This window comes from Dermochelys coriacea, chromosome 3 (assembly GCF_009764565.3).
Source record: "Dermochelys coriacea isolate rDerCor1 chromosome 3, rDerCor1.pri.v4, whole genome shotgun sequence".
Lineage (NCBI taxonomy): Eukaryota > Metazoa > Chordata > Testudines > Dermochelyidae > Dermochelys > Dermochelys coriacea.
The window spans coordinates 203,450,344-203,511,291 of NC_050070.1; the positions used below are offsets into that span (position 1 = coordinate 203,450,344).

Here is a 60,948-nt window from a genome sequence, read left to right on the forward strand (position 1 = left end):
AAGTGATCACAGAGCACCCTGCAGGGAATTTGCTTCCATTTCAAAGGGAAAGATCAAAACTCAAAGGAAAAAAAAAATCCCAAAGATGCTCCCAGCCTGTGTATGAGATTAATATTGGGCCCAACCTCAGAGGCTTTCTGAGAGGAACAGAAAGATGTGGACAGAAAGATCACAGAGCCACTCCAATGCCTGATTATTTATGCTCTGAGTTTGATCCTACCTACACCATTGCATGAATGGGAGTTTTGCCATCGACTTCAATGGGAGAAGAATCGACTCACCTTGAGGTTTATTGGCTATCTGCATAGAGTTTATTCTCACTCTAATTTCCATATATATTTTTAATTTGACAATGTCATGATATTTTGGTTTTACATTCTCAAAAAAGAAAAAAATCCTTCATTTTCGGAGCATTATTTTCTAGCAAACGCCTCAGGGGGTTATAAGGGAAAATAGACAATCATTTCGACCTTGATCCTCCACACAGCTATTCTCCCTCCTGTTATCTGCATGGAGCTCCCTGCAGCATTAGTGACTTATATAGTGCACAGAATGGTAGTGTTGGCAGTGGTGACTCCATACATTCAATCATTCAAATATTACACTCCCCAGAGGAAAAAAAAAACAAAAAACAAAAAAAAAACAAAAAAACCACACACACACCCCACAACAGGGGGAGGGGGGCTCTTTTGTACCAATTGTACAGAAAAGGGTATTTGCCCATGTGAGCCCTGCTCGAAAGATGCTGTCAAAATAAGAAAAAATAAGCATGCATTTGAGCAAATCCTTGCCTGTATTACAAACAATAGGCTGAGATTTTCAAGGCATATAAGGGCCCAATTCCCATTGACTTCCCTGAGATTGCTTTGAAAGTCCTGGTCTTCATTTATGGTGAAAAACAAAATTTACTTTTCACTTATGTGAGGGGAGGGGAGTGCAGGAGGGCTTTTCTCCTTTTTGCATGACATTCCTCTTGGCCAATAATATTAAACTGGTCGGTTTCACTATGCTCAGTTTCTAAGACCTTTCCCTTTTCCATTCCCATGGAGTGGCACAATGGTGGTGTGTTTGTGTTCACTACCTTGCGGGCAGATATTGCAATTAAAAGACACATTCTGATTGTTATTCATAGGGAAGTTTTGTCAAAGCCTCTATTTTCTTTCTTCAATCAACAAAGTCTAATTTCTGAGCCCAGGCTCCTGTCAGATGACGGGGTCTCTACAGTGTGACTAAAGAAAGAAACATTTCTATTCAGGTGTTTATATCATGCCCCTCACCACCTACCTAAAGAGATTACCCTCCCCCCAAAAGCTTATATTCTAAACAGACAAGAACCAAAGGCACATCTGCCTTTAATTTCTAATACTAGACCACCACCCTTTGCAGGTGACTCTCCTCTCCGCTACATGGAGTGGTGATTGGCTCTCTCCCCCCATCACCATCGCTCACACCCCTTTTCTTCCAGATCCCCTGGAGCAGTGGTTCTCAACTGTGGTCCACTGCTTGTACAGGGAAAGCCCCTGGCGCGCCAGACTGGTTTGTTTACCTGCCGCGTCCGCAGGTTCGGCCAACTGCAGCTCCCACTGGCCGCGGTTTGCCAGGCCAATGGGGGCTGCAGGAAGCAGTGCGGGCCGAGGGACGTGTTGGCCGCCCTTCCCGCAGCCCCCATTGGTCTGGAGTGGTGAACCGCGGCCAGTGGGAGCTGCGATCGGCCGAACCTCCGGACGCGGGAGGTAAACAAACCGTCCCGGTGCGCCAGGGGGCTTACCCTGAACAAGCGGTGGACCACAGTTGAGAACCACTGCCCTGGAGGAATCTCTGCAGTAAGGGCCTGATTTTACTGCTATTGAAATCACTGTTAAAATCCTGGTTTCAGAGTAGCAGCCATGTTAGTCTGTATTTGCAAAAAGAAGAGGACTTGTGGCACCTTAGAGACTAACAAATTTATTTGAGCATAAGCTTTCGTGAGCTACAGCTCACTTCATCAGATGCATTCAGTGGAAAATGCAGTGGGGAGATTTATATACATAGAGAACATGAAAAAATGGGTTACCATACACACTGTAACAAGATCATCATTACAAAAGGTTTCACCCCCCCCACCCCCCAGCTCTCCTGCTGGTAATAGCTCACCTTAAGTGATCACTCTCATTACAGCGTGTATGGTAACACCCATTGTTTCATGTTCTCTATGTATATAAATCTCCCCACTGCATTTTCCACTGAATGCATCCAATGAAGTGAGCTGTAGCTCAAATAAATTTGTTAGTCTCTAAGGTGCCACAAGTCCTCCTTTTCTTTTTGTTAAAATCGTATTGACTTCAGTGGTCCAGGATTGGCCTCTAGGGGAGGAAGTTGATACAGCACAGGAAACAAGAAGGACTGGGGGGGGGGATTGGAATTATGGGGGACATGCACATTTTCCCCTGCTCTGGCCCCCCAGACTGTACTGTGCTTTTCTCTAAGGCTGTATTCTCTTTTCCCTGGGGAATATTGGAGGCTACCATGGCTAGGAGAGTCCCTGGTAACTTGCCAAAGAACTGGAGTGGGGGCTGTGGAAGCCCAGAGTAGCTGCAAAGGGACAGAGGTCCCATGCAAATGCACCTGGCCTCCATAGATTACCAAGATCAGCCAGGTTTGGGCATGGGCCCCAAGGCTTCTGTGGAGGGTGAAGCAAACCTCAGCTCACTGAGAGGCCAGCATGTGGGGGGCGGGGATCCTCACACAAAATTCCTCCCTCAGGACTGACTGCAGGATGGGGTGATCTGGTCCATGCTGCTGAGGCAGTGAACTGCTGTAAATCTTTGAGTATGAGACAAGCCTGTGCTATTAAATACCTGATCTCTAGTTTATACAAAGCTTTGAAAGCAATCACAATGTTCTAATTCGAAGGCCCTTAAATTAAAGCAGGGACAGGATTTGGGATCCACTTTAAAGTTTGCAGTTTGGAGGGAAGCTTGTAGATCCATTTAATCATTTTTTTCTCCTGCTGATAATAGCTCATTTTAACTAATTAGCCTCTCACAGTTTGTATGGCAACTTCCAATTTATCTGTATGTATATGTCTTCTTATTACATGTTCCATTCTATGCATCCAATGAAGTGGGCTGTAGCCCATGAAAGCTTATGCTCTAACAAATTTGCCACAAGTACTTCTGTTCTTTTTGCAGATACAGACTAACACGGCTGCTACTCTGAAACCTGAAATTTAATCTCTGTTGATATCAGGGGAGCCCAATATAAATGTTTGTCTAGAGCTTTTATTCCTCCAGCCTGGATTTTATACCAGAAGCTTTGCTCTTTCAAGTCTCTTCCAAATGTAATGGAAAGAGAGGGATGTTATCTTGATATCTGGGACCAATAGAAGCAGATTAAGATTTATAGGGGCCCTGTGCACAAAGAACATTGGGCCCCCCACATCCAGTGCTTCTGTGGGGGCCTTCAAATTGGTCACGGCACCTGGGCATGGGCCTCATGGACCTGTGTGTTGATCTGCCACGGAGCACAGGGATGATTATGCTGGCCCTGCAGGGCTCCTGTGCTAGGAAGAATTCTCCCCTGCCCTTTGCAGCACCTTTACAGCCAGAGCAGCATAGCGGGGTGGGGAGCAGGGGAAGAAGCGCTCTCCCTTGGACTTTTGGTTTGTAACTTCGTTATAAGAACGTAGACGTCTTTCACTGCTCTTCCCAGGGCCAATAATCATGGAGTTGCAGCAGGTTCGGGCCTCCATTACTGATGGGTTTTTCCCCAAAGGAACTTAAGCAATTGTGTCTTTTAGGCCAATATTCTAGATGTGGATTCCTTGAGGAAGCTTATTAATTATTATTATGTATAATGGATCCTTTGCATTTTTGATTTAAAAAATCATAACTCGAACTATGGGTTTTTTTCTGTCATACAGACAGACAGAGGAAGGCCAGCAAAGGTGTAGGCTTCTTCCCATGTATAAATTAGTTTTCACTAACTAAGTTCTATTTCATGGGGACCAAAGGTCAAAGGTTTAATTCTACCTGCCTAAACTTGTCTGGCTAATGTGAGTAGCAAGCGGCATTCATGCTCACAAAGAAGAGAGTTTGCGAGCCAGTCACTTTTCATTCAAACCTCTTTCACTTGTAGATTTGATGGACTATTTGAAAGACACTAGGACAGAGTTCTCACTAGCATCTTCTCTACAGGCCAGATCCTCAGCTGATGTAAATAGTCACGGACCCCACTGATCTCAGCAGAGCCAGGTTGGTTGACACTCCTGGCCCATGCAAATGTAAAGTGCTGAAACGTATCACCATTTGATGGACGTGATCATTTCTCTTTCCATTCGGATATAAAATATTAGAAGAACTAAAAATCAAAACGATCTTTTTGCCTCTTATCTTCAATAAATTCATATCTCTCTATCAGCATCAGAAGCAAGTGCTATTTCTCCTTGCCACTTGGGGTGGGGTTTTGTTCCCAAAAGTTCTGCAAAAACAATGCTGCATACGCAGGAAATTCCCTTCACATCACAGTGGCATGAGGCAGCAGCAAAAGTTTACAAAGCATGTAAAAATATAAACACAAGAAATGACCTCATTTTTGCCAACGTTCAGGATGATTATATAGGTTTATAGCCAGAATTTCCCCCGTGTTCTTATTTTTGCTTTCCTTACAAGGCTGCTGCAGTCTCGGATCAAAACTGGGATGATGTAAAAAAAAAAAAAAAAAAAGAGTAACTGCCCTCATGTCACGTTCTGGCCCTCAGACCTCCTCCCTGACCTAGCTCTGCACCCATCCCATTTATCTGTGAACTCAGGCACCGTTTTAGCTTGTGTAGCAGGAGGGTCCATCCAGTCAGCAACCCTATCGATTCTGCCTATCGATCCCTATTGAATCTGCCCCTTGTTAGGGACACACGCTTACGGCAATAAAGGTGGGTCTTGTGCTGAAGGCCCGGGAGTGGGACCGAGGAGACCTGCATTCCATCCCCAGCTCTGCCACAGACTTGCCTCTAGGACAAGGTAACCCACCAACTGCATTGTGTCTTTTTTTTTTGGTGACCCAACCTTAGAGATACGCCTCCTCCCTTCCAGCCCTGCAATCCTAACCTTGGCCCAGTGGACAAGGGAGGTTCCAGGGGCAGGGAGGGCTGTTGGAGAGCAGGCCCAACCCCCAGTCACCCTGCCGGGGCAACTCCTCTCCCAGCCCCACGCATTGCAACCTGAAGCACAGGGGCGCAGTGCCTCTCAGGTTTGGCCCCACTGTCTCTCCTTCATGATGGAGGGGCGGCAGAGCCAAATTTGAGTAAATGATGCTGTGACCTGGCAAACGGTGGAGGGATGGTCTGGTCCAAACCTGTGCACTGTTACCCTGTGTGCTAAGTTGCAATGCCCAGAGCAGGGAAACAGGCCCAGCCCCACAGAACAGGAGCTACCCCCCCACCCCGCATGGGGCGAGGGTGGGGTAGGATCACTCTCCAACACCCCCAGTGCCAGCGTCTCCCCTCCGCCCCAGGCTGGGAGAGGTATATATCCGCCTGGGGCCCCACAACTCATCAAGAACCTTACCACAACACCCACTATTGGGTTGGGACCCACCATTGGGGAAACGCTGCTCTATGACCTTAAGCCCAGGTCCTCAAAAGGTATTTAGGCACCTAATTCACACTGGTTTCAATGGAAGTTAGGCACCTAATCCCTTTGAAGATATGGGCCTTAATCTCTGTGCCTTAGCACCCATTTGCACAATAGGGAAAGTAATGCTTCATTTCTCCTACTTCTTTCTGTTCTGTCCATTGATACTCTAGTATCAAGTATCTAGTATTAGAATGTTCTGTCAGTGTATCCCACTGGTGAGCGTGCTACAGGTCCCCCTTTCTGCTGATCGGCAAAAGACAGGAGTTGCTACAGCCCCAGCTACAGGGCTTCAGTTCAAGCTGTAGCAGTTTATGCCTTCAGTTCTGAAGGTCCTTGATTCAGAAGCTGGGATTGGGTGACAGGGGATGGATCACCTGATGATAACCTGTCTGTTCATTCCTTTTGGGGTACCTGCCATTGGCCACTGTCAGAGGACAGGATACTAGGCTTGATGGACCTTTAATCAGACCCAGTGTGGCTTTCTTATATTCTAATCCCTGGGCTGTTGGCCAGGATAGTGGCCATCACACTAGCTTTCCTGCAATGTTTGTATGGTTTCTGTCTCTACCTGAGCACTTGTATGGTGCTTAGGCTAGCAAGGTCCCTAGCTGCTTCTGTTCAACAAATAATAAAGGTTACTTGAATGCAGTTCACACCTACCTTGTACTTCTCCATCACTCTCCTCCTTTATTAAATGAGCACTTCAATGTTACATGCAAACTGCTTTGTTCCCAGGAACAGCATTAGGGGGTGTTTACTTTTCTATGTAGAATGGAAAGAGCAGAAGTGAAATCTGTCCCTGCCAGTCTTAATTAGTGCTTCATTAAGCCGTTTGAAAAACTTCTTCTCTGTTCTCCTTTGAACAGGTTATGCTTTGCTCTTTTAAAATCAGTTTTTTAGCTGGCTCCTCATACTTGAAAGGATGGGTAGAGAGATGGCTGTCTGCTCACAAAGCAAGGCTTTTGTCTCACAAAGAGAAGATCGGCTGATAGATGGCATGTTCTCTGCCTCACCTGGGCCAGGTCCACAGGTGGTATAAACAGGCATCATTACATTGACTAGGGTGGAGCAATGCCCATTTCCATCAGCTGACAATCTGGATCTTGTATGAACTGTGCAGAAAGCTAAAGTCAAGGGCACTCAGCTTTTAGTGCAACTCAAAGACTCAGGGGGACTGCTGAAATATTATTACATTTAAGGTGGTCAGAATTTCAACAGCAAACCAGAAATATAGAAGTAAAGCTAGACACTACATTAATGATCTAGCCTTTTACCTCTGGAGCTTTGGAGTGAAATAGGATAAGATCCCAAGTTTCTCCTATATGCTCTGGTACAATCTAGCCTAATTTTCAGCCTTTGTGTGAGAGATCTTCAGGAGCAGGAGTACTGCAGGTCAGGATTGTCATGATTTTGCAGAGCTGTTTGTAGAAGTTTGCAATCTTCCTTTCCACAAGCATCCAAATAAATAAAAGAAAACGATACAATACAAGAGCAGTCTTATTCAGAACCTAAAGAACCTGGCAGAATTGCTGAAAAGGAAGACAGGAGTGACCGGGACAGGAATTAGAATGTTCTGTCAATGAAACTGGACTCTATCCTCCATGAGACATCAATGTTCATAAAGTAGACATTGCTACATTCTGTCTCTCGCTCTTCAAGGCTACAATCCTGGAGCCTTTAAGATTCCACCTGCCCTGCAGGGTAACTACATTAACTAATACGGAGTTCCTGAAATAACACCCCTAGAAACAACCCTCCCTCCTTGCGAGGTAGGCTCTAGGCTCTAAGACTGCCAGGAAGTACTATCAAGAGGATGGGGGCATTAGATCCACTCCCCAAGGCATTCAGCAGCTTAGAGCCTATCAGACAGTTTCAGAGGCAGAAAGTCCACCACTTTCCTCACCAGAAAGTTAGACCATTTTGAAGCCAGTGAAACGTCTCTCACGCTAAGGTAACTGGAGGGCCCAAAACAGCTAGATAAATAGGAAAAGGGGGTGGCTAGGCACCCAGTAAGCAGGTTGATCCACATTGTATCCCCATAGAATATGTTTCCAACCCAGAGAAACACTATCTTACCCAAGCAGAAACTGACATGGCTTCCCTCTGGCAAGAAATGCTGAGGGAGCACAGTGGTGGACCAACAACCTCATTTCACTGTGGTGAATCAATCCTTGGCCCACAGAGGGCCTTGCCAGCAGAGAGAGGTGTAGTTTGCACCTCCTGTCATATGCCTCATTGAATCTAGCCTCATGTAGTAAATTAATTACCTTTTACCAGAGATAACCATCATCCCTCCAATAATAAATGATTCTAGGATAACGCAATGAAGGCAAATGTATAGAAAAGCCAGTATCCTTGAGTGCATATTTAATCACCTCATCACTGATGGTTTGGCCAGCACCTCAATAAAATGGATTCACATGTACCAAACAAGCCTTGCTTTGAAGGGCAGAAACTGAATTTCATGCACTTTTGGAAATTCACTTGCCTAATGTCACGTGGGGGCTTAACTGTGAACGAGGTTTGCCGTAATAATTCCTCTGCATCTTTACATGCAAAAAACTAAAGGTCTGATGTCTGAATGGAGTAGCCAAGATTTTTTCCCCCAAACTACTATATCCCGCACAGCAGGACAATAGACAAAGAAACATCTCTAGATGGTGTAAATCAGTACAGGCATAGAAGATCCTCAGTGGAGCACTGCTGATTTACACTAAGATCTAGCCCTCCCAAAAAAATGGGCCAGAGGAAAGACGAGTAATACCATCTATTATTTCTAACCAAATATGCTGATGGCATTGGCAGTTGATTTTAAATTAGTAGAACAAGGAAAAAGTTTACCATTCTAACTGGTCATCCAATTGAGGCAGTTTCTCTTGTTACTCTGATATTTAACTAGGAGTTAATTATTAACTGACCAGTACCTTCATTGTATTATTAACATATTTGTCTCTCTTTATCAGACAATACTTTAAAAGATAGCCTGGGACAATAGACAATTTGGACAGGTATGCAAACTGGAAAGAATTAATAGAATGCTGGTGTGTAAAAAACAAACAAACCGCAATTATTCAAATGCATCAGCTAAACTACAACTGCTAACCATTAGTATTAATAGGTCTTGGATATCAGTTCTAATAGCAGACACAGACCAGGAACTGTGACTGGACTTTCAATGGTCTAGCATCCAGTTCACTTCCCTGTGATCAAATGCTTTAGATGGACAATTTGGTTCCAGTTCAAGAGACAGGAAAAAGTTATTTATCACTTACAGATCATCTGAAGGAAAAGGGCATTTAGGAGCCATCTATTGATGATTAAGGGAAAACAACAGCAAAAATGGCCACTGACAGGGTGCCACCAACTGTATGGTATTGCACCCTTTGAGAACTCTGGATCCAAATTAGGTCCATTAATCTGCAAGGAGGTGACCAATGAAATAGGTCCCCTACCCCAAAAAGCACAATGAAGAGTTCAGACATCAGCTTACAGAGTGGAATGGTCTGACCATGATAAGAATACACATATAAGCCCCTGGCCATAAGATCCAATCCTAGCCTAAAAATAGATGCTACCTGCATATATGTATGGAACTAAAAACCATGTTGGATAGTTCCATGATTGGCCACAAGAACTTGAGCTTAACTAATGGAGTCATCATCCACGTACAATATATATAAATCAGGAGCACATACTTATTAAACAGGCTGGACCTCATTCTGACCTAATTGACACCAATACCAATTAGGAGTAACTTTACTGAAGCCAGCTATGTATAGGATATTAGATCTAGCCCACCCCGCTTAAGGTTTTTGTTAGTTACTCCCATTCACATGGGATTGTAACTGGGCGCAGACTCAGCAGCGGCGCTTCCTGCTGGTCAACTCAGGGAATTAACATTCCAGCCTCCAGAGCGCCCTCTATCAGCAGGTGTCTCGCCTTGCTGCTGGCTCCCGTGTCCTCCCAGTACCCCGGTGCCCCTTTAACTGGGTGCTGCCCCCTGGCTGTACCCCACAGCTCTGGGTCTCCCCCTCCCAGGGGAACCCCACACCCACTATCCCTACCTCACCTCAGTAATAGGGTCCTGCCAGTTACCAGCTAGCCCCCGCACCCTGGGGAAGACTGCAGTGTGAGCCACTTATCACAGGCAAGGTTGGGTTTGGACCTGCTGCCTCTGGCTACCCATGGGCTACCCCCTGCAACCCCAGTATCTAATAGGCCTTATCAGGCCTGCAGCCTGGTACTTTCCTAGGCCAGAGCTCCCCAGGCCTGTCCCCACCCCTCCAGATACTTAGTTAAGCCCCTGCAGCCAGGCCCTTCTCTCTCTCAAGGCAGAGAGAGACTCCTCTGCTCCTGGCTTCCCTGGCTTTTACAAGGGCCACTGGGTCTGTGGCCCCCACCTGCGGCTGCTCTGCCAATCAGCCCAGCTTTCCCCCTGCCCCAGCCCTCTCCCAGGGCTGTTTTAGGCTCTTCCAGGCAGGAGTTGGTGGCCACCTTGCTCCAGGGATAATAAGGAATGTTGTCTCACCCATAAACGCTGAGAAGCTCCTGGCTATTAGATAGCTCCTGAGGCCGAGACTCTCTTTGTGTTATCTAGCAATTCATATCCATCACACCAAATGGTGTGTTGACGATATCCCCACAGTGCTTAACTATTATAAGTGCAATTCTGAAACATGACTGTGTACAAAACGGCATTATGGGGTACCACATTTTCCGAGACACAGAGACTCCAGGCCAGTTGTGCTTAGTTTACAAGTCAACATGGAGCGTGATTCTCCATTGCACAAGCTAGAAAAGTAGTGTTTCATACCAACTGTGCACTGGTGTAAATGATACACAAGGAATAGAATGAGAGAACCAGGCCGGTGGTCTTTCTAAGCGCCAGTCCCATAAACTCTGCTTGAGATCTGACTCTATGATTGAATACCATTTAATATCCATTCAATCGAGCTCCAAAGACAAGCAGGAAAGAACTAAGAAATTGGGATTAAGCTTCATCTGAACGTGCATGGGCCAGATCTTCAGCTGGTATAACTCCACAAACTTTAGTGCAGCTACAGCAATATATACCACCAGAAGATCTGACCTACTATGTGCAGGAATGGACAAACTTACTTGAGAATTTGGAATGAGTTATTTACATGAACCTTCCTGGGGGGAACGCCATACTAACTACCACCCTTGACCTTTCTTTGCAGATAGATCCTCGAGAGCTGTGACAGGCACAATTCTCATTGAGCGCCTTCTCCTCCTACAACACTTAATCCTTTTCAATCTCTAGTACAGCAGATCAGCTTCACTGGGACCTGCTATATCCCAACATCTCTACGAATCAGGTCCCTTCAGGTATGTAAATATCTGTTTCGGTGCCTGACCTCAGACCACCAAGTTTTAAGATTTTGGCATCATTTTTTTTACCCACTGTCTTTTCCCACTGAGACATCCTGGCCCAGATTTTTTCCTTTTTTTTTTTTTTTTTTTGAGCTGACTGTTGCCATCTTCTGGTAACACACAGTGGTCAAACTTTAGGAAAATCTGCCAGAGGACTATTTTATGTTATCAAAACTGCAACTCTTTTAGAAAGTTCAGCATGGTTTATTTTCACTATAGTTCTCGTCATACAAATGTTTTAGTGGCACTTATTTTTCTTGAGAACTCTGATACCACTCCTGATAGCTGATAAACATTTATAAGCCAAAGCATAATTCTACCTAATTGTCCTTAGGTAGACCCTAGAAAGTAAAGGTCACACTGTAAACAGAGTATTTTTGTAAAGATTTTGTTCCTTAATGTTTTGAATTCTTGTTTTCCTTAAGTAAACAGCAGGCAAGAGATAACAGATGCCTAATTTCAAAGATCGTGGCGATTATAATTTGGCACGCAATAACATGAGTTGTAATGAAGTTTACAGAAGTACTGTCAGAAACCTTCACACAGGCTCTACATGAAAATTAAAATGGGGACTGCTGTTTTATGTAAAGCAAACGCATTTTAAGAAAATCTTTATCCAGTCATAAACTTTTCTGGAGTGAAAGATCAACATACCTCTTCCCCTCCCCCATCCTCAAGGTTTTCCTCATAATAATTAATCCCTAACAGCGTACATTTTGTCTTAAAGAGCAGAGAGGATGGATAGCTAGAAAGGCATTATATAAATATATGCCACACACTCATATATACATACACAATGAGCAGGTAAGCAGGGCTACTGCTGATATGTCTGTATTGTTAAGTAAAGGGTTGGATCTGTTCAGATTTACAGCAAACTTCAGAGAATTTTTATTTTTCAGATCCACCCATTGTAATTATACAAACCACTATGATGGTTGCAAACTCCTGCATGCATTTTTTTTAAAGCGTTTCCACTATATTTGTCTCAGTGGTCCCAAACAGGCAGAGATTTAATTCCAATCTGAACCTTTTAAAATGTGCTTTCATGAACTGTCGATGTCAGCTGGGTATATTGTATTCCTCTCATTCAGCTGTGGTTGCACAGCTAACCACATGCCTGGATAGAGTGGAATGCTCTTATTTTAGATCCATGAAGTGGCATAGATCATATCTGTGTTGCAGATAAGCCAATAAACTGCTTGACTGTGTGATAAAATTAACTAATGAAAGTAATGAGATTAATTGGAAATAAAGGCAGCAATGTAAGTAGTACCACACTCCCTTTAAATTGAAGTAGTTTGTTATGGATCAATATCTAAACTTCCTGGAGAGTTATCCTGTTTTTTGGTTCTACAAACTGAAGCCATCAAAGTGCCTGGACCCAGCACTGGAAATCTACTCTTCCTGCTTTAAAATTAACATTGGTAGCTGGGCTAGGAATCTGAGGAACACAGGAATCGCCAGACTGGTTCAGATCTGGGGTCCATCTAGTCAGAATCATAGAATTTAAGGCCAAAAGGAACCACCAGATTATCCCGTCTGACCTCCTGTATATCACAGGCCACTACCACCACCCAGCACCTGCACACTAAACCCAACAACTGAAATTAGACCATAACATTACAGCACATAGGAGACTAAACTGTTAGGTGCCACAGGCAGAGAATAGGAGGGACTGAAGTGCACCTGTGCTTGAGGCCCACACAATGGCAGGAAAATGATTGAGAAACACCTGGATAATTCTGGCAAGTGACCCATACTCTCACACTGCAGAGAAAGGTGAAAAAACCCCACCAATCTGACCTGGGGGGAAATTCCTTCCCACCCCCATATGTAGTGATCAGTTTGTTCCTGAGCATGTGAGCAAGAACTTGCAAACAAGCACCCGAGAAAGAGAATGCTCAGTGCCACCTCAGAGCACTGGTCCACCCCGACCAATATCCCATCTCCCGCCAGGGCCATTCATGGTGCTTCGAGAAAGGAGATAAAAATATAGGGGAGGACGGGGGGCAGAATCCCTTCCTGACCCCTGCAGGTGGCTAGCTGAAATTCTGAAGCACAAACTTTTAGAAACATAAGACAAATCAGAAGTGAGCCCCAAGGCTTCTGAGCCCTGCTCCCTACCCTCTGAAGCAACCCCATTAAACAACTACATTTGTAAGTTTGTCCAGCTCTTTCTTAATACTAATTAAGTTGTTTGCCCCCCACTACTCCTACTGGGAGTCTATTCCAGAACCTCACCCCTCTGAGGGTTAGAAATCTTCTAATTTCCAGCCTGAATTTGTTCATGGCCAATCTGTACCCATTTATTCTTGGGCAAACACCATCCTTTAGCTTAAATAAATCTTCACCCAACTTGGTATGTACCCCACCGATGTATTTAGAGAAAGCAATAATATCCCCTCTCAGCCTTACTTTTTCTAGACCAAACAAGACAAGCTCTTCCAGTCTCCTTTCAGGATAAGCCCTCCATTCTCCTGATCATCCTAGTAGCTCTTCACAGCACCTGTATCAGTTTAAATTCACCTTCTTGAACATGGTTAACCAGAATTGTACACAACATTCCAAATCAAGTCATACCTTAGTCCAATATTCTGTCTCCGTCATGACCAGCACCAGACGTTGCAGATAAAGGTTCTAGATTTATGTAATCCTGCCTTTCATTTTATATATTTCTTGGGTTGGAAGAGTTAAACAGCTCCTCCAGCAAATTTTAGATGGCCGTTATTTGCTGCAGTAACATTCAGACTGAGGCTAGTAATTTAGGAGTCATCTACCAGGAACAAAGATACAGTCTAAATACTTAGGCCAGGAAGGATTATTTAACCATTATTGTCCTGCACACTTTAGGGGTTGTCTGAAAAATATGACTAGATTGAGCCAGGTGTAATGAAACAACGAAGCTCCGCCTTTGGCCTGGAAGTATATAATTTCATCAGATATTAATGATGGCAATTAACACTGTGTATTCTTGAGACCTTACAGGGCTTTTTTCTGTACATTTAAATGATTTATTTAGTTAGAGCTGGTTGGAAAATAGTTTAATTTTTTCCACTGAAATTGTTGATGGAAGCCAAAACAATTATTTTCATCTAAATTTTCAGAGGAAAAAAAATTGACTTTTTGTTAAAAAACAGAGAACCTAAAAAGCAAATATTTTTGGCCAGAACTGCTGAAAACTGATTCCCTCCCCCCGTCCCCCAACACACACACCAGAACCTGCAGAAAACTGAAAACATTTCTGACAAAAAATTGAAAATTAAAAAGAAACCCACCCTAGAAATGTAAAAGGAGAGTAGACATTTTCTACATAAAATTTTGTATGGTCAAAAATCTAATTTTCAGTCAAAAATGTTCCAATGGCAAATTTTAACCAGCCTTCGATTTAGTATTTCTGTCAACACTTCCATTATGTAGTAATATGAGCACTGCCAATATAGTCAGTGTTTAAGTGAAGCGACTTGAGATTTTCAGAAAGTGCTTTGCAGCTGCCCTCTGGAAAAAAAAAAATATCAGCCCATTGAAGCTGGCTCAGGTTAAGTGTCCCGATATTGAGACATGCAAAAATCACTAGTCACTTTTGAAAATCTTGGCCAACCAAACCTGAAAGGATGTGGAACATGGGTAGCTTGGGGATCCCAACAAGGAAATTCAAGCAGCCAAGTTCTGTGAGAAACACTTTCAAACCTTTCAAAGCTCAGAGGGGAAGTGTTTGGCTGGTCATACAGGCACTCATAGTCCCAAGACTGAGTCTGGCTGTTTCAAAACCTCACTGGTTTAGTTTTCACCATATTTGGTCAGAAGAAACCTAAACCAACAACAACAACAGTCACCTGGTGTGACCCAGCCATTGCAAGATTCCCAACAATTTTGAAATGAACATTTCCCTTCAGTGTACCTGGAAGCCTGAGAGATTGCTTTGGTTACCTACTGGCTTTTTCTCCTCCTGTTCATTCTTTCTTTCTTTGCTATGTCTGTTAATTTGGGGGCTGGAGGGAAGAGAATCATAGCCTAGGGCAACACACCTGACTCCTTCCCTCCCCAAGGTCATTTACCATTAAATACATGGGTACATTCATTCTTCTGCCTTTATAGTTCCATAATGAGCTTGAACTGCAATTAACAAAATGATCATGTTCACTTTAACATGATACACCTGTGAAATAATACCAGGATCTGAAGCAACGTTTAAGATGCATGCACACCCCCCATATTTCAGCACAAGCTGGATACTCTAGCATGAGTTTGAATTTTAATTGGTGCAAATGCCTGTATGTAGTTATTTTAAGTTCTCATTGGTTGAAGATTTCCTCATGGTACTTTATTAGCATTGGCATAACATTTTTTGTAAGTAAGAACCCAAAACATTGTTCATTTCTTCTATTGTGGTCATTTGCCATTCGGGAGCTAATGGATTTTTATTGTACGGTAGGATAGAAGTTAGCACTGTAGTCTCTTTTCCAGGTGAAGCTTTTTAAGTCCCCTGTTAGAAATCATTCATGTCTGAAACTTAAGAGGAAAAAAAATACCTTCCAGAGACAACGTGGGAGGCAATTAATCCATACCTATCGATATTGGCTATATTGTTTTAATGAATAATTAGCTCTTTAATCTGCATAATGTAGCTGATTTCCTATATTAGTAGCCAAATATAACAGAAAGAAATGCAAAACACATGCCCGAATAATTAAGCGGAGAGCAAAAACAACAACAACTTAGTGTATGATATTAAGAACACAATGTCTCCGCTAAACTATCTTTCTTCCTTAATTGCTTTTCTGATTGTCCCAATAGATGAGATTTCTCTTAAAGGAGGTTTGTTCCATTGTCAATAAGTGCACGTACCTCTTGATAATGGGTACGTATTTATGATGAAACAGCCTCACCCTGAATTTCTAGGCAGGGCAACTAGCTTCATAAGCACAATTAGGATCTCAATTAGATCCTTTGTTATATAAGTGCAATAATCACTTGCAGGTTGCTTTGCAAAGGGTCTATTCAGACTAGAATGGCCAGCCTGACTGCATCACCCGTGCAGGAAGAACTGTGAGTATCCTCAACTCTGCAGAAGCAGTCGCAGCTTCTTATCCCAAGTGGGTGATTCCCACACCTGAAGTGCTTGCATAAAGCTAATTTGGGGCTTTGCGATGAGGTGCATTGACCCATTTCAGGAGCTGGCAAGGAAAGGGTTAACATTCACCTTCTGAAGGATGGAAAGACCGAAGCTGTAGAGCCTATATGCTATGACCCATTTTCAGGGTGCTTCCATCGCTCCTGGTAGCAGGGCTCACCCAGTTGCGGGAGAATGAAGAAAGCCCCCAGCACGAGTTTTTCTATCAACTCCAATAGGCTTTGGATCAGACCCTATGAAAAGGATGGACTCTGTGGAGTGGGAGCTTAAGAACATTAAGATATAAATCTTCAAAGGTGTCACTTTTCAATGGACAGCTGTTGGGTGCACAAAGCCCTTCTTGGGTTGTTGATTTAGAAAACCGGTAGCAGGGAGTCTTTTAGAACTCAGGCCAAATTCTCAGTTTCACTGCTTTCCCGGCATTAAAAGTTATGACGTAACTGAGAGGAGAACTAGGCCTTCAGTTTATGTCTGAAATGGTGGGAAGTTGCTCAAAGTGGGCAGTAGCATTATGAAAGTGCTAGCAGACACTTGCGGGCAGCATATTGTTTCCTGGCTGGAACTGTTTGGAAGCAACGCCTCCTGGGGAAGTGTCTCAGTGGACAGGAGGCTGAAGAAGCCATGTTGGAAGCAGCCACAACAAAGCTGGAGTTTAATTCACCCTGTTTCACAAGTGAGATCTCATATGGCAGAAGATCCAGATACAAATGACCCATAAAACACGATGGCAGTGGTAATCAAGCCCTAGACAGCAGGTGAGAGCTGCACTGCAGAGAGCAGGATACTTCTGTCAGTACACAATTTGTTTTACAAGACAGAGCTGATAACAGAAAATGGAGGGGCTGAAGCCTCCAGGCACATGAAGCCTGCTAGCTAAGTGTGGAAGAGTTGGAAAGAGGAATTTAACCTCTAGTCGATATTGCTATGGCAAATAAAGGAGATGCTGTGAAAATAAAATGATTTTGGTACCTGATTGGAGAAAGGGGGAGAGAGAGAAGTGAGACTCTGTTCATAGAAATTCCCCAAGCTCAATGCACCTTAGAAAATGGCCTGTTTTGATACTCACTGTAACCCCAAGAAGAATGAAATGGTGGAAAGATACAATGTCTTTACTTGGGATCAAACAGCTGGAGAGGGTATAGCTCAGCAGAGCACCAACTTAAAAGTGCTAGCAACCAGTTGCAATTTTGGAAATATTAAAGATAGGTGACTGGATAATGCATGGATGTGAGGTTTGCAAAGCCAAGAGTGGCTGCTGAGGGAAGCTGGCTTCACTTTGGAGAAAAGCTTGGAGAGATGCAGGCCTGCAGAGCTGTCCAAAGAGAGGCCTAGAAGTCTGGAAGGGAAGTCAGTGGAAACTGTCCATGCAATACATAAGGAAGAGAAATCAAAACCAGATACAACATCAGTAGATGACAACAGTGTGGACACATGCAATTACTGTAGGAGAAAACATAAGACAGAAAGAGAAGTGCCTGGCTTATGGGGAAAATGCCATATCTGTGACAAATTTAATCATTTTGCAGCCAAGTGTTTGTTCAGAAGGAAGAAAAACAAATCCAAGGGACACACAATAACCAAAGAGAGCACCAGTGAGTATGAGGACATTATGTGGGTGACTGAATAGTGGTAAACACAGCGCAAGAAGACCCTAGGAAGCACCAGAAACTGTTATATGCAGCCATGCTACTTGGGAAGAAAGTGATATGATTTCAATTAAATTGTGGTGCAAAGTTGTAACATTATCCCGATCAGTCCAGTGAACCCAGACATACAGTTGGAAGAGACTCACCTGCTGTTAATGTAGAAGCTTACTGCTTTAAAGCCTGTGGGGGAAATGTAAAATGAAATTAAGAAATCCAAGGAACAAACAAAATACAGACTGGACTTTGTGGTCCTAGATGATGAGACAACAGTTCCACTTCTGGACAGCAAGACTGCCCAAACCATGAACCGGACGGAAGTACAGTTCCAGAACATAATGAAAGTGGATAGCAGGGTGACTGAAGATACCTTGGATGGTATTACTTGGGATCAGGATGTGATACAGAGGAAATATAGAGATGTGTTCAGGGAGACAACTGCTAAATGGTGTTTATAAAATAGAGATTGACACCAGTGTGAAGCCAGTCAAATTGCCAAAAATTAAAAGTACATTACTACAGCCACTGAAAGACGAACTGCAGAGTCTACAGAATTGTGGAATTATACAGCTTATACAGAAGATCACAGACTGGATAAGCAATCTTGCAGAGGTAAGAAAGCCATTCTGAAAACTGAAAATGTATATAGACTCAAAACCTTTAAACAAAGCTTTGAAATGGAACCATTTCTCTATGCCTACAATTGAAGACATATTACCAAATCGGTCTAAAGCGAGACTCATTACAGTGTGCGATGTAAAAAATAGATTCTGGCACATCAAACTGGATGAAAAATCCAGTTACTAGTCAGCCTTTGCAACTCGATGTTGGAGATACCGATGGACCATAAGGATGCCAGTGGGAATCAGTCTGGCACTAGAAGTATTCCAAAGCAGATTGACCCTGACGGGAATCTGGACAATAGCAGACTATGCACTGTCAGGGGAGAGACTGATGATCCAGAACAAGCACAATGAGATCATGACTACAAATGACTACAATTTTTACAGAGATGCAGAGAAAAGAATATTAAATTGACCTTAGACAAGCTCAGGTTGAGAGTAACTGAAGTACTATACATTGGACACTTGTTGGTCTTCAAAGGGCTGAAAGTAGACCCAGAGAAAGTGAAGGCAATTAGACAAAAGCCAAGATTCAGTGATTAAAGGAGTCCAAAGATTTCTGGGAATGGTCAACTATTTAGCAAAGTTTTGCAACCAACTGTCTGAGAGCTGTGAGATCCTAAGACAGGTGACAGGTCAAGACACCTTATGAGACTGGACAGACCAACACTTGCAAGCATTCTGGAAAGGAAAAGAGATGATTGGGAAGTCTCCCATTTTGAAATATTACAACACAGAGGAACCCCTGATGCTGCAATGTGATGCATCTGAGTCAACTACCATGCTGTAAAGGGGACAACCTGTTGTGCTTGCAAGGAGAGCATTGTCCGTGACAGAGAAGGCCTATGCTCAAATTGAAGAAGAGTTGTTAGAAATACTCTTTGGAATGGAAAAATTTCACCAATACACTTATGGTTGCCCCGTAAACATACAATCTTACAATAAACCTCAGAAGCATTTGGAGAAAGCCAAGGCACCAAAGTGCTTACAGCAGATGATGATGTGACTGCAGAGGTGCGAGGTACAGATCAAGTATTGTCTAGGCATAGACTTGGTGTTGGCAGACACCTTGAGCCATGCATACCTGCCAGAACCCAGTAAGGAGGGATCTGCAGAGGCCAAGATGGAGACAATAAATATGGTGCAGTCCTTACCTATCTCAGAGGAAAGGCTGAGAGAGATACAGAGGAAGATAGATGCTGCAGACATTGACATTCATGGTCCTGCATGGATTGCCAGCAACAAAAGACTAAGTACCTAAAAAGAGAACACCATTCTTTCAAATACGAGATGAGTTGTGTGTCCAGACTGGCATTATATTTTGCGGAGAAAGAAGAGTTATTCCAGCAGCTCTTAGGAATCAGAGTAGGCACAAAATTCATTAGTCACATTTGTGACTTGCAGGTTGCTTAAGCAGGCACTTTCAGGCTTTCCTGGGAACTGCCTGAGAAGCCATGAGGCTGAAGAAGCCATGTTGTAAGCAGCCACAATAAAGCTGGAGTTAGTTAATTAATCTTGTTGTCATTGTGAGATCTTATATGGCAGAAGACTCAGAACATCAAAGCATAAAACACTGGCTATGTCAGTCAGCTGGACTTGAGAAAAGGCAAGTCCTAATCGCTATCTGGATCAGGATGCACTTGTCCTAGGAGAAGGCTGTTGTGATTGCCCAAGGATAGTTCCATCACCGGCAGGTAACTCTGCCTAATCAAAATATTGTATGCAGTGTAGTCACCGTGTTAGTTCCAGGATATTAGAAAGACCAGGTGAGTGAGGTCATATCTTTCATTGGCCTAACAGAAGTCACCTTGTTTTTCTAATAGCCAAAATATTGGCATTTGGGAATGATGGCAGAATACTTTGGGTGCATCTCTTGGTCATCTACCATCTCCCTTTCTATCTATGATACTTATATGGCTCCTGTTGCCACAGTATCTGAGCACCTTGCAATCTTTGCTGTCTATCTCCTCACAACACCCTTTGAAGTAGGGAAGAACAATTATCCCTGTTTTACAGATGGGGAACACAGAGAGACTATTGGATGTATAAAGGTATTTAGGTGCCTAAAGATGCAGATAGATGCCTAGTGGGATGTTCAAGAGTACCTAGGTGTCTAACTCCCACTGAAATCGTTGGTCTGGGTTTTGTCCCAAGGACACCATGATTTCCACACTCCTGAATTTTCCCGCAAAAAGCCCTACTAGTGCTAACACTAGTTCAGCCATTCTGGTGTTCGCAACATTATCATGGGCAGTGGGTATCATAGGCTGGGAGAGGCTGTGCCTCCCCAAACAGCCTGGCGTGGTTCTGCCCATGCTCCACCCCCAGGCTCCCTCCTGCCATTCCCTGCGTTCTGAGGCTGCCCTGGCCCAGGCTGGCTGGACTGGGGCTGGCCGTCCTACCATGGGAACTTGGGGCAGCTGGTGCTCGGGCCATGCTGCCACCCATTGCAGCAGGGCTGGAGGCTGCAGTGGGGGGTGCTCTGTGGGGATGGAAGGGCATAAGAGGAGGGGCAGGGGGCGAGCCACGCAAGTTCATCAGCTGCCCATAAATGTTAGGAATATTTTGTAAAGAATATCCTGAACAGTGTTATCACTTTTTTTGTGTGCGTAAATCATGAGTCTTGTGATATTTGGTGTTTTTCTTCAAGCCCCATCTCCTGGAGTCAGGTAATTATGTGAGAATTTTCACTTCTGCTTTTAAGAAGTCAGTCACCAGCCCTCCTGGTTGCAGAGAAAAGCTTGAAAGCAGAACCCTCGAAGACTCAAAAACCAGAAGACAAATAAAAAGAATCCAAAGTGTGTTTGGTTTTAAATCTCCTAATTATTCATCCATCTCATGATTTTTGGGGAGGCCAACTTCATGATTTTTCAGCACTTGGGGGTGGGCAGTACTGCTAATGTAGACAGGCACAGCAAATCCTAATAGCTGTAGTTCACATGGGTGTCACTGAACTTTTTCTTTGCTTCTGGTGTGGGTGAGTTCACTGCCCTGGTTTCACATTGAGTTTTGGAGTTAGGGCTGAAACCATGCAGAAGTGCCACATGTCAGTCTTTTTCACATGAAACCATAAATCCCTCCCCAGAATCCAAGGGGGGCAAGTGGAGGAACAGGCATGCTCAGAAGAGTCACAAACTTTGATAAACCTGGACAGCATTTGGGGTTTGTAACAAGATATGAAGTGGTTTGTGGGTCTGTTACAAAAGCCTTGTGTAGGCCCCAATAGAATTAGTCATAATATTTAGAGTTAAGCACACATGTAAGTCTTTGCAGGATCAGGGCCCCAGGCAAAAATTTTAATGTCATTTTGATGATGCTTGTTTGTTTTTCCAGTGAAAGAAGAAATAAATAAAATCTTTTCTGGAAGATTAGGAGGCAAATATTTGTCTAGGGTCATTCTAACCCTCTTTTTTAAATAAGTATTTAGACAGGATTCTTTCATATTATATGTTTGCATAGATTTTTAAACCATATATTTACCAGGCAGAGGCAAATGAGCAAATTTAGAGGTGTGAAAGTACATGAAAATACTTACATGGTCATTTAATAGAAATCCTTCTGAAATGTCTCTAGGAAAAATAGTTTTATGTACACATTATGGAATAACCATATGTGAACGTTTAATATCTTGGCTTTTGGGGGAATAAAGTTTAACCAAAGTAATCAGAAAAATCTTATAAAATAAGTCACTGTCCCAATTTCATTTTAATACACCAAGCGGTTTCAGTTTTCACAGATATTTGAGTAGAGTGGAAAGCATAGAGAGAGAGGCTCAGGGGTTTGAACATGACGCTGTAAAACTTTAGAGAAAAAAGATTGTATTGGCGAAGTTCAACATACCTTTCCAAATTCAGAATGTACAAGGGACATTGAAGAATCTGCTACACAAATCTTTGGTCCCTGGAAACAAATGTGTCAACAAATTAGGAATGGACTTAGTTCATGTAAAACCTAGAATGGCATCATAAAAGATTAATTCTGGGCAATATTTGATACCCTTGCTCATGTTAAAAGTTGCCATTCATCATCAGTAAAGGTGTCAGAATCTGGTCCTCTGGCCACAAAGTGGTCATGTGATAAACCGGTACATGCATTGGTGACAACGGGCCTGATTTTATTTCCTCTGAAGTTAAAGATACCATGACTTCAATGGAAGCTCTTTAGTGCTGAAGCTATGTCCTAGATCCTCAGAGGTACTTAGGCTCCAAACTGCTTTTGATTTCAATAGAAGTTGGGACCCTAAATACTTTTGAGGATCTGGACCTATCCTCTTACTCTGTTTGTACAGTGGGGCCCCGTGTGGGCCTTCTAGGTATTATAGTCAAACAATAAGGGTGCTATGCAGCATCAGACCCATCAATAGCAAGCAACTGAAATGATATTGCCACCAGCCTCATATTATCGATAGATCTCAGAGCACTGTACAAAATAGGTCAGTATCATTATCCCCATTGTACAAATGGGGAAACTGAGGCACAGAGCAGGAAAGTGACTTGCCTAAAGTCACCCCATCTCTTGAGTTCTAGTCCCACGCTGTAGCCAATAGGTTACACTGCCTCCAAAACACTTTCCTGACCAAAGTCCTATCAAGAGTAGCAGCTCTGTATTGAATTTGTTCAATGTTGAACAGACCTCTGATGACCAGTTTTGGCAATAAGATTGGCGACATGTAAAAATTGGTTATTGATAACTGCTCCCCTTTCCTTCCCAGCTGATACATGACTGACGAGAGTAACAAAAATGTCAATTCTGAAGGAGCCTTTAATCTTTGAAGTGAAATAGAAAAAAACCAAACACTTACTAATGGAATGTTAAAATTGTGAATTAAGCCCACAAAAGTCAGGGAACTCAGGAATTAAGGGCTCCCTTGGTTCCTCTAACCCTTCCCTTCCGATGTGCATTATGGGGCTTTCATTGCATGATCACATAATGCTGGGCAACAGGACATACCATAAGTTATGTTGAACAGGGTGTATGGCTTGTTATGAAGTCAGGCTGAATAGATGGAAATGTTAATAAGTAGTCATTTTGTCTTGTAAAAGTTTAATGTTCACTGTAAAAAAAATGGCAGAACATTATGGAACTTAAATGAAATCTAAATTAAATGAGCTTTTCCCACTAATAAATATTTTGTTGACAGTGTTTTTGCAATGGTGTTTGTTTCCCTGTGGGCCCAATTGTGTATTGTGAGTAACTATCCAGGCTTATGCCTGTGTGTAAACAAAATCTCTCTTTAAGAAGTCCTGACCAAACTCTGTGGTGTTTTGAGGACTGTGTTGAAAGTGCAAACTATCACTTTTAAGGGGTTTTCTGGCTCTGTTTGCAGGGCAGGGGGCTCCGTAGGGAAGCTTCTGGGAGTAGCAGCCAATCTACAGCCAGCCTAACTGTAAGGTGGGCTCAATTATACATCAGTTTTAGGGAACAACCTGCTTCGTCTATCTCTGTTTTGAGGTTCTTGTGCTCTACACTACAGTGAAGATAGTGGCTATATCAGCCTAACCCCATAGTGTAGACAAAGCCTACAGCAGAAAGGGATTTTCTATTGCGTTAGGCCCCACCACCTCCCCAAGCAACAGTATCTGGGCGAGAGAAGCATTCTTCTATTGACCTAGCTGTGTCTACACTGGGGTTTATGCCAGCATATCTATGGAGCTGAGAATATGAATTTTTCATGCCCTATAGTACCATAGCTATATCATAAGAACTGCCATACTGGGTCAGACCATGGTTCATTTTGCCCACTATCCGGTCTCTGACAGAGGCCCACACCAGAGCTTCAGGGGGAATGCACAGAACAAAACAATTATGGAGTGATCCACCCCTATCTTCTGGTAGTCAGAGGTTTAGGGTCACCGCATGCATGGGGTTGCATCATAAGAACATAAGAATGGCCATACTGGGTCAGACCAAAGGTCCATCCAGCCCAATATCCTGTCTACCGATAGTGACAATACCAGGTGCCTCACAGGGAGTGAACCTAACAGGTAATGATCAAGTGATCTCTCTTCTGCCATCCATCTCCACTCTCTGACAACAGAGGCTAGGGACACCATTCCTTACCCATCCTGGCTAACAGCCATTAATGGACCTAACCTCCATGAATTTATCCAGTTCTCTTTTAAACCCTGTTATAGTCTTAGCCTTCACAACTTCCTCAGGCAAGGAGTTCCACAGGTTGCTATGTGAAGAAGAACTTCCTTTTATTTGTTTTAAACCTGCTACCCATTAATTTCATTTGGTGGCCCCTACTTCTTATATTATGGGAACAAGTAAATCACTTTTCCTTATTCACTTTCTCCACACCACTCATGATTTTATATACCTCTATCATATCCCCCCTTAGTCTCCTCTTTTCCAAGATGAAAAGTCCTAGCCTCTTTAATCTCTCCTCATATGGGACACATCCCAAACCCCTAATAATTTTAGTTGACCTTTTCTGAACCTTTTCTATTGCCAATATATCTTTTTTGAGATGAGGGAACCACATCTGTATGCAGTATTCAAGATGTGGGCATACCATGGATTTATATAAGGGCAATACGATATTCTTCCTGACCATCTGGCTAATAGCCGTTGATGGACCTATCCTCCAGGAATGTATCCAGTTCTTTTCTGAACTCAGTTATCTTGTTGGCCTTCACAGCATACTATGGCAATGAGTTCCATAGGTTAGCTGTATGTTGTGTAAAAATACTACTTCCTCTAGTTTCTATTAAACCTGGTGCCTATTAACGTCACTGGTTTTTGTATTATATGAAAGGGTAAATAACACTCCTCTATTCACTTTTTCCACATCATTTATGATTTATAGACCTCTTTCATATCCCCCCTTAGTAGTCTCTTTTCTATGCTAAACATCCCTAATCTTTTTAGTCTCTCCCTGTACAGAAGCTATTCCATACCCTTGATTGTCTTTGTTGCCCTTCTCTTTTCCAGTTCATATCCTTTTTGAGATGGGACAACCAGCAATGGACACAGTATTCCAGGTGTGGTGCACCATTGATTTATATAGTGGCATTATGATATGTTCCGTCTTATTTTCTATCCCTTTCCTAATAGTTGCTAGCACACCTTTAGCCTTTTTGACTGCTGTTGTGCGCCAAGTGGAAGTTTTCAGAGAACAATCCACAGTGCCTCCAACATCTCTTTCTTGAGTGGTAACAGCTAATTTAGACACGTCATTGTATATGTATAGCTGAGATTATTTTTCCCAATATGTATTATTTTGTACTTAACATTGAATTTCATCTGCCATTTTGTTGCCCAGTCACCCAGTTTTGTGAGATCCTTTTGTAACTCCTCACAGTCTGCTTGGGACTGAACTATCTTGAATTATTTTGTATCATCTGCAGACTTTGCCAATTCACTGTTCACCTTACGCAAAGTATACAGCTGCGTAGGGCACCAGGAAATTTGGCACCAAATTTCCTGGTGCCCTGCGCAGCTACGTGCTGCTCCAGCCCCTGCTCTGGCTCTTCCCCAGGGCCCCCACCCTGCTCTGCTCCCGCCCACCCCGCGAAGGCCTGGCGCCAGCCCCCCCCCCATTCTCCCTGCCGAGCCTGCCTCCCCCCCCTCCCGTGGGGGGGCCGTGTAGGGCGCCAGAATTGCTAGGAACGGCCCTGACTGTTCACCCCCTTTTCCAGATCACTAATGAATATGTTAAACAGAACAGGTGCCAGTGCAGATCCTTAGACCCAGCTGTTCACCTCCTTCCATTGTGAAAACTGACTACTTATTCCTACCCTTTGTTTCCTACCTTTCAAGCAGTTACTGATCAATGAGAGGATCTTCCCTTTTATCCCATGGGATATCTTCCCTAAGACCATTTGATGAAGGACCTTGTCAAAGACTTTCTGAAAATCCAAGTACACTATATTGATTTATCCCCATACTTGCTGACTCCCCCAAAGCATTCTCCTAGATGGGAAGTCACACCTCACCATTTACAAAAGCCATGTTGAATCCTCCCCAACAAATCATGTTTACCTATGTGTTTGATAATTCTGTTCTTTACTATAGTTTCTACCAATTTGGCCAGTACTGATGTTAGGCTTACTGGCCTGTTATTGTCAGGATTTCCTCTGGAGCCCTTTGTAAAAACTGGTGTTGTTTTAACTACCTTCCAGTCATCTGGTACAGAAGCTGATTTAATTGATAGATATGAAATTGTAGAATTAATAACTTTAGTATGTAATGTAATCTGAGTTCCTTCAAAAATCTTGGGTGAATCTCATCTGGTCCTAGTGACTTATTAGTTTAGTTTATCGGTTTGTTCTAAAAGTCTTCTATTGACACATCAATGCGGGACAGCACTTTAGATTTGTCACCACAAAAGAATAGCTCGGTTGTGGGTATCTCCCCCATGTTCTCTGCAGTGAAGACCAATGCAGAGAATTCATCCTTGTGATCCTTCAGTGTTTCTTTAACACCTTTTTTGTCTAGTAGCCCCACTGCCTAGCTGGAAGGCTTCCTGCTTCTGAAGTACTTTTATACAAAAATTAGTTTTAGCATCTTTAGCATCTGATGAAGTGAGCTGTAGCTCACAAAAGCTTATGCTCAAATAAATTTGTTAGTCTCTAAGGTGCCACAAGTACTCCTCATCTTTAGCAAGTTGCTTCTCACATTCTTCCTTGGCCTGCCTTATATTTTTATATTTTACTTGCCAGAATCTGTGCTCCTTCCTATTTCCTCATTAGGATTTGATTTCCACATTTTAAAAGGGTGGCTTTTTGCTTCTAACAGCCTCCATTACTCAGCTAGTTAGCCATGGTGGCTTTCTGTTGATCCTCCTACAGTCTTTTTTTATTCGGGGAATACATTTAATCTGAGCCACTATTATGGTGTTTTCAAGTAGTCTCCATGCTGCTTGCAGGCATTTTTCCTTTGTGACTGACTCGAGTTAACTAGAATCCTCATTCTTGTATAGTTTCCCTTTTAAAAATTAAACCCTACAAGGATGCTAAATTTAATTACATTATGGTCACTATGGCAGAGTGATTCAGCTATAGTTACCTCTTGGACCAGATCCTGTGTCCGTTTAGGACTAAATCAAGTTGTCTCCCCCTTTGTGGGTTCCAGGACTAGCGGCTCCAGGAAGCAGTCATTTATGGTGTCCAGAAACTTTCTCTCTGCATCATGCTCTGAGGTGACATGTACCCAGTCAATATGAGAATAGCTGAAATCCCCCATTATGATATTTTCTGGTTGTGTAGCCTCTCTAACTCCCCTTAGCATTTCACCATCACTGTCACCACCCTGGTCAGTAGTATATTCCTATGCTATACTCTTGTTATTCAAGCACTGAATTTCTGTCCAGAGAGACTCTATGGTACAGTTTGATTCATGTTAGATTTTCACCTTATTTGACTCTATGCTTTTGTTTAACATATAGCGCCACTCCCCCACCAGTACAGCCTACTCTATCATTCCATTATATTTTGTACCCTTGTATTACCATGTCCCACTGATTATTCCCATTCCATCAAGTGTTTGCAATGCCTATTATATCAATATCCTTATTTAATGCCAGGCACTCTAGTGCATCCATTTTAGTATTTAGACTTCTAGCATTTGTATGTAAGTACTCATAAATGTTGTCAATATTTAGTTGCTTGCCTTCATGTGTATTGTTTACATGAGACTCTTACATTTGACTATTCCTCACTAGCTCCTACCTCTACTTCACCAATTTCTTTCCTATCCGCTATACTAAGATAGAGTTCCCCCCTCTAATAAATTCATCCCTAAGAGATGTCTCTGCCCAAAACGTGTGCTCCTCCACACCAGTCGGCTTTCCCCCAACCCTTATATTAAAAAATCCTCTACAACCTTTTTCATTTTATGTGCCAGCTGTCTGGTTCGACCTCAGTTTTAGGTGTAGACCAGGCCTCAGAAAGAAAGTAGTGTTATATTGCAACTTTTCAGCAAGCGTATTTGTTTTTCTTTAACATATATGCTGTGTACGTAATCTCTGTATCCCATGCCTAAAATGTGGCTAGATATATCTTTGGGGGCCAAGCCTACAAGGTGCAGATACAGTGTACTCTCATCACCCTGAGCGCAAGTCATTAGCACCTGTGTCTATGTATATCTAGCGAGATACTTCTTTGGCCCCTCACAATCATTAATTAATGTATCCTCTTAATGTCCCTTTGAGGTAGGGAAATATTCCCCCCCCCCAGTTTTACAGACTGGGAACTGAGGTACAGGGAAACTAAAGCTGCAATTTTTCAAAGCTTCCCAGTTAATTAAAATGGCTGGGAACCAGGTGTCCAAATTGTTTTGACAGCTTTGAAATCTCAGCCTAATTATCTTGCCAAGGTCACACAGGGAGTCTATGGCTGACCCCGCGTTCCCAGGCCAGTGGCTTAATCACTGGAACCATCTTTCCTTTCCAACCTATTACTGACCAGACCTTATTCACATCTAAACTACTTACCAAAGCCGTGACTATTGCAGAGCCAAGCCCTTATGGATCTGGCTCTGGGAAGGCTTCCCCAGCAGGAGTAGAAGTATTTTGCACAGATCACCAGTCCCAAGCACTTCCTATGCTTTTGTGTACAATTGGGTCACATTTCACAGTCGCAATGAAGCTCTCTCTAAGCTGCATGGAGCTGAAGCAAATTGGCTAGTGCACAGTTCCCTCGAAATGCCTTGTGGGTATCCAGGGTAACTACAGCACCTCCTAGAAAGAGAAATCCATGGCCAAGAGTTTTAAGCACAATTAGCTATTTCAGGTGCATCAATTCTTGGGGCCACAACTTGAGAGGCCTGATTTTTCAGAAAGTGCTAAGCACCCACCCCCTGAATATCAGGCACTGTAAAGGCTCTTACTTTGGACACTCAAGAAGTGAGGCACCCAAAATCACTAGTTGATTCTGAAACTCTTGGCTGACTTGCCTATGGGATTCCTCCCACCTTATCTGGTAGTAGCAGGAACTGTGTAGCAATCGCCCTCTGGTGTCAGAGCATGGCGCCGTGAGTGTCTTCACCTCAAACACCTTATACAGCCACTTTGGTGCTGCAATGACCTGTTTCTGTCCACAACTTAGCCCTCTAGCTAAGTCACATCTAGTCTGGATCCTTTCCAGGGTAAGGAAAGGAAAATTAGAAGTCCAAACTTCCCAACAAGACATCCTTTCACCCTTTCAGGCTCTCTCTCAACATATCTTCTGGGCTGTCCTCAGCTGCACCTGACTGGATAGTACTTGGGTTGAAGTTTCTCTTCTCCTTCCTAGGGATTACCAGGGGTACCCAGACCCACCCTCTGCTCTGGGTTCTGCTAGGGACCCTGTGTTAAGCAGCTAAGCCTTGCTCCTGCTTTCCTGGGCCACTTCCCACCTCCAAGTCCCTTGTGCGGTTTCCCAGTAACACTGTGGTTAAGACAAAAAGAAAAGGAGTACTTGTGGCACCTTAGAGACTCTCTTCTCTGGTTCACAGGCTTCTTTCTAAGACCCCACCTGCTTCTTGTTCCTCCCCTAGAATGCCACCCCACAGGGTTACCACGCTGGGCCTTGCCCCTTTTCCAGGGCCTACTCCAGGGACTAACTCCATCCCTATGGCCCTTTTCAGACTACCTTCTCCAGACCCTTCCTAGGGAGAGAGACTCCTTACCTCCTGTCTCCTGGATCTCCTTCCTGACTGAGTTCTCCTCTCTTTCATCCAAGATATCTCTTGGGTGGTCAGAGGTTAAAGCCTAGGAAGGAAGAGGCTTTAGGAAGGGCCTGGTGTATCTGCTTTATGTTGAACTCTTTCTGTTTAGAAAAATAAACCCATCTCTAAAGAAAGGGATAGAAATTCTAGTGCTTTGAGGAGCTTATTAATGCACAGGCCAAAGTGTGGGCCCACTGGCTTATGGAGGGACATTCAAGACATGTGTATTATGCTTCTGTAGAGTTTCTCCTAACAAGACAACTGTCTTACAGAAACAGATACAAAAGTTTGTCCAATCGACAGTCAGGAAAATAACCCATTTTCAAAGACAGAAGAAGGCTCAATGGGCACAAACAGTTTCGCATCCCTTTGTGCCACTAGCCAAGTAACTATTGCAGTGGGCGCGAAACAATAACTTAACAGGGGCAGAATTGATCTTTATAAAACTCTGCCCTATTTTCAAAGCTGAAATGTTTCATTTCTGTCAGCCTTGGAAAAATTGTTTGCCCCTAAATATCAAAACTTAGGAGTTAACACATTAACACTTGCAAGAAAACCACAGAATAGCTGAGGAAAAATATATTAATCTTTTATCCTGTTTTTATATTTAAAGCACCTACTATATATACCATTGCCAAACCTGAACATTCAAAAGTTGTGAGATGATTTTTAAGTCTAGGGAAGGTGGTGTTGTTTTTTTTAAGTCGTCATTTTTTTCTTTATCATCCGCTTTCTGTGCCTATAGGGTGCACTTGGGTCACGTTTTCAAGCTTTCCTCTTCAATCAGGAGGGCTAAAAAGTTCCTTTTTAAAAAAACTGAAAGCTGAGATTCTTATGTTATCATTTGACTCCAGGAGCTGGAGCTTTAAGATAATCACCAGTTATTGCAAGACTCATGATACTATTTTGAGAGTTGCCCATGCTTCATATATTGAATATGGTATCAAAAAATCTACACAACCATGATCTGTGTGATCATGTGTGAGCTGTGTGATGAACAACAAGAACAGTATCAATAAGGGCAGCACCATTTTATCATAGAAGCCTTTGTGCCTTCTTATTCTTCATCTAAAGTTATTGGGCCCAATTATCATTAACTGTAAGATCCCTTTACCCTGCCAGCGCTGCAATAAGGGGCTTCTGTATAAATTAGGGTCTTGCCCAATAGCAGCTGTTTGTGACATCAAACTAGCTTGCTGTCGCTATCATAATGTCAGATGGAGGATCAGAATTTGTCGTGATGAAGAAAAGAGCAAGAGCGGATGAGTTCTTAAAGGGAGATCCTGCTTTTAAGCAATGGGTCTTTTCATGCAAACGAAGGAAGAAGGGAAAAAAATAAGAGCAGGAAAATTATATCTGAATTGTCCTTAAATAGAATGGGTTGTTTTTAAATGTTTCCATCAGTGGGGCTGATGTTTATAAGAAATAGAATGTACCCTGTCTCACTTCCTAATTCCTAAAGAGTCCTTTTGGTCTATTAAATCTCATATGAAATTATCCATAAGTCATGAGAAAAAATGCAAAAGTCAAGGTTATAATGAAATGAAGCATTGTTTCTGGCTATAAAGAGCAGAAGCTTTTTGCTCAGCATGCATGCTGTAGTGAGATATTCTCCCCATCCCCCCTGGGCCTTGCAATTAAGCTTCAATATGCCTGTATGTATATTATTGATGTGGAAACAGCATCTTACCACAGACATTCTATGCTTTTGAAGCCTGTGGTTGCACTGTCATTATATCCTAGAACACTTGCCCATCACTTGGATGTACAGAGTGCCATCAAAATGGTTTTGTGCAAGTTCCAAGCTACTGGAGTTATGGCCATAGCTACTTTAAATATAGATGGTCTCTTTCTGGCTTCCAAAGCTTTGTTTTAATATGATGGGCCAGATCTTCAACTGGTGATGTCAATGGAGCTGATTCCCCGCACCAAGAAGCCAGCCAAATATTTCAAAATTCTGATTTACATGTTACTTCCAGAATAATAATTTTAAAAAATCCTGTGCTTTTATTTCAATGTTGCTGACATTGAATGCTTTCTGGTTTAATGAAAGACATTGAATGAAACAATATCCTGCAGTTCAAGAAAGGCCTGTCAACCCTCTCCAGCCTTAGAATTACTATTCAAACTGCAGTACAATCTTCAGAGGTTTCTTGGTGATCTCCCAGAAAGGCCTTCTTAATTTAATCTCTAATGGGATTAACAGCCTCATTAAATGGTAAATCTGCCATCGTCCAGCTGTTGTGGGAAACTGAATTTTTGGAATCTTATCAGTTTACTGCTGTGATCTTTCTACCTGAAGTAGTTTAGCAGCTTTAAGCGCTTCCAACTTCAGCTCTCTTCCTTGTTTCCTCCCCACCCCTCAAAAAAACAAAACAAACAAAAAAAAACAACTCAGCCTGCTCCTGTTGAAAACTACGAACGGGGGGAAAGATCCACCAACATAAAATAGAATTATTATACTGACTGCTAAGGATGTACTGGAGGGCTACCTAATATAGGATCTGTGGAGTCATAAAACATACAGCCCAGGGCCACCTCTCCATGCAGGTTGAGGACCAAGCTGATCCACTGCAGGTTTTCTGTCTCTGTACATTGTGGGGAGTTCTCTAATCTCTATTCACCAAGGGCAATACGAGTCCAGACAAGTATCACAGCTGAGTGCATTCAGAGCAATATGTAAATATATATGCAAAAGAGCTTTGGCCCTCAGACTTCTAGCACAAAGATGGCCCTTGGTCTTACAAAGCCTGTCTCCTTTGACATAGGATGTACAATGGGCCCATTCAGAGTCCTTAATCAGGCAACATTCCTATTGAAGTGAGGGGCAAGTTGGCTGCAGTAAAGACTGCGGAATATTACTTGATATTCTGGGATCCAGGTGACCAGTGTAGAAGAGTCACAGCCAGCACTACCTTTTAGACTAGATTTCAGCATAGATGAAAACCCAATGCTTGCTGTAGGTAAGGTCGAGGTACAGGTAGCGAAGGGTTAACACTGCAAGGGAAGCAAAGATCCAATCTACAATATTTCTCCCATCAACTTTGTCCCCAGATACATTTGACTATGTCCCAAGTGCGACAGATGTGTGAGAACCATTAAATTCTATTAAACCTCTGGAATTTCTTAGAGAAACAGATGAGTGCTTTAACGTATAGTCAAGTCAAATTAGGTTCTTAAAGTATGTTAAGCAAAGACCAGGGTATTTCCTTAAAAACAACAGTAGTTTTTTTGTTTTTTTTTTTAAATACAAAAAAACAAAACAGCCACAGTTCTGATCTACTGTGAAACTATGAAGGTCTTGCATCCTTCTTCATTTACCCCCTTTTTGCCCCCTTTGTAACTGAAAAACAAACAAAGAGGTTTGTGCCTGTAAGAACCATTTATTACTTCTTTAAAAATACATCTTTAATACTTTTTGGCTTTTATTGGTATTTCAAGCAGCTTAAGTCGATGGGGAACAAGACTTATGGTTCTCATGCACTCCTATAGTGTAAGAGCACAACAAATCAAGGTCTCATAGCAGCAGTCTGCCCTACCAAAAGGGAAAAGATAGCCTTTATATTTTAAAAAAGGCATATTCCATATACATAATGAGATAAAATACTTCAGGCAAGATACGGCATCTTTACAAATGCCTTTTCAGGCTTGAATTTTTCCTCGGCTTGTTACTACAGAAACCATCTAGCAACCCAAATCTAAGACAGACTCCACCCCAAACAGAGAAAAAACAATATAGACACAAAGTAGGCTTTTTTGTTGTTATTATTGTTGAGGGGTGGGTGGGTGCTAAGGAAAAGTATCTCACTGTGCAAAGGATAGAAGTATTTTGCATGTAGCTGAAACAGCAAAGCTGTTTACAGATGGCAGAAAGGAAAGCCGTGAATGAGTAATGAGCAATGAGAAATGCATAATGCAGGATGAGAATATAATTTCCACACATCGGCTGAAGAAAGGTTTACACTCTTAAGCAATAAAAACAAAACCATTAAGCCAGACCTGCACTGTCAGGAAGTATAAAACAGTTCTTGAAACTCTGCAGTTACTATACAAAAGCTTTTCATAAACTTTGTTTCCTGATCTTCATTAAACATTAACATCAAGCTGCCATATGGCAATTAGCTGCCTCCTGAAATCAAATAAAAAAAAAAATCAACAATTTAGGAATACTTGTATGGTAAAATAGTTCAATAATTATTCACTCCTAGTGGTGTGGCAAAGTGGGTCTAATGTAAATGCAGTCCAGATGAGCTCCTACTTCAGAGTTAAGAATACAATAAGCAAGTAGCTTTCATATGCAGGCCTAATAAAAACTGATTGCATAAAAGTGAAAGTCCACTAGAAGCTTAAGAGGGGTGAAAGCAAATAGTAATTGGTGTAGGCGTAAGCCTAATGTACCAACAATGAGGACCTCGCTGTATAAATTTACATTTACATCAACTGAGGATCTCCCGCATATGTTTTTATATGTTGCTAACCTCAGAACCAGACTGAATTTTATGTAAAATGTTTAGGTTCACTAGGGCAGTGGTTCTCAACCAGAAGTATGTGTACTCCGGGGGTATGCAGAAGTCTTCCGGGGGGTACATCAACTTATCTAGATATTTGCTAGTTTTCCAAACATGCTACATAAAAAGCACTAGCAAAGTCAGTACAAACTAAAATTTCATAAAGACAATTACTTGTTTATACTGCTCTATACAGTATACACTGACATGTAAGTACAATATTTATTTTCCAATTGATTTATTTTATAATTGTATGTTAAAAGTGAGACAGTCAGCATTGTTTCAGTAATAGAGTTCTGTGATGCTTTTTTGTATTTTTATGTCTGATTTTGTAAGCAAGTAGTTTTTATAGTGAGGTGAAACTTGGGGGTACTCAAGACAAATCAGACTCCTGGAAGTAGTATGGTAATCTGGAAAGGCTGAGAGCCACTGCACTAGGGTGTCACGTGAAAGAGTCAGGGATCCTAGGCAGAGATGCTGATCACTTCATAGTTGGAGAGATGCTTATTTGAAACTTACAAACAACATGCCTGTCTACCAGGTTCACCACACATATAGATCAGAGGCACGTCAACAAGTAATATGCTTGCTAATGAAAATGTAAGATTGTGTGTCAAACACAGGCTGATTAGAAAGGGAATGCTATGGCTTCTGTATCTTCTGAATTTTTCTCTTATGAGGAAAAAGACAACTTCTGTTTCTTCTTGTAGAGAAAGAATACTCTCCCAAGGACTGTGATAACACCGTTTTAGTACTGAGGAGGCTCATTTAGCAGTTGTCAATGGACCCAAAACTCCAATGGGACTGTCAGAGACTATTTTCCAGAGTTTAGTAGTGGGTCCCAATTAACCTTCAAGATCAAATTCACTACAAATATCTATACTCTGTGCTATTCTTTTAAAGTCCCTGACCACCCCTCTTCAACTCAGCTCTATGACATTTTCAGTCTAGAGAGATGGTTGGGGGGGGGTTACACTTTTTTCCAAAAATATTGTAAACCCAGCTCTGTAGACATGCCTAACTTGATGCACACAAGCAACCTCTTTGAAATCAGTAGAATGATTCATGTGCAAAGTTACACAGCTACAGCAGCGCTCCCAGGATCTGGGCCCTATAAGGGCTTAAAGCTACTCAGGGGCCTCATCATGTATTTTACTAAGAGTGCAGTCCTTGGAAATCAATTGGCTTGGCTTGGCTATGTGAGTTTTGCCTTTATAAGGAATGCAGTGTCAGGCCCTGAGCCAGGTACAGCTCATGCATGGACAAGTGCTGTAGCATCAGTGTGTTCTCATGCCTTAGAGGAGGAGTGAAACAGTCACTATTCTCAAAGTCTATTAGATTAGTGTTCTATACAACGAGTTAGGAGCTGTGAACTTTAGTCAGGAGACATAAGAATTTAGGATCTGATTCAGGGTCCAATTCAAAGAGTAAATAGAAGACAATGGAAGTTTTCCTATTTATTTCAGGAGGTTTTGGATCAGACCCTTCAGGCTAATAGAAGTGGTATCATCCAAGGCATGACTCTTGGATTTCTCTGCAGTTCAGGAGTGGCTTCTGCAGCATGGGGTGGAGAAGGCTCCAGTATTGCTAGGACTGGAGAGACTATGCATTGCAGCTGTTCACTATTGAACTCCCAGAGAATCTGTTAACTGCCACGTACTCCTGTGACTGACAGCCTTCATGATCCAATGACCATGAATGCGTTCAACAAGCCAGAGTGCAGACCAAAACACTGTGCATATTTAAGGGGGCAAGTAACTGAAAGTTGAAATAGGCAATTGTTAAAATGGCCAAAGTAGATCTTCACAAAATGCCACTAGTACTTTAGAAACCAAGAGGACTGACCATCCAGCAAAAGCACAGGCCATGATCTTGAATCAGCATTACAAATAAACGTTAGATGTTCCAAAATACAGAAAACTAGAGAATTTAAAACATCTATAAAGAAAGATTTTTTCCAATGATATTGCTAGAATAAATGTATATATTAAACTTCTCCTGCCACAGAAATTGACAGAGGAGCCTAATAAATATCTTCGGCTCACAAAGAAAAATGGCAACATCCAACTAGTAATTACTCTAGTTTTTCTTCTCCTGTCCCCTCTAACAATTGCATTTGCAGATTTATTTGGGGGCAGAGAGGAATTATTCTTTAACAGGTCTTAAAGATATTGTCTCTTCAGAAAGCTTTTGACCCATGCGCCTAGTGAGTACATCCATTGTAGTATACTGGTTTTTATTAATAGTTAAAAAAACCCACAACCCAGCAACCCCACATATTAAGCAAGTTAGTGACATGGCTGGCATCTGATACTATTTCAGAAGCTGGCCTAAAAGGTCCATGGATGGAGAATTGCCCTCTTGGCTTTGAAATGCCACCTTCTGGCAAAGGTTTTGGTTGATTGGATTTAAAAAACAAAAAAGCAACTTTCAAAGTTCCTGGAAGAGATAATCACAGAATCATTATTCTATGGCCAATTCTATAGCTTTTAAGAGCTAAGAGTTCTGAATGCAAGAACAAACTTACCACCTGTAGGCTAGTTTGACTTCATTCTGCACTTGGCTTCAGTCCAATTTACAGTACATCAGCAAGAAGCCAATCTCAGGTACTTTAGTCTAATATTTGGCAGGGCTTCCAATGCAACAAGGAACCCAGCCTCTGTATACTCTTCCCATCTTCTACAAATTACTTGCAAACTACCACACCAACAGTCTTGTAAATGTTCGGTAAGTATGAGTTGCGATTAATGCCTTGCTTGCCAACTGCAAATCATGCTTTTGCCCTTTTAAAAATATTATATATATAAATAAATAAAATTAAGACTTTAAGCAAGAAAACCCAGAAAACACAGTTTATCTTTGTGAATGAACCATTTGCTCTTACAGATGGGACTTTGCAGAATGAAATGTCAGAGCTCTATTATTTATTATCTGAAATCGGTTTAACATTTGGTGGAAAAATTCTTTCAAAACACAAGACCCCAGAAAGAAAGACAAAACTACTCCAAGAGTCAGCAAAACCAGCAGCTGAAAGTAGATAGAGCCCACAGCTAACAGTTTTCTGTACTTAAGGTAAAATTTGAAGATTCGTTCTCTAGAGCATTCTGCATAAAATGAGCTCTCATTTGAGAGAAGAAAAAAATAATTGTATTCCCAACTGTTAGAGACAAGGGCCAGTAGAAATAAAATTGTTCCTTTTTTAGCATATATCACCACACACAAAAAAAGAAAAGAAATCATCATCATTTTATTATTTAATATTTGGCCAGGATAAGGATTTAAATGAGAGGACTAATAAAGGAGAAGAATGACAAACATTCAACTTTTCTGTAGGTCTAAGAAGAGGAGTTCAGACTTTTTTCCCCCCCTAAAGATTTCTATTGGCCCTGCTTATATTCACTCTGCAAATTAGTTGGGAATAGCAGTATTTATACTAGATCAGTAATGTCTGGTTCTTATCCAAATGTTCCACCTAAAGAGGATGCCAGTTCTCATGGATTGGACAGCCCACCCTGCAGCATTCCTGAGAATTGTACAATAGAATAATCTTGAAAGTCAGCAGAGTGGATTATCCACTTTTTTCTGGACTTGAACTTGTGACCTTAACAGTAGCACAGCAGAAAGCAAATGTGCTACGCACTTTGCCATAGTAACCTTCCATGTATTCTTTTCAATTTAAATACACACAATTAAAACAGCTACAATTTTGGAAAATTATGTACAAACCCTATATTTTCTCCTTTTGATTACATATAAATACAAATTAGCTATTCTTCTAAAAAGTGGTTATAATAGTAAATAAATACAAAATAAGATTCTGACCATTATACTTCATGTGCTGGGATTAAACCCATATAAAATGTACAACTAAAATACATTTAAAATCTTTAAAAGGAATAATTCTCTGATTAAAATATTTGTTTTCCCAACTTTTTTTTGTGGACATAAATATATTTTCAAAATAGTTGTATTTTTTTTCTTTCCATTTCATTACATAAATAAAGTCTTCATTGGGAAATATTAAAGTGTCAGCTTTTTTTGTATTTGTCTAATATATTTTGCTGTGTTAGCGGCACCCACAACCCTCCACAACCATATCTTGATAGTTCTTTAATACAACTTTTTCGTTCTCATCAAGGTAGAGCATGGAAATAGCACTCAGTTCTGTCGGAACACAGCAAGCCTTAGGGATTTTGGAATTCACGGAATTGACCAAAGTCTGAACAATGGCATGGTTTGTTGTGTTTAGGTGATCTGCCAATGGAAAAGGGCATTCCCCATGGCAGTAAAAGGCACCATATCCCGGTGGGGCAACAATCCAGTCATTCCACCCCACATCATTGAAGTCCACGTACAAAGGATGTCTTTTGCAACTGGATTTGTGGCGTTTGCGCTGTTTGTGTTTTGCTTGGCGTTTCTCTCTTTTATGGAGAGGGTGTCCCTTGCCATCATGGCCGAAAGTTACTAACAATGGCCGGAGCTGAGACCAGCTATCTTCATCCTGATGCAAAGACCTGCTAATCCTAACGTGCCTCTTGGAAACACTGCTCTCATTGTCCAAGTGAACCACCTCTACTATAAACCCATTATTAGGCTGTCTATGTGCAATCCACCTCATTACAGCTGGTGTTACATCAAAGCTTTCCCATTTACTTGCATTCTGATGCACCAACCTGGTGTCCAAAAGTCTCGCGGCAGGGTCCTTAGAAGTGGCTATGGCTGGCTTTATAATTTCATAAATATTAATACGGTGATGGTAGCTGCTATTGTTCTCAAAGGTTTCCTGCACCTGCTCCCGAAAAATCTGAAGTTCAGCAGAGGTGAGAAACTCCTCATTAGGGATGGAAGTTAAATTAAAGAAGAAACGCCGTGCTGTTTTCCCACTTGCTTCTGGCAGCTCTTCCCAAGCTTCTAAGTTCATCAAAGAGGGAAAACAAAAACATCAGTAACAGAACAAGCAGCAAAAACGTGAATTACTCTTTGGCTGGAAACTTTAAACAGTGTAACACCACATGTGAGATTTGAAATTTTTACAAAAAAAAAAAAAAAATACTGCTTCCCTTGTCTCTGTTTATTTATGCAAGCATGTATAGCATGAAGTTAAGAATACTTCATTCATTGTCAAGCCTTTTGATCCAATTCTGGTAGACTCTGCATTCCAGGTGGTTATAATAACGGGTAAGAAATGTGAAGCATTACTTTGGAATTCAAGGACATTAGCAAGAAAACTTTAGCACTGTAGTTAGTGGAGGTCTAATCAGAATAATTAAAACTGATTGAGGATTTAAAGTAATTATTGCATTTCTGGTTTTTTCAAAAATATGGCTTTATGTCAATCCCTTAAACTCCATTCCAAAAATATTACTCCACTATTTAGATTTACAAATCTAAATATACAGATTTTGGGTCCTAATTGGAGACTAGGAACTCCACATATGTGATGGTATTTTATGACGCATACCCTACTACTTTACTCTGAATATCCATAAAAGGTGGCATTTGTATTGATTTTTTTTTCTGCTGAAACTCAGGGGTGGTACTATGACAATGAAACGAGCTCATTCTAAACAATACAAATGAGAAATGGTTTTCTAAAATTTATCCTGTTCTCTCCCCCAACCCCAAAAACTAAAAATTTTGGGATATTTGAGGGGGAAATGCGTGGGTTTGCATGTGGCTCAGACCATGTGTGTAGCCCTATAAATTATAAACAAGAGTATTAACAAATAAGCCTTTCCAAAAGTGTTCTTTTTAAACTTTGGTGATAAATATGCTGGACGATAATTCATTCATCTTATTAGCTAAAATCATTACTCTGGTGAGTAATTCTTACTCAAATGATTAATCCCATTGATTTTAATTTCAATTTCTTGTATGAGTCAGCATTATTCATAAATGTTTCTGGATCCAGCCCAAAATTTATAAATATATACAGCTGTATTGTAATTGTCTACCTCAAAACATGGACTCATGTTTTCTCATCAGTCAACAGGATTTCCAGGTAGCTAGATCTGACCAATGGTTTTAAGGCAAGTGCTGAGTTTTGGTTTTCTTTAATTTGTTGCATGATTACTTAAATTGCAGATTTAAGCTATAAAATGTGCTTTTGTAGAGTTCCAACTTCTGTAGAGTCTCTCCCCTCCCCCCCGCCCCATCATGTATAGTTTTACATTCAGAAATGTTTTAGCATGAATGAACCATACACTGGATTTTCCCCCATTCATTATGAAGAATTTATTTTTTACATACAAGCACAAACCACAGTGCAAGGTTAGATTTCACCATTAATCTCCTTCCTCATTATAAGGCCTCCCATCAGACAGTATAACGACTGATCTTAGGCCACTTCCTTTGTATACCAACTTAATTAAATCCTAATTAAATTTCTTTAGTCACAGCTCCATGTTATAACATGTGGAGTCTGTATTTTCATTAACTGTATAGTGAGAGTACAGCATACCACCACTGAAGACTAATAGCTAGAAGTTATTTACAAGTTCTGGAAACTTTTTTTTTTTTTTTTTTTTTTTGCGCAAAGAGCAGATGGGCAACATGCAAACCACTGACTGTACAAGTCTATCTGTGTCAGATTAGATACCCCAGTTCAGCTATGTTATGCGAGTTTATTTGTCCATCCACGGGCATACAACTGGTAAGCCAATTAACTCATCCAGGAAGTCAAGTTCATCATCTCTGTATGCATTTAGTAAGCATCAAAGATAGGAGTGTTAGCTGAATGTAACAGCTAAATGTAACTGGCTTTTTGAACTTTTACATGTAGGACTCCAGTTATATAGGAGTGATCTAGTTAATTAGATTCAAACTCTGAGCTTGGAAAGCTTTCAACAAATAGATTTATGTGCACATGTTTAACAAAGTGGAGAGATGATGGGTACTAAAAGTTTGTTGAACAACTGAATAGCTTTACTTTACTATATTTACTTTAAGCCACAGACACTCCAGTTCTTGCAAGTACCCATTTTACCTACTTTTAAAATGCATTCAGCATCTTAATTAAGAGATGACAATGTTACCTGAAGGCTCAGGTGCACATGAAGTCCAATGACCAGCTGTGGTGATGCTTTTATCAACCTGTTTTTTTGAAGGCTTACCTTAGATCTACATTAAATCTATCCTAGATTCAAACCCAAAACAAGAAAGTCATTGTGCAAACAATACAATTGATTGTTGCATTGATCTCTCCCAGGGATTAGAAACCTTCCGAAAACCTAACCCAGATCAACTGGGCGACTTTTCTGGTATTTAGCTTTTATTTTTGAAGGCTATTTGTGGGAATTCTTAATTGGAACCCAAGCTGTAAAAATAAAAAGAAAACTTCACATGGGATGAAGGGGGCTCGGGGGAGACAAGCGGGAGGAGGTTTTCAGAATAAATGCCTCAGAACATTAATTACATTGAAAGAGTGCTTTGATGAGGGCTTTAAAAAAAAAAAACCAAACAAACCTGACTACACCCTTCTTGTGAGTTTAACAAAAAATTAGCAACCAAACATTCATTATTTGGAAAGATTTTTGCCCCCCCCCCACACCTCTCCCCATCCTCTTTTTTGGGGGGGAGGGGTCCAATGCTGATGGCACACACACACACACACGACCTGCTCACACTCACTCATCTACACAATACTCCTGACACCTGAACACATGCTTAGGACCCATCGCTTAGGACCTACCAACTCCCCCCGTCCACACACACTCTCCCCCAAACCATAACCTCCCACCTCTCCCCGCTCCTGTAGGGGAAGGGGCAGCAGAACCCGCACCCAGAGCTCCCAAGAACCGCTGGGGGGGGGGGGGACGATCCCCAGGGGGCAGCGCAGAGAGACACCCCCCCTCCACCACCCCTACCCCTACCTTCGTGGTGGAAGCTCCTGACCGTGTTGGCGCGGCTGGCGGCTCTCTCCAGCTGGCGGCCCAGGGCCGGGTGGCCCAGCTGCTGGCCCGCCTGCAGGCGGTAGAGGTCCAGCATGTAGGGCGGGATCACGGCGCTCTTGCTGGGGCTCGGCCGCCGCTTCAGCCCCAGCATGTTGAGCAGGCGCAGCTCGAACTCGCTCAGCAGCTGCTGCGGGGCGGCGCGGCCCGAGTCGCTGAAGCGCCGCCGGCCCACCTCCGGGATGAGCCCGGCCGAGCCGCCCAGCAGCACCTGGTGCAGCAGCAGCGCCAGCAGGGAGCGGACGGCGGCCACCATGGTCAACCTGCGCGGAGAGGGGCGGGATAAGTCAGGGCGGCCGGCGAGGGGCGCCCACCACCCCGGCATGACCCACGCGGTTCCCGGGGGGGGGATCCAGAGCTGGCTTTCCTGGGGGGGAGGGACAACCCCCCCCCCGTGGGCCCGATCCTGCACATCAGCTATTGCTCCCCCCTGCAGAGGGAGGCCGAGGGCACGGCTGGGGGGGGGAGGGGGCGTGGAAACGGCTCTGCCCTGTCCACACTGGGGTCACACGTCCGGCTCTCGGTTACACCTGCGGCAGCTCCACCGCCTCCCGAAGGGACTCCTGGTCCCAGGCCTGAGCCAAAGCCTCCCCCCCCCACCCCAAACCATGGAGCAGGCCCTTGCACAGCAGAACCTGGCCCCCAGCATTGCTGAGCCCGGTAGATGGAGAGAGGCAGGGCACCGCTGTGCAGGTGGCAGCTGTGCAGACCGCGCAGCTATTGGCTGCGGACGGGACCCGCTCTGGCCATCTCCATGCCGAGGTGGGAACCCTACTAGTGCCACGGCCAGCAGGTCCCAGAGAGGGGTGTTAGCTGGCTTAGGTTGGTGATTGCGGGGTGACACCGAAAAATGGGGGTGGGCATGCAAGGCAAAGAAGATCGGGGGGCGGCCCAAGGGCTGGGCCAGCCTAGGGTCACCCCTAGAAAAAGCCCCCCCACATCATCAGTGGGGTGTGACCAACCCCCCTAAAGTAGCTTCCATGCGGAGGCGGAGCTGGGGGGGGGGGAAGGCTGCACGTGGGGACCGCAATGTGGGGAGAAGGGGGAGTAGCCGCGTCCGGCCGGAGCCCGGCGGGACAGGTGTGCACAAGCCAGGGGGCTCGCCCAGGTACCCGCCCCGCCGGCCCACCCGCCTCGCTCACCTTTAGGAGCCCGCCGATCGCCTAAGCAGCAGCGGCCGCGCACTGGGACACGTCCATTGACACGGGCTCCACATAGAAAGGATCTGGCCCGGGAAGAGCTGGGGGGGCTCCCAGCCGGGCAGCGGGTTTGTATCCGTTGCAAGCGCCTCCCCGGCGGCGTGCGGGGGTCGCGATGCGGGCCCCCCCCCCCGTGGGTAGGGAAGGGGGGGGCGAGATTCCCAGTAGAGCGAGGGCGGCGGCGGCGGCGGGGGGGGGGGATTATTTTCTCCGGGCACGTTTCAGCAGCCCCGGGGGGGGGGGGGGGAAGCTCTCAGAGCAAGACGGAAATAGTCCCGCTACGTCCTTAGCCAAAGCCACCGGCTTCCCTCCCCGGGGAGACGCTGGGCGGCGGCGGGGCTCGTCGCCCTCTTCCCTTCCGCGCTCTAAGGCCCCCGCGGCAGCCCATCGCGCCTCCTGGGGGTCATCTCCGGGCAGAGGGCTCCGCGCCGGCCCGGGCGCTACCTGCGAGCCGCGGCGGCGGGGCGGGGGGTCGGGTCTGCCGCGGGGACTCCGGGGCGTTTCTGCAGCATCCCTGGCTGTCGCTCGCCGGACGCAGAAGCGCCGTCCGCCTCCGGAACGCAGTCGGGGGGCGGCGGCGGCAGGCGAGTCTGGGCCGGGCTCCCCCTTTGCCAAGCAGCGATCCCCAAGCGTCGTTGCCTCGTGGGCGCGGGGAGACCTCGCTGCAATACGGTCAGCCGCCTCCGCGGGGAAAATCCGCCCTTAGCATCAGCCGCCAGACGCGTCCAGCCGCCGCACCATGAAGTTTGCACTTTCCCCTCCGCTCCGCTCCCGCTGCGAGGCGCCTGGCGGCGGCGGCGGCGCTAGGGGGGGACCCGGGCTCTCTTCGCACGCGCTCCTCGCACGGGGGGTGGCCCAGGCCCGTCCCTCTCGCTGGCAAATTGGCCGAGGGGGCTGGACGCCCGCTTGGCTTTTTGTGGCGCTGCTGATGTCACGGCCCCGGGGGCTGGAGGCTTCCCCGCCAATCGCGAGGCCGGGGAGCGAGCGGTGGCCGCGCGGCGCTCGCGGCTTTTAAAGGGGACGCCGCCTCCTCGGGCCGGTCGCAGCTACTCTTTGCAACCCCCCCCCCAAAGGGGAGCGGGAAGGGGGGGGGCGAGCGCCTCGCTCATTCACCCCCCCCCCCCCGCTGCTGCTGCTGCTGCTGCTCCTTTCCCAGCCTTTCCAGGTTGAGAAGATGGAGGGGGGGGGAAACCGGGGGGGGGCGAGCGCCTCGCTCATTCATCCCCCCCCCCCGCTGCTGCTGCTGCTGCTGCTGCTCCTTTCCCAGCCTTTCCAGGTTGAGAAGATGGAGGGGGGGGGGAAACCGGGGGGGGCGAGCGCCTCGCTCATTCATCTCCCCCCCCCGCTGCTGCTGCTGCTGCTGCTTTCCCAGCCTTTCCAGGTTGAGAAGGTGGGGGGGGAAACCGGGGGGGGGGCGAGCGCCTCGCTCATTCATCCCCCCCCCCCCCGCTGCTGCTGCTGCTGCTGCTGCTTTCCCAGCCTTTCCAGGTTGAGAAGGTGGAGGGGGGGGAAACCGGGGGGGGGGGCGAGCGAGGACGAGGCTCGGCTGCCGGAGCCAAACCCGCAGCGCTTTATTGTAAAACTCCCGGGAGGAAGGCGCGGGGGTATTTTCAGGAGTCACGCGTCGCACCAGCCCTGGCCCATTAGCCTGCCGCATTATCTGCCTCCAGCTGGCTTAGTTCGGAGGCGGGTGGTTTTTATTTATTTTGTAAGAGCTCCTACAATAACCTGGGTTGCTAAAGTTAAACCGAGATCAAGGATCCGGACGTGTCATGGTTGTAGGGGGTTTACCTTTCCTGCGTTGCAAATCAAATCTTGAGCATTGTCTCTTCTCCCCCCCCCCCCCCCCCGTCGCGGTTTGATTTCTGCAGACACCGTGGCCTGCTAATGCAATAAATAAATAAATGCAGCGCCCGGTGCCCTGCCAGCCTGTATCGGAGCTAGTCATCCCGATGAGAGGCAACGAACGTGCAGCGTGATTTTTGCAAAATAAGGCGCCTCCGATGGGAAGCGGATAATTCTGCTCCAGTAGCAGTTGGATCAGGCTGGCAGCCGGGAGCTGTTAGTTCAGCGTCAAGTTTAATAAGTCTAGTCCTAGGGATCTCCCGTGCCACAAGATCTAGCCCTGTAGGGAATAGTTTCTTCTCCCGAGTCCTCGGGCAAACGAGAATCGGGATCAATCCATGCATTGGTTCAAACGTCCGGCAGAGCACAACCTTGGAGTTAGGGAATGACAATTGCATTAGCTGGAGCCTGCGCGCCTACAAGTGGAAAAGCAGAGGAAAATCCGAGATGTGTATTGAACAATGATCCATTCATTATACGTTCCCCCTGCAAGAAATAAGTCTCGGGCTCTGCTTATACAAATCGGATTAGGTTCGCGTCGTGGGATTTAGGTGTTTGCTGACTTCTAAGGTGTGAAGGTCAGCTAAGGTTTTGGGAGAAGCGGAGTGTTTTAAAATAAACTAGGCCGATAGAAAAAGTAAAGCTAATCCACACACGCCAGATTTTCAGTGGGTGAACATAAAGCATTCGCAGTTAATGACAAAAACAACAGACCCCAGGTCCTCAGTTGGTGTAAATGGCCTCGCCCCATTGTTGTGGATGTGGTTCAAAGACTTCAAGGTCTTATAAACAGCACCCGAATGGTTACTCTAAAGGCACTGTGTCTAATGCATCTACATGTACTCTGTCTAATGTTAAAATGTCTAACACAATATAGCAGTCCCGGTCAAATCTAGAGCAAACCTCAACCATTGTTGGAACCTTGCACAGATAACAGAAAGCTCATTTCTCACTGTTTTTAAACCTATTTAGATTGCAGTGGATGTGTTTGGCTCTTGGAGAGGAAAACGAACTGCTGCTGTCATGCCAGCAAGGAAAAACTAGGTCGAGTTCCCATAGGCACCCCTGAAATGAAGGAGGTTCATATCTCCTGCTTGTAGACTCTCCCAGAGGTAAGACCTTCCATATTCAAAAGATTTCAGAGGGATGACTCCATAACCAAGAATATGTGGGGGGGTTTCAGTAGGTATCAAGCTCATTGTGCTGCTTTCTTGTAATGGAGCACCTCCAGAAATGTTCCCCTGGACTTAGATCAGTTTCTTTTCTCAGAGGCACCTTGACTTCTTCATTCCTTCAAAGAACAGTGCCTGAAATGTACCCATCTTACAGGCCAACCTTGGCTGCGTCTATGACACCGTGTCCCCAGGCTTGAGCAGAGATATGAGACTCAGAGTGACACAGCCCCCTCTTTGTTAAACTCTAGCATCTAGTTTGATCAGTAGTGGCAGAAGGGAAGTGGAGCTCCCTGCTAAAACGTTTGCCACTCACACCTTGCGTGTCACACACATAAGTAGCCTGGGGAGCTGGAAATCATGTGCTGGCCCGATTGAAAGAAAAGCATCAGATTTCCGAGAAAGCTCCTTTTATCCTTTGGGAAGCATCATTTTAAATGCATTTGACTTTCTAGGTTCAGCCCCCTAGTTCTTGGGAGTTCAGGGCTGCTTTGCTGACAGCCCTGAATGTTTTTAAGATATGCCTGCCCTCCAGTGGTGGAAATGTGTCAGAACTCTCTGGATATGCAACTTCTCATTAGAAAACCTTTTGGGATTGGTTTCCTCAAGGATTGAACTTGCAACCCTGGGTTTAGCAGGCCAATGCTCAAACCACTGAGCTATCCCGAATGCATCTGATGAAGTGAGCTGTAGCTCATGAAAGCTTATGCTCAAATAAATTTGTTAGTCTCTAGCATGCCACAAGTCCTCCTTTTCTTTTTTGAGAGTAGCAGCCGTGTTAGTCTGTATTTGCAAAAAGAAAAGGAGGACTTGTGGCACCTTAAAGACTAACAAATTTTATTAGAACATAAGCTTTCGTGAGCTACAGCTCATTTCTTCAGATGCATTCCGATGAAGTGAGCTGTAGCTCACGAAAGCTTATGCTCTAATAAATTTGTTAGTCTCTAAGGTGCTACAAGTACTCCTTTTCGTTTTGGATTGGCTTTACCACTGAGCCTCTCTCTGTGTCCTACTCAGCAGATTCAGGGTGCCGGTCTATAGGCTTTGCGGCCTGATTGCCCATTTCCACGACTAGTCCCCGTCCATCCTAGAGCTGGTGCTGGACTGTGATGCTGTGAAACCCTTTGATGTGGCAGTTGATAATGTGTGGCCACGGCTACTCCAGTTTGCTGAAGCTGTCTTCAGAGACGAGTTCAGAACATGACATGGAAGAAGGGGCTGGCTCTACTGTGCCTGATCTAGTTCATGTCAAGGTGAAAAGATTCAGTAAGGGTGATATATCTCGGACTCACTGAGACTCAGGGGAGCTGGCTTCAGGTCCCAGCTCTTCCACACACTCCCTGTGTGACAGTAGGCAAGTCTTTAGGCTCCTAACTTCTGGGCCTTAATCTCTTTGTGACGTGGTTCCCTGTAGAACAGGGATACTAACATTTCCTTTTTTCTACCCTTTGTCCTACTTGGATCATGAGCTCTTCCTAGCAGAGACTGTCCCTTATTATATGCATATACAGTGCCAAGCACAATGGGGCCCTGGTCAAAGTTGATGCCTGTAGATACTAATGCAACAGACGGATGGTACAAAGGATCAACTGTCCAGGTCCTACCATAGGCTCTCACTTGAACTAGCCAGAATCCCTTGCCATGTTATGCCTCTTCCTCGAAGCACTGCCCAGGAGGGGTAGGTGAGGGGCCTTGTAAAAGACTGATGGGATTTCACAGATCAAATCAATGTGTGGAGAATTTAAAGCCCCAGGAGACAGTTCCATGGTCATTTCCAACATTCTGAGTGGCCCATTCTGCACAATTTAGGGCTTGTCTATATAGGAAAGTTACACCTGTATAAGCTAAGGTGTGGATTTAAATGGCTCTAGTTACACTGGTATCATTCCCCATGGAGACACTCTTACTTTGGTAAAACAGCAGCCTTTTTTGGTTTAGTTTTTGTTGCTTTGGAAAGGCTTTAAGCCAACCCCGAAAAAGCCACTCTTATTCCGGAGCAACAGTGTCAAAATGAGGAGTTATACCAGTATAACTATAGCACTTTAACTATACTGAGATAATGAGGTAACTGATAAAAGTTTCCTATGAAGAACACAAGTCCTGAGACTTGCCAAGCTCTGATTTCTACTTTGCTTCCTCTTCATTGCATGGGCAGGAGTGGTGGCCCAGGCTGAAATTCAAGCCCTAGAAAGGGTGATAGTTTAGGAACTTTTCCTTCAGCATTCCATCCCAGATCATGTTTAATTTTATGACTTCCTGGAGCTCTTTAGCATGAATTTAAGGTGCATGCAGTGTGACTTCAGGGCACTCCAATTGTAAATCAGCACTAAAATAACAATAGCAATGTAGTTTACACATCACTGACATTAAATGAGCACTTCAACGTCTAATTGCCATTCCAGTTCAATCTGCAGTGGGCCACGCCAGGAAAAAGTCATTTCTTGCCTTAACACTTAGTCCCTGCGCCTGGAGCATGGGTTGTACTGAATGCCCAGCTTCACTTTATCTACATATGGTTGCTATATTAGGATGATGAGCCATAGTAGGGAGAAATGTGTCTACAGTTGTTCCAAAGGCCTGGATAAACTCTGACTTGATTTAACATGTCAAGAGGTTCCTATAGGTTTGCTGCCTATTTCTGATTTTAAATATAAATAGGTCCATGGATCCTTCTGATGTTAAGGCCATAAAAGCCTTGGACTTAATGGAGAGATGTTTCCTTTCCCATCCTTTGTCTCTTATGTGTTCAGAATGGAAAGCCCAGATCCTCAAAGGTATTGATTTCAATGGGCGTGAGGTACCTAAATACCTTTGGGTATCTGGGCCAAAGCTCTAGGGGGCAGGGACTCTCTCCTACTATTTGTTTGTTCAAGTGCCTAGCTGTGAAAGAGGAGTTCATTATACCCTCCCCCCAATTGCTCCCCCAGGAAATCTAGCTCTGAATGCCTAGTCCCCCGCTTCCTCCTAAAAACTTCTACATCGGACGTGGAAATCTAAACAGACTGGCATATCAGAACTGAAGCAGAGATACTTGTATCAGTTCAGATTTCTCATATGAAACAGGTAAGGCATACAGGACGGTGCATATTTTCTTGCCCTCTGCTGATCAATGGTAAAGTGGTAAAGTGGCAGCTAGCTGTTTAATAGATGTAGGAAGGTGTTCTAGTCTGAAATACACTGATTTGAAGCTCGTGAAGAATTTGTTCACAAAGGTATCTGTATCCCTGCAGCTTACTTTGTCAAAGGAGGACTCAGCTATCAAAGTTCTGGCTATATCCTTCAGCCCCAAGTAGAGCTGTGTATAGTGCATTGCTTCTGCAATCCTTTCTGCCTCACGCCTCATCAACATAACTATTAACGTAGTTTGACTTGCAAGGACACCTGTGCAACCCAACAATCGTCAAATTACACCTTCACAGTTGCCAGTGGAGAGAATGAGTTGCACAGGTGTAAGCGAGGGCATTATTTGATGCAAAAGGAGTTGCACAGGTGTAAATGAGGACAGCATTTGACCTGACGAATTTTTATACTGGTGATGATGCACAAGCCAGCAAGAAGCCATCTGGATTTTAAGTTCCCAGACTGAGCTGTCACAACCGTGCTCCCCCAAATCCATCAGTTTAAAACGTAGGGGGGGAAATCTATGATAAAATATGGAAAATATAAGTAATATCACAAAGGGGAGGGGGCTGTTTCAGAAAATGATTTAAAGATGTTAGTGCTGTTTTGGCTTCATAATTAGTCAAGACCATCCTGAACTTTCTCTCTTTCTAAACTGTTCTTCCTGTTTGCATCGGTGTGGATTTGATGTGTGGACATTTCCTACAATCTCACTTAATAATGAGCCTTAAAGACATGTTTGCTCTTGATGGATTGTTTAAGTTCTACTAATTGTATGTTCTGGCCCACCTGTCTTCTGTTCCCTTAAAGAAAGAGGGTGGATTCCCACTCAGAGGCTACTTATGAGGTGAGTTGTTTTCAATGACAGTAATTCCATTTACTTTTTTTCCACCTTGGCTGATGTCTGGCATCTCTTCAAAGTTGTTGCTTTCTTTAATATCATCTTTCAATTTCATTAATCAAATCTTGACTTCCTTTCCATCATAGCTGTACGGAAATCAGAATTGTATTAAGAAACGTCATGCAGACGCAGTGTTTTTTTACATTTCCATAATGTCTACATTGCTAGTGACAGACAACAGAACGGTGACAATATTATCATATGAACCTTTCCCTCTCTCTTTGCAATACAAAACTTACAAACATCAAAGAAAGAGCAAAATGACATGTAAAATTGTATTCAGTGTTTTTATAAGCAATAGTACTTTAATTTCTGTATTCCTGGGGTGGAATGGAGATTTCAAGGTCATTTATCTTCAAAGTTTTTCCTTACAGGTATTGTCTTAGACCAGCAAATGATCTTGAAATCACCAGTCTGTTTACATTTGCAGCATTTATTGAGTCTGTGGGTTCAAGAAGAGCCCCTTTCTACGCTTAGTGAGGCTACAGGTGGAATGCAGAGCAATGACTTCCACCCAATTCATCAAAGCATTTAAGCATGTGCTTAAATCCATCCCTTTTCATCACGGCAGTTAAATCAGTGGGACTTTAGCATGTGTCTAAAATTAGGCACATGCTTAAGTGTTTCCATGAGCAGGGATGGATCACTGGGTGTGACTCCATTCGGTGTTCTTTGTCTTTTTCCACGTTGATATCTCTGCTCTTTATGTTGTTTTCAACAGAGCATTTCAACAAGGAAGTAACGAAAGGGAGCCCATGCTGCACACAAGAACAAACCTGTAACTAGAATAGGCCTTATGTATGGAGCAACAAACCTTTCAGCTGAAAATGACATTGTTAGAGAAACTGATTCGGTGATTGTGTATACTGCAAAATGGCAAACTGAATAAAGTAGACTGCAACTCAGAGACTGAGAAATGCATTGGTATAAAACTCCAGACCTTGCTGTCTTCCATCCTAATCTTATGTTTCCAGGAATTCTCACACATATGGCTTTGAAATTTGTTTTCTGACACCATTCAACGGCACAAGTGTTTCTGGAAAGCAAACACAAATTGATTTAACAATTGGAATGAACATTTGCAGCATTCCCCCACCCCAAGATTCATTCAGATCTAGATCACACTAAAGGCCATATTCGTTTTATGGATTTATTACTTCACTGTCTCCAGAAGCCATCTGTTGCTCTCAATCCAAGGGAAGTACCATTAATATCAATTGATTTACATCTGCAAAGGATCTAGAATATGGTGATCAGTTCACATGTTTGTGCGGCATTAACACTAAGAGACATATTGATTGTCTGTGATTATCATTTATAGTGCTGTTCAGAAAACAAAACAAAACAACTCACATACACACACACACACACACACACACACACCAAAAAGGCCAGCGGAGGAAACGAACATTTTCACATCAACTTCCCCCTCTCCTCAATATTTTCCCCCTGAAATTTCAAAATTGTAAATTTCAGCAAAATTTTGAAATTTGAAACAACAAAAACACGTTTCCAGTTCTTTCATATATTTGTACAGCCCTTAGCACAATGGAGTCATGACCTGGCTGATTTTTAGGCATAACAATGTGTTAAATAAATAACGAATATCATTTATTGTGGGAGACAATATGGCTCATTGGATAGTGCATTGGCTTGGAGACCAGAGTTCTACTCTCAGCTGCACCACTGGCCTGTTGGAAGACATGGGGCAAATCACTTCCCTTCTCTGTTCTTTGGATTCCCCATCTATAAAATGGGGATAATCATACTGACCTCTTTCGTAAAGTGGTTTGAGATCTACTGATAAAAAGTATTGTACCAGAGGTAGGCATTATTTGGGGCCAAATACTCGCTTTATCCCAATACTATTCAGCTTTATCCTGTTGTCATTTAAGTCAATGGCAAAACTTCCACCGACTTCAGTGGTGTAAAATCAGACATTTGAACAATACTGTTATGGGGAGGTGGAGGATTCAAACAGGAAGGTCAAGAACAAGCAGGGTTTTTCAATTATATAAATCTTAATGGTTAAAAAATTAGGTGTGAGTGTTATCCTGCATAAAAGAGATGACTGCATCACAGCTATGTCACTTCAGTAGCTTATAACTTCGTCACTGCAGAGATATTAACGTCAAATAAAATGGAGGCTAATACAGAGCTGTTCATATTGCCTTAAGAGCTGCATATCTGAGCAGTGAAACTGGATAGCATTTTGCAATTAAAATAAAATAAAGGCAAGTATGACGTTCAGTTTAAGCAGATTGTCTCTATGAAGGCTTTATTGTAGCTGCAGATTTAGAGCATATGAAAAGGTTTTCTGTGCTCAGTGTCAGATGAAAAACATTGCATCATCAGGCATTCTTGTTCTCTAACACTTATTTGCCAATATTCCCTTGATAATGAACACTTGCCATTTTATTTTCTGGTCTAGAGTCATGTTTTCTCAGCTCATTATCATTCCAGCTTTTTAAATATCCTATTAGAATAGAAATATCCTATTAGAACTAGACAGGACTGCGGAAAAAAACAATACAGTTTTGTGGCTTCTGTATGGTATGTACTCTGCACAAGCACTCACTAATGACATTTGTTTTACGTTGGAAGTAAAGCTGTTTTGGGGTTTGGTTTTGATCACTTTGTTTCAATTACTTGCCTTGTTCCCAGCTCTGCCTAGTTTTCAGAGGAGCGTTAGCTATAATTTGTCTTAGTTCATACATAGTCTATCATCTTTAACGTCGCCCTTAATGTAGCTTTTGGTGGATTAATTTTTTTTACATCTACTGTAAGATGAGAACAGGGTGGGGGTGTTCAAAATAGTCTAAGTGGTTTAGGAGCATGGGTCCCATCACTAAGTCCCTCTGGGGCTTTTGAAAGTTCCACCTACAGCATATTGGGGAGCAGCACTGCTATAATACAGAGACCAGACATTAGTAGCAATACCCTGTCCTGCTCCCCCAATTTATCATGGCTTTCTATCTATCTACAGTACTTACATGGCCTCCATTACCCTAATAGCTGAGAACCTAACAATCTTTACATGTATTTACTCTCACACTACTCCTGTGAAGTAGAGCAGTATTATTATGCTTATTGGGCACAAAGAGGCTAAGGGGGTGTCTACACTTGAAACACTAAAGCGGCACAGCTGCAGCTGTAGTATAGACACTTACTACAGCACCGGAAGGGGTTCTCCCCTCACTGTAGTAAATCCACCTAAGAGGCAGCTGGTAGGTTGAGGGACAAATTCTAGTGGCATCTAATGCTACAAATTAGGTCGTCTTAACTACATTGCACAGGGTGTGAAGTTCTTCACAGCCTTGAGCGATGTAGTTAAGCCAACCTAATTTGTAGGGTAGACATCCCTAAGGAACAGATCCACAAAAGGAGCTAGATATTTCAACCCCTAACTTTTAGGGCCCCCTGATGCCCAGTGAAATTCACGGTTAGGTGACCAGATTCTCTATCCTATGCAGGAGGAGTTTGGCACCTAAGGATGGGATTCATGGAGGCCAGCAACTTCAGTAGGGAGTCCCCAAGCTAGTCGGTAAGAAATGTCAAGGAGAGGCCCCACCACTGAAATGTAGTTAGGCATCTATGCCAATCAGTTTTCTTAGCTGTGAGCCTTCTGCTGGAGTTAGGTGACTAAGCCAGGTCAGCCTGTTCTAGCCAGAGGCCCAGTGGTTAGGGCCCTCACCTGGGATGTGAGAGACTCATTTTCAAATCCCTGCTCTGTCTGGTTTGGAGCAGAGATTCGAACGTTGGTCTCTCCTGTTCCATATCAGAGCTCCAATCCCCAGGCTCTTGGCTATCATGGAATGAGTCTCTCAATATCTCCTGGTGAAGCTGTACCACTTTGTATAAATAAAACATTCCTCAGCAAAGACTTGAACTGAGGTCTCCTACCTGAGGGCCCTAACCACTGAGCTATCCAGTCAGTCTCACCCAGGAATATGTAGTTCATACAAAGTAAAACAGCTTCAGCAGGAGACACTGAGACCCCACTCCAGAATAGCCAATAGCTCCAAGGTGAGGGCACTCCTGAGACTTACAAGTGTAAGTCCTTGCTGTGAATCAGGTGGAGCGGTGGGGATCTGAAAGCAGGTTTCTCACTCCAAGGTGAGGGCCCTGGCTATTAGATATGCTGGGATGGGTACACCCCCTGACTCCCATCCTGGTCAGCCCCACTTGTCTTTTGTGGAAGGCCTAAGAACATCTACCAGACCAAGTCCCTCAAGTGAGATAGGCAGGGGGATGCCCAGTTGAAGAACCCTGCCAGAATTTAGGCATGAGCATCAGCATCAGGACTTAGGTGGTTTTGCACATGTCCAGCAGCAGAAACATAGGCACCTAGGGCAGTGACTCTCAACCTTCCCAAACTACTGTTCCTCTTTCAGGAGTCTGATTTGTCTTTTAGTTTTTAAGTTTCACGTCACTTAAAAACTACTTGCTAACAAAATCAGGACATACAAATACGAAAGGGTCACAGCTCACTATTAGTGAAAAAATGCTGACTTTCTCCTTTTTACTCTATAATTATAAAATAAATCAACTGGAATATAAATACTGTACTTACATTTCAGTGTATAGTATATCGAACAGTATAAACACGTCATTGTCTGTATGAACATTTAGTCTGTACTGACTTCGTTAGTGGTTTTTATGTAGCCTGTTGTATAACTAGGCAGATATCTAGATGAATTGATGGACCCCCTGGAAGACCTCTGCATACATTCAGGGATGCGTGTACCCCTGGTTGAGAATTACTGACCTGTGGGACTTTCCTAGCAGAAACCTAGGTATCCATAGAGCGAGGCAGCAGCTGAGCAGAGGTTTTGAGACTCTCAATAGCACATAAGTGTTGGATTTAAGCAATTAAGTCCTTTTGTAGATTTAGCCCTAACTGACTTGCCTAAAGTCACACAGGAAGCATATGCCTCTAACCCCTGGAACATCCCTCCTCTGCCACCTGCTTTGTCAACTCCCATCACATTAGCTGAAAAAACTAATAGTTAACGAGGCTCTTATAAGTGATAGTCTTAGAGGCCTCGCTGCTGAAATCAGATCGGTGTGAGATCTTGGGCCTGGGCAGAGCCCTGTTGACTACAGTAGGGACTGCAACAGGGTCATCCCATGAAGATCCAGTTACAGGAGTGGGACCTTACAGTGTCTGCTGTTTGGAGTAGGGACTATGTCTTGGTACGGTGCCAAGCATGATGGGGACCTGATCTTGATTGGGCTTCCCGGGTGCTCCTCCCCTGAAAATAGAATAGAAAGAAGTAAAATCAGCCAAGGGTAACACGGTGTCCATTGCTGTAGTATTGGAGCCCCTCATGATCTTGTACCATTTATCCTCACAACTCTCCTGGGACGTAGAGAAGTGCTACTATCCCATGTCACAGATGGGGAACTGAGGCACAGAGAGATGAAGTCAATGGGAGTTAGGCACCTACATAAATACTTTTGAGGATCTGGGCTTATATAGCTTGCCCATGGTCCCATAGGAAGACTGTGCAGGGCAGAGAATTGAACACCGTCCTCCCAAATACCAGGCCAACACCCTAACCCCCGGATCATCCCTCCTGCATCAGAACTCAGTGGGGTAGTAGGGTCCAGTATATAGGGCACTGATTTGTGACTCAGGGAACCCAGACCATATTCCTGACACTAGTCTGTTGGGTAATCCCAGGCAAATCACTTCACCTTTCTGTTCCTGTTTACCCTCCTATCATGCGTCTGTCCTGATTTAGTTTGCGAGCTCTTTGGAAGAGAGACTGTCCTCTGTGTTTGTAAAGTGTTTAGCATGCTATCACTCTGAGTCTGGCTGGGCCTCCAGCCCTGACTCTAATACAAATAGCTTACATTAAATCACTGCAATTCTGAACATAGATCAGAAGTTTGTTTTTACTCAACCCGATTGTGGCTAATTGTATAGAAGCCAACAGAAGATAATGTAGCCAGTGGGTGGGATGGTCCACAGGAGACTGAGATAGACAACTCCAACTAACAGTGTTTGCCTTTATCCTCTTCCCTCCCCCTCAAAAAAGCACCCAGAAGTTTGTATTTGACCTGAGTGCAGAACTGAAGAAATAAGAGAGCTGTAAAATAAAGCCCAGCAAAAGCACACCCCCTCAAAGAAAAACACCCCACTCTAAACAATCTGTATCAAATTGGAGAAAGCATCCACAATTATACCACAAAAAAGAGTGTATGTAAAACACTCCTTGAACCATTTTTTCCTATTGTAACAGGGCTGCCCTTTTGTCACACGGAATAGGAACAAGTGGTAACACATTTAAGATCAAAGGTACCTAACAATGCAAATTGACACTATTGGAAAATCCCAGTAGGTGCCTTTCTGCATCTTTAGGTTCCTAAATATCTTTGAAAGTCTGGCCCTAATCCTTGGGGGGTGGCTGATGACAGTTCCTATTGTAGCCTTCAAGGCCCAGCAGAAATACAAGCTTCTTGCATTAGAGGACATCTCTGGGTCTCTAACGTATCAACCTCACTGTCGGTGGAACCTCGTTTAGTATAAATGGGCTCCAATACAGCGGTCTGACCTGTGTTACAACAAACACCATTCAGGATGTCTAGACAGCAGATTTGTGACCACTGCAGCAGCCAATCAAGCCTGGGAGTGTCTGTCCATATCTTAGTGCCATTGTACTCTGAAAGAATCCAGGCAACTATCCTACACATAGTCTCCTACAGTGCTGCCGGCCTAGAGGATTGTGGGAGATTTTCAAGAAGGTCCATCTGGCTTTTTTTGAACATTGAGAGCTGTTTGGTGGCTCCATATCCTGCATCCTCTGGCTGTCCTATTTCTATGTGTGATCGTTTGGAAGGTGAGCAGTGAAAAAATGCTCCTAGAAGATGAGGCAATATAAGAAGAAGCCATATCCAGGTTCAAGTCTTTACAGTGCTTGGTTCAGCTTGGCCAGGTAGGACTCCAGACCAAGTCCAGCCCTTCCCCTTGGAAGAATACTGCTGTGGTACATGAGAGTGACAATATATGTCTGACCAGGCCTGTGTTTGATTTTCTCTGCATGGGTCTTGCCCCATATTGGAGCACCAGTCTAATACATTCAAGCAGCAACAGGACATCCTTGGGGGCTGTGGAGGGATGTTGATGCATCAGGTCTTTGTCAGCTAAACCAGAGGTGTTGCTGCTAAATCTCAATCATAGCAGCAAATATGCATGACTGTTCTCCCCTCTGCACCTCTCTCCTCCATCCTTCCTCAGCGTCCTTCTGCTTTTCCTGTCTTCCCTCCATCTTTCCTCAGCAATTGTGCCCCATGCTCCATGGAAGACTGCAATCTGCCATCCTTCAAATCCAGCATTTCAGGTGGATTGCCCATGAGAACCTCCTTCTGAGTTCTCTCTCTTCTTCCAGCAACTGTTAAGAGCAGTCAGCCACCAGAGTTTTCATTTTCCTGGAATTTGTATGGCACAGACTGCTCCAAAATTAGCAACCAGGCTGTCACTGGAATCTTCCTCTTGTTGTGAAGATTGTAGATCCAAGAGCATAAGAAGAGGGAGATGTGACATATTCATAAAAGGATTTATAACTTTCCAAAGTTCATCATCAGCATCACCCAATTAGTAGGTGGGCATTGGTATCTGTTGGCTGTGCAAGGGAGCATTTATGTCCCAGACCCTTCCCTCCCCACCCCCTTAAAATAGAAAACCTCTAGAAAATTAAAAGCAAACGACTGTGGAATTTTAGGGTTGAAGTGTCAGGAAATATAAAAAATTACATCTCCTACAACAACTTTAACCAGCCCATGATGCACAGAAGGATAGAAATGTTACCTGCATTTCTTCTTAAATGTGTATTTGAGCAGATTACTGTATTTAACAACTTGAGTTTACACTCTTGCATACAGTGACTTATCCATTTAATTTTACACATTTATTCATTTCAAAACATGCTGCAAATAGTCCTAAAGTCAGGCATGTCCTTAAGTTTTGTCAGGAATCAGGATCTTAAGACACCATACAGCATAAAACATACAGGATGCGCAGTGTATTTTGGTTAACATTCCTGTTGGTGCCTTAAACTTTGCATTTTCTAATTTGAATGGTGCAGTTAGACTAGCATCACTATGGGGGTGTTTGATTTTTGCCTTTTATATTGTTTTAAATCATATTTCTATATAATATATATTTTTACACACATACACTCAGTACACACTCACATGTGGTGGGTGGGTATGACAAACATTGAATAAATTCTTTTACTCAGCCATGGGATAAACTCATTTTAAATAAATCAAAACACTAAATAAACAAACAAGCTGTGGAACCATGGAATAAATTCCATTTATTTTGCATCTTTGACCTTCTCACCTACTCTCTGCTCCCTGATCTGTCTCTGTGGGGACTGGGGCTAACATTCCAAACCTCTGAGTAGATTTCCAACAGTCACTTTTTAAAAACAAAATAAAACAACCCACCAAATATTATTCTTCACCCTCTTTCCCCCCCCCCTCCGCAAAAAAAAAGATGTCAGGAGCCTGAATCAGGTAAGACCATGGATTACTGGTCTGATACCCAACAACTGCTAGTCAAATTCATCTTATACAAGCAAGCCATCCAGAATGCAAACCACGGATTCTGATCCTGCAAACAATTACTGACATGCTTACCGTTACCGACAAGAACAGTCCCATAGAAGTCAGAACTGTTAAGCTCATGCATAAGTGTTTGGAGAATCAAGGCCACAGTCTTTATATTAATGGAAAGCTGAAATTCCACGTTGCCCAGTGAAATGCAATGTTCATTGCTACGGCTGGTGGGGAATTTTCTTTTCCCCCTGAAGAGATTAAAAAATAGCCATGCAAATAAATGTTGTTTTGGTGGGGGTCTTTTTTGTCTTGTCATTTTTGCTGAAAGTTTTCTATGACATTTTTCATGTTTTTTTCTTAACCCCTTAGTGACTGTGGCAGGGTGGGGTTTATACACCCCATCACAATGTGGTAATATAAAGGTTTCATTATCACTATGTCAGGATGAATTGTATCATTCACGGTAATGCAGCCATCCTAAATGAATGCCAGTAAAACCAGCTTCGTTAGCACATGGTATCACATCCCATCATGCCCAAGAAACACACAGACATACATGCATTTTAGTTCTCAGTGGAAAACTGCAAAGCACACAATTCCTCTGCACCAGATGGTGGTGAAGATTTCTAGGTAAAATGTATATCCCGCTTTTAATAAGCCTGTAAATTCACTCCTGGGCAAAGGGCCAGTGCAATTCATATGCGCCATGTATGTTGCATAAAAACCCTCAAAATGTGACTTAAGTTGTACATAGGCCTTGTGTTGGTCCACTGCGTGGGTATGAATTTCACCCACAGCACACCCCAGACACATTGTGGTCAACCTCTGAAGTTGTGCAGAGTGTGTGGGAGAAGTCCAGCTACAAAAAGTTGTTGCTTAATGTCCCCATAGCAAGAAAAAAAGGCAAGAGCTGAAAGGTTTATTTAAGTGTTCAGACTTATGGCTTAGGTGGGAAATTATACTAGTGTATTAAGCTGTCCAGCCCATCCACCCTGCTGGTAAATTGTGCATACAAATTGCCATAGTAACTCAAAGAGTTACAGAAAATACCATTCTGTGTTTTCAATCCCAACCACATGGGTTTCAGTTACTGAAATATTTTGATTTGGGGCCTGATTCAAAGTCCATTGAAGCCAAGGAAAGACCTTTCAGCTTCTCTAAAGAATCCTTTGAATGTAGAGGTTGCTGGATTGTCAGGTGTAAACTGTCCAAATGAAGCTCTTTAATGTAAGCAGTAAATTAGCAAAGAGAATATCCCAGTTGTGTTAGGAGATGTAAATAGATTTTGATGCCCCTCAAGATTGCCAGCTAGTACTTTACAACAATCTCCTAATCAGCCCTGCTAGTGACAAAGGAATTTTTAATATTGCTATTTTTAAACAAACAATGGGGTAATAGCAAGAAAGGATAAATAACCCATTAGAATCAGGCAGCTTTATGGTGCAGTAGATTATAGGCCAGGCAATTTGCTGTCAGTCAAGGCCAGCTGGCAAACAGTGGCATGTGCTATATGTATAAAAAACACATTTTTAAATGGCTTTGAGCCATTAAAATGTTCTTTTACCCAACTTAAACAGCTGGAAGCATCATGCCACAGAACTCCAACAGCTATAGATGCTTTAATCAGTGTGTTA

The 60,948-nt window shown here is 43.4% G+C and overlaps 1 protein-coding gene and 1 long non-coding RNA gene across 2 annotated transcripts; both read right to left on the reverse strand.

Annotated features, from left to right (window-relative positions):
• Window positions 1-36,614: 36,614 nt before the first annotated feature.
• On the reverse strand, window positions 36,615-43,789 carry BMP2 (bone morphogenetic protein 2). The gene is made up of 3 exons (XM_038397337.2): window positions 43,652-43,789; window positions 42,432-42,772; window positions 36,615-39,471 (listed from the first exon to the last, which is right to left on the reverse strand). Exons 2-3 carry the CDS (start codon window positions 42,763-42,765, stop codon window positions 38,627-38,629), a joined length of 1,179 nt encoding a protein of 392 aa, XP_038253265.1. The 5' UTR covers window positions 42,766-42,772; window positions 43,652-43,789; the 3' UTR covers window positions 36,615-38,626.
• A 6,907-nt stretch (window positions 43,790-50,696) lies between these two features.
• LOC122459187 lies at window positions 50,697-56,002 on the reverse strand. Its single transcript, XR_006279699.1, has 3 exons — window positions 55,909-56,002; window positions 51,687-51,782; window positions 50,697-50,832 (listed from the first exon to the last, which is right to left on the reverse strand). It is a non-coding gene; the product is annotated as an uncharacterized LOC122459187 (long non-coding RNA).
• Between the last annotated feature and the right edge of the window lie 4,946 nt (window positions 56,003-60,948).

Excerpts from the sequence above, each read along its gene's own strand:
- BMP2 (XM_038397337.2), bottom strand. The coding sequence starts at position 42,765 with ATGGTGGCCGCCGTCCGCTCCCTGCTGGCGCTGCTGCTGCACCAGGTG. Across the intron at positions 39,472-42,431 it reads CAGGAGCTTCCACCACGAAG|AAGCTTGGGAAGAGCTGCCA; the intron begins GTAGGGGTAGGG and ends TGATGAACTTAG.